Source organism: Osmerus mordax, chromosome 19, assembly GCF_038355195.1.
Source record: "Osmerus mordax isolate fOsmMor3 chromosome 19, fOsmMor3.pri, whole genome shotgun sequence".
NCBI classification, from domain to species: Eukaryota; Metazoa; Chordata; class Actinopteri; order Osmeriformes; family Osmeridae; genus Osmerus; species Osmerus mordax.
The window spans coordinates 3,935,382-4,007,470 of NC_090068.1; the positions used below are offsets into that span (position 1 = coordinate 3,935,382).

The 72,089-nt window shown below is 41.8% G+C and overlaps 1 protein-coding gene across 1 annotated transcript; it reads right to left on the bottom strand.

Moving 5' to 3' along the window:
* Positions 1 to 32,961: 32,961 nt before the first annotated feature.
* On the bottom strand, positions 32,962 to 39,834 carry ets2 (v-ets avian erythroblastosis virus E26 oncogene homolog 2). Its single transcript, XM_067257779.1, has 10 exons — positions 39,640 to 39,834; positions 38,583 to 38,652; positions 37,150 to 37,270; positions 36,615 to 36,734; positions 36,058 to 36,258; positions 35,842 to 35,916; positions 35,483 to 35,683; positions 35,044 to 35,295; positions 34,691 to 34,809; positions 32,962 to 34,553 (listed from the first exon to the last, which is right to left on the bottom strand). The coding sequence occupies exons 2-10, from the start codon at positions 38,643 to 38,645 to the stop codon at positions 34,338 to 34,340; spliced, it is 1,368 nt and encodes a 455-aa protein (XP_067113880.1). The 5' UTR covers positions 38,646 to 38,652; positions 39,640 to 39,834; the 3' UTR covers positions 32,962 to 34,337.
* Between the last annotated feature and the right edge of the window lie 32,255 nt (positions 39,835 to 72,089).

The window sequence follows — 72,089 nt, forward strand, 5'->3', positions numbered from 1 at the left end:
CCCTGAGTGTGCTTCCTGCCTACCAGCCAGTACTAGTAACCGCTACCCCCTGCTCGGCATCAGGCGCTGGGCCCACCCTCCTGCTCTGCATCCAGCACTGGGCCCAGCCTCCTGCTCTGCATCCAGCGCTGGGCCCAGCCTCCTGCTCTGCAACCAGCAAATTCACAGTGTGCGAATTATACAATGACAATCGGGGGGGTCAACTCAGTGCCCCCCCCCCCCTCCCCCCGGGACGAAGTTCACCCCTGCCGCCGCCCCAACCAAGTAAACGGCACGACAACGCACTACTAAAACTACAAACACTATTGTTTGTAGTCATTTCTTTCTGAAATAATCTTGGTCTTTACAAAATTTGCAAAGTAACATATCTGACTGTTCATCACAAAATAAGGTTGTTGGAAATCTTTCCAGATTCTGACAAGCAATGAGACAGACAAATGAAGCTATCTTGCTTGATATAGAGCTAGCGATAGCTATCTTTTAAGTTGGTGGTTAACCATGTTTCTATCACTAACATTCTTGTGAATATTCTACAGCTAATTGCCATTACAAATACATTTGTGACAGATTGTTGGGGTATTAGATAGCAAACTTGCACTTTATCACGACGCAGAACGCACCGCTACACTGAGGTGATTCAACAAGCTTCTGTATTGCACACTGACTGGTCACTCACGCGCGGTGTTTCTTGAATTTTATTGGGCACTGGTCACTCGCGCTGTGTTTATTGAGTGAATTTTGACTAGGCAGTCAGTGTAATACATTTTTTACATTTACATTTTAGTCATTTAGCAGACGCTCTTATCCAGAGCGACTTACAGTAATTACAGGGACATTCCCCCCGAAGCATTTTGGGTGAAGTGCCTTGCCCAAGGACACAACGTCATTTGGCACGGCTGGGAATCGAACTGGCAACCTTCAGATTACTAGCCCGACTCCCTCACCGCTCAGCCATCTGACCGCTCAGCCATCTGAATACCACTAATAGTGGTATTCCGTGCCATAAAGTTAACATTTCAGTGTATCGTCAACCTGTTATTGAATGAATATGGTAACTATATTGTGATATTTATGATTACAGGTAAGAACGATATATAGATGTATCGACCCCCCAACCTGTGGTTTTTACCTCTTTTGGGGGGTCTGAGCCTTAATCGGGGGGGTTAGACCCCCCCAAACCCCCCCGTAATTCGCACACTGGTCCCAGCCTCCTGCTCTGCATCCAGCGCTGGTCCCAGCCTCCTACCCCTACCCCCTGCTCGGCATCAGGCGCTGGGCCCACCCTCCTGCTCTGCATCCATCGCTGGTCCCAGCCTCCTACCGCTACCCCCTGCTCGGCATCAGGCGCTGGGCCCACCCTCCTGCTCTGCATCCATCGCTGGTCCCAGCCTCCTACCGCTACCCCCTGCTCGGCATCAGGCGCTGGGCCCACCCTCCTGCTCTGCATCCAGTGCTGGGCCCAGCCTCCTGCTCTGCATCCAGCGCTGGTCCCAGCCTCCTGCTCTGCATCCAGCACTGGTCACAGCCTCCTGCTCTGCATCCAACACTGGGCCCAGCCCCCTGCTCTGCATCCAGCGCTGGGCCCAGCCTTCTACCCCTACCCCATGATCTGTATCCAGCGCTGGGCCCAGCTTCATACTCTGCATCCACCGCTGGTCCCAGCGTCCTGCTCTGCATCCAGTGCTGGTCCCAGCCTCCTGCTCTGCATCCAGCGTTGGGCCCAGCCTCCTACCCCTACCCCCTGCTCTGCATCCAGCCGTCCCAGCCTCCGGCCACTAACCCCTGCACTGCACCCAGCCACTAACCTCATTATATGTTGTTATTATTATCATCAAATGTTTGTGTATGTTTGTGTAATTAATTGATTATTGTTTGGTTTGTATTTAAGGACCATCTAAAAAAAAGACGGGCCTTCGAGGCCCTAAGTCAGGATCTCCCTGGACAAGTTTCCAACGTCAAGTATGATGTTAAACGTATCCCTGGACTACTGAGACGTAATTCTGTAAATACCAATCTTTTGTTAATTTTGTAATATTTTACAGTTTTACTTCAGAAGGAAGGATCTCTTATCTACGTTGTCCTATTTGTGTTGCTTTAAGGACCACAAGAAGAAATCCGTGAATACTGGTGTTGGTGTTGATGCTGGTGCGGGTGTTGATGCTGGTGCTGGTATTGGTATTGGTGCTGGTGTTGATGCTGGTGCTGGTGTTGGTGTTGATGCTGGTGCTGGTGTTTATGCTGGTGCTGGTATAGATGCTGGTGCTGGTATAGATGCTGGTGCTAGTGCTGACGCCAATTACACCATTCATGAGAACAGGGTAAGACAGTTATTTGTGAAAATATTGACAATTTCATAGGATTCAATGTTTACCTTTTGGCCAGTGGATAATTGTGAATTAAAGATTTGGTATCTCTGTTTACCTACCTGTAGAGGATTGAAGCATATCTATGTATTCCATCCCAGGTACCATTTTCTAGCAAACTAGACAAATACATCTGGCTTCTGTTGGAAACAGAAAATGTTATGTTGGTAGATGAGGAGGGTAAAGTGTTCATCATCAACACATTCAACCATTCCACCAAGCGTCTTAATGTGAGACATTTTTTTTAGCCCACTTTATACTTTATAATCTATTTGACGGCAAGTGTCTTTGAATGTGTGTGATGAAGCATGTGATTATATTCTTGTCTTTCTTGAATTGGCAGAATTATGATTTTGCCATAATCAGTAGAAGAGCAATGCAGTTTCCAGAGGGCTGCAGGTGGATATATATGTGTTCATGCAATGACCACCATGCCAGGCACATCTTGGCACTGTCTACACACGTGGACACATCCTTTGATGGTATTACGTTTATATTGTACTTAATGTTTATGAATGTCCAGTATGTAAACTCCCCTTTTACAAATATAAGTGTTATCTCGATCATGACAGAGTTGGCCTGGGTGGACTGTTTCCACATCAAGGCATTTAATGGGGTTTTGCCCAGTATTGAGGATGTCCCGGATAGTCCCAGTGAAATGGGTAAGTATTCACTTCTCTACTCCACGCCTCTTAAATTGAGCTAAAGCATCACAACATTTTGTTTAAACAGCTGCGTTATTTGGACCAATGTTGTTACGGAGGCAACAATGGTTGTTTACTGTACTATTTATTTTCTTCTCAGAGCACAGATATGCCACTGATGGAACAACAGAGGTAATGGTGACAGTAATTGGTAATAGTCGTGCCATACAGTATGTAACTTCATGTCACTAATTGTTCTTTCTCACTGTAGAACAGCAATGTCAAACGTATTCTGTTTGCCAGCAGTTACTTTGTTGTTGAAAAAGATGGATATGCAATCATCATAGTGAGTGCTGGCGCAATGAGGTGTCAGATGTGCCGTTTGCACCAGAGGAACTGCTGCCACGTGCAAATCCTGCAGGACATCATCAACGATGAAGCACACCTTTTATCGTTAGGGATTAAGGAGGCAATGAAAGAGGGGTCCCTATACCCTGACACTGTGAAAGAGGCTGTTTCCACAGAACCAGTCCTCTTTCACATTCCTTTACCAGATAGGGTATGTGTTTGTTGACCATGTAGTTTTGTAAAAGGTCTAGGTATTTCTCCCCTCTGTATATGATCCGATTCTGACTCAATTTCTGTTCCAGGTTCGTTATGGGACTGCTGTTCCTAATCTTCACCAAGAGAAGGATGGAGTGTTCCTCCTGTATCCCACCCCCAAGGAACGATGTGACTGTGGCAGGCCATTATCCTTGACCCCTCAAAAAGATTTGTACAACAGATGTCATGTGTACAAAGTGAAAGGTATTCACTGAGAATTATCTAGAACTATTAAGATTTTCCAAAGGTTTATTTCTGACATGATGATTGGTTTTGTACATGGAATGCAATAACAATTTGTTTGTTTTTTCCAAAGCCCACCAACTCACATGCACAATGTGTCCCAAAACTCAAAACTATGATGGTGGATTTGATTTCATTCTAAACATGGGCACATACATGGTGCACCATGAAGTCCTCAGGGACTATGTTTATCATTTCCTAAATTCAAGGCAAGTTAACCAAATATGATATGTAATCATGTGTAGAAACACAGATTATTATCAAACCTTTGGTGCTCAACATGTTTGTTCTTTATCTGTTGCAGCACAACCATGTACAACTTCTTAGAAGTGTACAACACTCAGCTGCGAGATGCAGGGACACAGGACACTCTCCAGATGTCCTACCGCAAGTTGAGGGATGCAGTTATAGCCTTTTTGCAGCTTCTGTCTGCAGACTTTTGCTGGGGATTCAAATGTCCCATCTGCCAAGAGAACTTCAAGTAAGCTCTGTAACAAAGTTGCAAATGGTCTGGATATACAGCCATGAAAAAAATTAGGAGACCACTTAACATTGATTGCGGACCTTGGAGTGGTCTTTTAATTTTTTCCATGGCCGTATATCACAACAATGTTTGGAGCTTGTAATTAAGTATGTGATGCATGTGTACATTGTCTCAATAGTGAGATTGTTATGGATGGCACCTCTTTGGGGTATCAGCAGCGGTATGCCCTCAAAGAAAGGCTTGTTCCTGGCCAAACTCTAATGAACATTGGAAGATAAGTCTATGATTTTCTTGTTTTAATCATTGTGTGTGCATGCCAATGTTACCCCTATAATTTGTACATTTAAATGATTAAGGCCTAATGTTATTATGACCTTTCTAAATTTGTTTTTCTTTCATTCAATTCACCAGTCACAGAACGAGAACTTTATTCCTGAGCCAGACCTCCGTAAGCTGCTGCAGCGCTAAAGTGCAGACGGGCTCCTCCCTGGAGAACACAGGGAAATGATGTTACAGAGTGCCAAAAGCGCCCCATTCCTCCTGCCCCTTTTGCCGAAGCTGGCCCTGACTTCACCCACACCCAAGTGAGCCCTACCGCCCTCTCTTAACACAAGTCAGCAAGAACTCCCCTGCCTGTGCTCTGCTACATCCCAGTAAAGAACTCGGGGAGTTGATGTCAGAGATGGAGGGATTGCAGTACTGCCAGATCGAGCGGCAACAAGCACTTTTGGGGAAACTTGCCAAGGAATGCCCTTTGTTTTTTAGCTTGGTTGGGATGGAAGGGACTTTTCCTCAGGAGGTGGTACCCATCTTTCAGTGCGTCTATAAAAAGGCACTGGAAACAGTGTCCACACCTCCGGTCTCGACACCCCTAACTTCCCCAGAGGATCCTGGGCATTACTTCCCCAATCTGCCTCCTGTGAGGGACAGAGGCACGTACACTACAGACAGGTGTAAAAAGGAGGCCAGTGACTGTAGGAAGACAGCAGGCAGACACCCTAACCTGATCCCTGGCATATTCACCCTGTTCTGCATACATGGTGAGGTTAATTTACTTGAACATTGACATTACACTATTGAAATTAATGAATATTGCTGGTCAGGTTATTGAGGTTTTGTTTTATTGTTTTGTTCACAATGGAATGTTTTTTGTACTTTAGGTGTTTGTCTTGGGTTTTCAATAATGGAGCAAGTGGAGTCGGTGAATACCATATAATACTTTACCATACTCCGTACACGTTTTCGACAATGTAAGTTCAGGTTTTGCTTAGCATTGGCGTGACTAATTATCTGTGAATTTGTTGGCCGTAATCATCTGTGTGCACCCCATTCAGGCCCCAAGATAGTCATATATGACAATGCCTGTCAGCTGCAAACATACTGCTTGCGGAGGGACCCAGGTTTTTTTAGAGAGACTTGGTTTCTTGTGGATCGTTTGCACTGGCGCAACCACTCAGGTGATTTGCAGTGCTTTTTATACCGGTTACTTGCCTTTTTATATTGCAAATGCTAGTCAATGAAACTGTTGTGTTGGTTGCACATGTGTAATGTGTAATATCTTGTTAAAATCTTGTTATTATGATCAAACCAACATCATTAAGCTAATACATATTTTTTTTAATTATTTAAGGGTGTAACATTGGATACAATCTGGACAGCTATCCTCAGTTCAAGAAAATAAATTCTCAGGTGGCAGAGCAGAATAACTCGCTCCTGAAGAAGATGAAAGGACAACTGTCCTACATGAACAGGGAGAACTTCATCAGGCATCTGATGCTCGTCTTGTGGCATAGATCATGCAAAGTCATTACAAAACTTTGAGGTAAACATGTATTATGCAACATGTGTGTGGAGATGAATGACTGCATGCATGTGCCCATTCAGACTACAATTCAAGGATATATAGTTTTATACTGTTATCTTCTTTTTATTTATTTTTTATCTACTTTTATTATCTATCCCTTCTTCACTCAAAAGGTATGTAATGACTTGGAGCAATACACCCAAGACCATCAACCGAAGGATATTGGCAGCAAACTCACAACCACAGGATGAAGGATATCGGCAGCCAACTCAACCACAATATCTCAAAAGTCCTTTTTCCACAATTCACAAGGCTAATATCTTTCACATGTCTTACCTGTGCGCTGGCGCCAGCGTGTTGCCTTGGCGGAGCGGACGCCATGCCAACTGCCGAGTCTTCTGCCTCTTTGTTAGGTTGTCACTCATAACTCCCGCCTCTGAGTTGAAGCCACGCCCCCTACGCAAAATCGGGGCCAAAAGTCTAACAAAAAAATAATATGAAAATTCATAATTTATTTAAAATAATTCCAGACTTTAATCGAAATTGTATTCAACTTGAAAAAAATGTTGGTAAACTTATTTTTTCTTTGAATTCATGGTTTGATTTTTCTAGTGTTTGACCAAAACTTACATTTTCAATGTCAAGCTTTAGTTTTTCAACTAAATAATTTTTTTTCGATTTAAAAAAACATTTGGCCCTGATTTAGCTCCATATCTATTGATCCAAAAATGAAGCATGATGAGCGAAAATTGTGGCAATGCTGGCAAACTAGAAAAAAAAATTGAGGAAGATTTCGAAGCTCCCCTCCACTAAGCGTTTCAGTCAGCACTTTAGGCTCTCACATACACACCCATGTAAATCTCAGAAACGGTTTGAAAAACTCATGAAACATAATCAGTGATATTGAAAAAAAGTTGAATAGATATCAAAAAGTTAAATAAAAAAAAAAAATTAGGGTTTTGTCAACATTTTAAAGTTTAAATGGTGGCTCTAGCTGACAGATTGAGGAAGAAGAAGGATTTGGAAGTTGAAGAAGTTTGAGAGGATTTGAAAAAAAACTCAATTGGAAAACCATGTTAAAATATTATGAATATTGATTTATATTAATTCAAGCATAAGAGGTACAAAGCTGAAAAGTCATAGAACAATACTTGGAATGCTGCTTCTTCCGTGACACCTTTCAGCTCCTTCAAATCTTCTGCTATTAAAACCGTTCAGCTATCAAAAAAATCAGCAGTTTCAGGCTATGACTGCTATATCTTTTCAGCTTTGTACCTCTTATGCTTGAATTAATATAAATTTCTCAATCCTCTTAAACTTCTTCAACTTTCAAATCCTTCTTCCTCAATCTTTCAGCTACAGCCACCATTTAAACTTTAAAATGTTGACAAACCCATAAACTTTTTTTTATAATTCAGCTTTTTGATATCTATTCAACTTTTTTTAATATCATTGATTATGTTTCATGAGTTTTTCAAACCGTTTCTGAGTTTTACATGGGTGTGTATGTGAGAGCCTAGAGTGCTGACTGAAACGCTTAGTGGAGGGGAGCTTCGAAATCTTCAAAATATATTTCTAGTCTGCCAGCATTGCCACAATTTTTACTCTTCATGCTTCATTTTTGGATCAATAGATAGCTAATTTAGTGTTGGTCGTAGACAGTTGTCTGTGGAATCCAACAGACTTAGCGTGTCCAATCCCGACCGGTTTTTAGCTAACATTCTGATAAAATGCCACTTCAAATATTGATCAAAATAATTGTATCACGTTTGCAGCTGATTTACTGATTTCACGTTAAGCTTTAACTTCTTACCTTTCGAGCTAAATATTGTTTAAAAATGTAGAGTTAGCTTAGCCTTTACTAGAGCCGGTCAAAAGACGCTGGCGCCGGTAAATTAGCCGTGCGCTAGCCTTGTCCAAAGCCGACCGCACTTCTAAACACTGGCCGCTGCTGTTTTTCTGGGGATATTAACTTGATCCAGGGTCACCAAACTGACCATCAATGCTGTCAACATTTCCGGGGACATAGTTATGTCCTCCACAATAAGATATCACGCTTCAACATCTCCAAACTATGCGATAAAATATCAATTTGACTGTATACCACCACCTGCTGGATGTTTTGTTGAACTCTTCTCAAAGTTTGCTAGCCCCATCCCTTCCTCCCCTCGACTACAGATCACGTCACACATGATCGTGTATTTTCATTGGCAAGACAAAGTAGTGTTAAGCTAGCATTGAAATACACTCATATGTTAACCCATAGTAGCAGTACAATGACAACACAGACACACTAGTCAGAGTAGAGATCGTCGCCCAAGCGTCGCCCGAGTGTCGCCGAGTGGTCTTTCGGCCAAAGTAACTTTCCTATATTATTTAGACATGTAAACGTCCATATATGTTCATGAAATTTTACACGTAGATTGTTTGGTATGCCTAAAATAATACTACTTACACTTTGCTGGCGATAGCAAAAGAAAATGCTGGCAAAAAGACCGGAAACTGAGTGTCCTATTGTCCAACAATAGTAGTTTACAGCGGTCGGGATTGGACACAGTGACGTTACACATTTGTTCAGAGCCCCACGAAAGCGAGACAAAGTCCAACTCTCGCCCCATAGAGACCAATGCAAATCTGGTCCCACATTTCTCAGAGAAAGCAGAAGTTACACGTTTTGGAAACTGCCAGTAGAGTCGTATTTCTGACCGCACAGACATATAAAGGATATCTCTGGTTTCGGCAAAGTCTTGGGTCTCGGAAAATATCCTTATTTTTTGGATTGGACGTATAGTTTTGCGTTTAGGTTAACTTGTTTGAGGTGTGTGTAGCAAGTGGGCAAGCAGTAGTAGTTTGGTGCCTGCCCCTTTCCAGCTGCATAGTTAGTTCTCTCTGTCTCTCTTCCTGTCATACAGCAGTGCGTCACTAATTGGGAAAGGGGATGCAATTAATTAAGCTACCTGACGTATTATCCACAAGCTTATAAATAGACACCCGGGGTCCTAAAGCCGGTAGCTCATTGTCAACACCACTGGTTCTCGGGCTGTGTAGCAGAGTCACTGCGTGAAATCGACAGGTATGTCTGAGCAAAGGTTTCTAAGTTTTTCCGTCACTGATGACTAGCTTGCTAAGTTGCTACTTGTTACCTATTGTATAGGAAAGCGGAGCCGCTGTATGTCGATGTGCGTGTGGGGGAGTGACGCCGTGTTGTTGTGTGTAACAAGGTACGTTATTAAACGTAGCCGCGGTCTTTTACTATTCTGGTTGTAGTATATGGGCAAATCATGATGTAGTGTTTATGTATCTTTTACCAGTGTATTATATGCTTGCAGTGTCAGACCCTCGCAGCTACACAGGAGTGCTAGTTGCTGTTCTCTTTCTTTCTTTTTTTTCGGAAATGTGTGTTTGATGCATTGGTGCCGCTCATAGATTCTTTACTTTATTGTGTCGGTTTAAGTTCCTCTAGCCTATCGGCCTGTGTCGTATATGTATAGGTGTAAATGTGAGCCGCAGGCTAGAGTGGACTTATTATTATTGTTTTTACTTTATTTCCAGTCTGTCTCCCTTTCCCCCTTCATAGCTAATAACCTCAGTGCTGGTAAGGCCACTAGCGACTTATCCATAGCCGGTCTCTGTAGTTTTTCTCACCCTAGTAGCCTATAGAGAGTGCGGTGTGTTTGTAGTGGAACTCTTAATTGCTTGGTCACGTATCACGAGTGTCGTGAATATTGTAGTGCATTTTCCCTGAATTTAAACACATGTTATTGAGTGTGCACAAGACCACATGTGTTATAGAGACCTAGAGACCTGGCCTGACATCAGTTCTTCTAGTGGCCCATTGCCGAGGTTCCCCAGCCCCCATACTGTCCATGTATGTTATTATTATTTTCTTTATCTGGTGACCAACCAACTCCATATTTACTCCATACTCCAATATTTATTAATAAAGATAATTTTTATACTTTCTCCAAAATAAACTGTGCAATAGCATTATTGAGTTCCCCTTGCTCAGATATAAATTAGCCCACTTCAAGGGGTGGCGTAGTCAACTGGCCTGAGAGGGCGCTACATGTGGATTCTAGCTACATTTCTGTTATTCGCTCTGCCCTCAGCGCGTTAGCAATCATAGCTGCACCATCACCATGGCAACCAAAGAGACACGCGCCACTCAGTCTCTTACACAGGTGATTGGTATAGCTTAGTGGAGACACAAGACAAGCCATTCAGTCAACTCGTCTCATTAAAAGATAAGAGCACCTACTAATTCTGCAGATGCTGCTAATATCTCTTTTACTAACTACTATTGCTAATGGAACTGTTTTGTACTACTACTAGCCTAGAGAAACCCGATTACTAGCAATTGTCGGTTTATGCCAATAATACGATTACTGCGTTTACATGTGTAATTGGGTGTGCTTTGCCTTCGGCAAGGGCACAACCTTTGTTCTCTCACATATATATTATTGGGTGTGCTCAAGCCTTCGGCGAGAGCACAACCTTTGTTCTCTCACATATATATTTATTATTATTATTTATTTTCGCCCCCCTAAGGATCAGTCAATATTTGGACTACATACACAACGGCGGTGACAAAAGGTTCGTCTTGGTAGCGATTGCGTTGGTTGTATTTTTATTTACGATCCGTTGCATGGTTTAAGTAGAAATTGCGTTTTTGTGGTGAAAAGTGAAGCTAACGGTGGCTAATTTGCTAGCCACAGTCACTGACGTTACTAACGTCACTACGTCACGAAAACACGCGTGACTACCTTTGGCAGAACATTTGTTTCGCATCTGTTAACCTGGGGGATAGCTAGGCTAACTATAGCTTTACTGCAAGGCAGCTGCAGAAACGCCACAAGCAAAGAGGCCAGGGTGATAACTATTTACTCATTTTACTTTGTGATATGACACACAATTGTGATGTGTAATATACAGTATAAGCTGATATTATTAAGGAAGTACATCTACTTTCGGAAACAGTAGTCTACAATTTCACTGAAGTATTAGCGTCATGACATTAGCCTGTGTTGCCCGGGAAACACATACTACAGTGGTCTATGATGTAGCGTTATCTGTTTTCAATCGTTAAAATAAACATTCCTCACATATACATTTTCGTTGTAGGATTTATTCTGACATTAGTAAACGATTTGTTGGTGAAATTACCATTACCTGTGGTTTCAAACCAGTGTAGCTCACTGCAACGCTGTAGCTTACGTGAGACACACTACAAAAACATCTACACTACACAGCTGTTTAGGAAGTCAAAAGGCGACAGAACATGTTCGGCACTCCCCTTACTTAAATCAAAAGTCTATCTAACTACTAACCTGAACTTCATTGCCACAGCCTAAACGTTGTCAATCTGTTCATGAAAATAATTAATTTCAGCTCAAACCGTACAACGGAACATTAAATCCAATTCAACCAACGCAATCGCTACCAAGACGAACACAGCAGTAGTCTAGTACTGTACGGTAGTAGTACAATTTACCGGGGCAGCTTCTCCACACAGGGCTATATCGCATTTTGCGTTGTTACTGACAATGATCGCTACCAGTGAGCTTTTTATGAATGAGCGATTTTCCACTAAATAAATGTCAAGCTTATTTACGTTTTGGGGGGCATATTTTCAGTTAGCAGATGGTACTGTTTGAATCGCGATTCCATCTTCTACTACCGGGTAACGTCGTAGAATAATCTTTAAAGGGGGTTCTTTATTAATGAATGAATGCAATGAGTAGGCTAAATGCCTGAAAATATCATGAGAAGGGAAAAACTTAAAATGACGTTTAAGTCATAGAGATTAGGTCAATTTTTACACCGGTCTTCCAAATTTATTCGTTTTGATTCAACGATGAGGCTGCCTCTTGCAGGGGAAATGAGAAGACATCTATTTCATTCTACACTTCACTCGTATTTTCAGTTGTAAATGAGCAGCAAAAAAAAATGCTTTAAAATCTATGTAGTCTTTATAAATAATAAGTATGCATTTTTATATAAAATATACAGAAATATCAGTTGTAAAAATGTCATTCAAAAACGGACCCCTGTGTAACCGACGCAAGCAAGCACACCCTACAATTTCCCCAGAAATTGTACCCTCTCTAGTTATTATATACTCTACTGACACTGACAGATAAATTGGCCTTCCAGAGTTTCCATGTCTATCGTATAGTATCTATACTATGATGCAAGGAATGTCTGTGTGTGTGTGCGCGCGTGCATGCATGCAAGTTCTATAGTGGGATTTCTGTGGAACGAATATCTAGAGAACCGGGCGCTGTGCAAAGTTTTAAATTTGCAGGTGTCTTCCTCAACACCCAAGGATGTGCGGTGCCTCTTTTGAACCATTGTTTTTTTGGATGAGCGCTTCATGTGTCCGAAAGAAAAGAAAAATGCCTAAAAGGTTACATGTGTGTTGCATGACTGATGGCCTACTTAATGTAAAAATAAGGAAACTGACTGGGTGATGAGAAGAAGGATACTGATTGGAAGAGGACGAGAGCCATGTTGACTTACACATTAAGTTGTCTTTAGTTTCATCTCCTATTTTATTTCACAGGTCGGTAAATATGCCTTAAATAGCTCATAACAGCATTGAGCAGAGCTGCACTACAGTAAGCGATTGTGACATGGATCTTGCGAGACGCAAACGGGCATGTGAAAAAAAGACTTCTGAATTTAACCTACTCAGTCCATTGTTGGTGTCAAAACGATTCATACAAACAACACCATACAATGGATTAATTGCAAGAACCCACAGCTCCAAATCCTCAGATCTCTAGCCTACATATCTGTCAGTAAATATGTCGGTGCCATCAAAATGATTCCTTGTGTCATTGTTAACAAACACGATAATCAAAATGTTTAACCATGTTGTCAATAGGCTATAACAGATTACTCTTAAGTATGTTCTAATGTAAGGTTTTGATGAGAATGATAGGTAAGACTGTTCAACTGAAAATTAACAACCTTTACATATTGCAATTTCTAATGTAATCTAACAGAAAACTATTATAGGCTACATAAATCTGCATGAATGTACACAAGCATTTGTTCGAATGAGTTTTATAATATGAATAAATGACTGGAGGTTGAACAAGATTTTTTGAGAATTTTAATTGTGATCTGAGAAAAGTAGGTACAGAAGCAACTGATAAAAACTGCAGCTGCATAACAGGCCCAAAAATCATGAGCACTGCACTAGCTATATAATTCCTCAAATCTTTGTGTTTGTGTGTCACAGATATCTTCATCATCGACTGCAGGTTATGTAACATCTGTGTAACAAGACTATGGACTACAGTTGATGAAGGTGTGAGTGGGTAGAACATGGAGAGATGGGGGTTCTTGTTCATATGGAATTGGATACTAGTAGGGTGGTAGTCTCCTTAGCAACACAGAATTGATTAAATATTTTTACAGCAGTCAGCATTGCTTCCTCTGCAATTCCAAGTTAACAGTCTTTTCTTTCACTGAAGCTTGGCTCTCGTACTCTGTGAAGCACGCCATGTACCCACACCCCCTCTATCTTAACACAGCCAAGAGTGTCAAGGTGCTAATGATCTCTCTTCCTCCCAAAAAACTACATCTGACATTACTCATCACCAAGTGAAATGACTGCCTTTTGGACAATAGCCAATGGGTGGATAGGGTGATATACCGAGCTGTCTTTCATATTGTCTCTATTGTCACAAGCTAGTTATTCTTCTCACTCTGTCTTCCTGGGAGCTAAGAAAACAGTGGAATGCGGATTCATGATAGCTGCAGACTCATTCTCTGGCTTGAACCCTGGAAGTGCTTTCTGTCTCACCTTGAGACCCAGACCTACCACAGACATGTTTTTTGCACTGGTTCAGTCGTTTCTGAGAGACTATGTCCTCTTCTGTAAGTCCTTGTTCTCTGAAAATACATGTAATGTTATTTAATTTGTTACGGAATATACTGTTTAATATTGTTTACATTTAGACAGCAAAAAAAGCTGTATGACTTAACGCAGGCCTGTATTATCTCTAAGTGTTGGACATACATTATATTGACATATAGAAGTAAATTGGAAGGACGGGGTGCATAATCAGAGGGTCCCTGATAGCATCAAGTTTTCTTTGTAGAGCGGAAAGTGTTGTCACCCCATGCGACAGTGTTAGTAGTGACTGAGTGTGCGGTGTAGCTGTGTATGAATATTAAACCATTAGGAAGCTTTGAGTCTGGGTGATGCTCTGAGTTGTGTGTTTGCGCACACTTGTCTCTGAGAGATTCATTCAAAGACTTTGCTGCCCTTATGATTGTTCCCACAAGCCCATAATAGACTATGTGGGCTGGAGTTTGTTTGCATTTCCTTCAGAGATTCAAAGGCATGTCCTTTATAATGGTAGGGGAAACACTGCATACGATAAACATAACAATTTTAAACATAAAAAGTAGAAAATGTACAAGTCTAAATAATTCCAAACAATACTATACAGTGTAAATATAAAATAAGAAAAAATAAATACGAAATTAATAGTGCAATATGACTGGTAGATATGTCGATGACGTTCAATATAGTGATTTTATGCAATGTGCAATAAAGTGATTTGTTTTTACATACTTTGTGAAAAGAAGCAGATATTTTTTCTTTTCAGCAGCCAAAATCCTAGTCTGACAAGATATAAGGGCCAACGCCCCCCCCCCCCCCCCCCCCCCCACCGCCCCCTGGAAGGTCAAGTACATAATTTTTTTTTTTAAACGCCAGATCGTGGTTATATAACGCCAGATCACAAAATAATTCATTTAAGGTTACCTTTCCTATAAAACAGGTCTATGGCCTTATGTTATTTATCTTATTTACACGACGGCATGTCATTTCTGTCTGTACATGGTCGCCCCCCCCCCCAAGCTTTAAACCTAGGGGAAACACTGCACCTTCCTGCCACAGTAAATTATTTGTTTGTGTAAACTTATTTGGCGAATAAACCTGATTCTAATTAGCATTGTAAGACACAATTACCAACTACAGAAAGGCAATGTTGGTTTAAGGTTGTATACTGGGCAATGGTCTCAGAGAAGCCTTTCATTTGCATACATGAAGACCCCAGCTGTCACAACTCCAGTTTAGTACATCATTATCAGAGTAATCTGTGGCGCATATCAAAGTGCCTTGTGTGTACTCAAGAGAGTCATCATCCCCTCTGCAAGCACAGGGGAAAACCCTGGTGTGCTGCAACACCAGCAACCACATCCACACTCAGCTACCAGCTACAAACACACGCACACACAAACACAGCATTCTGCCTCTTACTTTAATTGGTCATGTCTATGCGACGCGTCGGTAGCCTGAATCAAGTTCACAGGTAACATATAAATGACTGATTAAATCCACACAGAGTGGAAAGAACATGTGTGCATTTGTGCACCTGCATATGCCATTGAGACACATCCCAAGCTATGAAAGAGCACAGCTTATTTCAAGACTTGTTTCACAATACCTCTTGTAGCAATATTGTGGCAACAGTTCCCAGAATCATCTATTGTAAACTTTGTTTTATTACATTTGACCTTGCATATCCTTCATGCCTCTCCAGATAAGTTATGACGTGTTGGGCTGAACAGTTGATGTTGTGTAGTTGAATATATGGTCTTAGATGCTTGGTGTGTCTATAATCATAAAAACATGAACTATATCTCTATCGGGAACTGGGAGACAAAACCCCTCCCTAAACAAACTGTTTAAACATTAACTGATCTGGCCTTGTGAAGTGAGACCTCTGGTGATGTTGTTTCCTTCATTCGTATATGCTGAATGCTGCATGACCTCGCGCCTATCTGTGTGGGTCGCGGTTTCGGTTTGACTCATTAACGTGACTTGCCGATGGACTCCAACCCCACCACAGCAGAGTACGAATCGTTCTGTGCAATGCGCACATGCTTCTCTGAAGGAGTTGTAAAGTCAAATTCGTTTTGAGGAACCATCCTTTATTGTGCAAGTGATCAGTTTGAGAGTTTTTCAGTGATAATCTTCTGTCTTTAAAACGTGATTCAAGACCATCAGGTAAAATTCAGATGAAGACTTACTAATGTACACAACCCTTTTCATAATATGTCAGCTGAGGAAGTGGTGCACATCTCCACATCCAGGAGGGGTGTCATCAGGCCCCAGTAGAGCTTGACAGACTCATCAAGTTCATCTTTTAATATCCTGTGCTAGATGTTGGCCTCTGAAAACTCATCGACACTAAAGCACATTTATTTCTTAAGGGACAAATACTGAAAGGCAGCAATGCAATATTACGTGGCTTCATCCATTTACTTCCTCTTTGAATGAGCTATAATAACTTACTTTGTAAAAGTAGGATGCTGAGTATAATCTAACAAAAGGAATGGGAGATGCTGACGTGCTAATGGCAAAAAAGGCAATTGAGAACATTTTGAAACAGTGAAGAAATCAAAGAGGAAGAGAATTGACTTGTTCATGTCACGTTCTCTGGACTTTGCACTTGCGGTCAGTGTGGTGTGGCCTAAGTAATATCCTTGCCAACCTTGGAAACCAGAAGTCTTTTCATAAGACACTAGGCGATTACATTAGACACATTTTCAGACCAGTTTTAGGTAATCAGTGTAAAATGTAAGTTGTCTTTCCACAAGATAACTGGAGTCAGCAAGTAATTCCAACCAGTGTTGCAGAGTTGGGTCTTCCTCATGGTAACTTGAGGAATATGTCTTGCCAAAGCGTGAGGATAGTGGTGGGTTTACTCATTCTCCTTAAACCCATTGAACGCTTTGCATGATCACATCAGCTAATTTAAACCCATACAATCTTTGATGCAAGTCAATGATTCACCTAGCCTGGGTTTCCCATAGGTGCTGACCAAAGCTGTTTGTCGAAACAAACATTTCAAATTCCCAAGAGCATAAGTACATGTGTATTAATTCATAATGCACATACATTGTTTCAATTAGGAACTTCACATAAATCAACCAATACTTGTCCTTTTTCATCATCATTGTTTTTGTTTGTGCCTTGTGATTGGAGGACTAGAACAAGCTCCACCCCCATCTTGGGAATTTAGGGCAGACTTATGGGATGTGGTGCTGGGGGTGAGGATCTCAGAGAAGGAGCTGTTGTCTTTGCTCAATAAACCCTCTTTCAGTTTCAGCCCGAGGGAAGCTCCTATTCAGTAGTTAAGATGGTTGGAGCCCTGCCACTTTAAACAAACAAGAACCAACCTGATCTGTTTTGATCAGATATAGTCTGACTTCTTTCCAGTTTTAACTCGCTCAGATGTAGTGGGGGAAGTCTGTATTTTATGCTTTGTACCTGAGGTCTTTGTACCTATGCTTTGTACCTAACTGCAGGTCTTAATAATTACTCATTCTTGTAACAAGTAACATTTACAGTTACAAAGTAAGTTGCGACAAACAAGATTATTGTAATAGGCTTGTTTGTCCTAGTGCTCTGACGTCTTATTCCAGTACCAATTAAATGGACATTGCTTGCCATTCATCAAGACATAGTGATACATTTACATTTATTCATTTAGCAGACGCTTTTATCCAAAGTGACTTCCAAGAGAGAGAGCTTTACAAAGTGCATAGGTCACTGATAACAACAAGATAGCCCCCAAAAACATTGCGGGTAGCCAAAACATGAAGCACATATTGTGAACAACCAAAATAAGTGCCAAAGGGAAGAACCACAAAAGCATGTAGTTAAACAAGTTACAATTAAACAACATGAATCTCTATAAGTGCAAGTGTACCTGTAGAAAAGCAAGCAACAGTAAAAAACATATTTCAACAATTTAAATCAGTTACCACAACCAACAGGAGCAGCAAGGCTCTAAGCAAGAGTCATTGTGATCCTTGAGGAAACTAACATGGGGTCCAGCAAACCATTCCGAAGTACCGTTGTACTCCCGGAACAAGTGCGTCTTGAGCCTTTTCTTGAAGGTGGGGAGACAGTCAGTGTCTCTGATGGATGTGGGGAGTTGGTTCCACCACTGGGGGACCAGACAGGAGAAGAGCTTGTGTTGGGACCGAGTGCTCTTGAGCGGTGGGACCACCGGGCGGTTGTCTGAAGAAGACCGTAGGTGGCGGGTGGGGGTGTAAGGCTGCAGGAGAGACTTGATGTAGTCGGGTGCAGTCCCGTTCACTGCTCGGAAGGTCAGTACCAGGGTCTTGAATCTGATGCGGGCTGTGATGGGTAGCCAGTGGAGGGAGATGAGGAGCGGGGTAACATGGGAGAGTCTGGGTAGATTGTAGACAAGGCGGGCCGCCGCGTTCTGAATCCTCTGGAGAGGGTGGGTTGCGCATGCTGGGAGACCGGCGAGCAGCGAGTTGCAGTAGTCCAACTTGGAGAGGACAAGTGCTTGGACAAGCAGCTGGGTGGAGTGCTCAGACAGGTATCTCCTGATCTTCCGGATGTTGTAGAGGGTGAATCTACACTACCGGGAGACTGCAGCAATGTGGGCTGTGAGGGAGAGCTCGTCATCCATGGTAACCCCAAGGTTCCTGGCAGAGGATGAAGGGGTCACCGTTGCAGATCCCAGGGTGATTGAGAGATACCTTAGTGATGGCATCTGACATCTTATTGTCGTACGCTTGATATAGCTAATAAGTATTGGCTATGACATTACTCAGTAATAGGTATTTGCTATGACATTAATGAGCAGCAAAAACCCACCCACCATCGCTTTTCCAACCTAAGCAGGGAGGCCCAGACTTCCCTCTCCCTGGCCACTTCCACCAGCTCTTCCTGGGGGACCCCGAGGCGTTCCCAGGCCAGCCGAGAGACATAGTCCCTCCAGCGTGTCCTGGGTCTTCCCCGGGGCCTCTTCCCAGTGGGACGTGCCCAGAACACCTCACCAGGGAGGCGTCCAGGAGGCATCCTTATCAGATGCCCGAGCCACCTCAACTGGCCCCTCTCGACGCGGAGGAGCAGCGGTTCTACTCTGAGCCCCTCCCGGATGACCGAGCTTCTCACCCTATCTCTAAGGGAGAGCCCGGACACCCTGCGGAGAAAACTCATTTCAGCCGCTTGTATTCGCGATCTCGTTCTTTCGGTCACTATCCACAGTTCGTGACCATAGGTGAGGGTAGGAACATAGATCGACTGGTAAATAGAGAGCTTCGCCTTTCGACTCAGCTCCTTCTTCACCACGACGGACCGATGCAGAGCCCGCATCACTGCGGACGCTGCACCGGTCCGCCTGTCGATCTCGTGCTCCATTCTTCCCTCACTCGTGAACAAGACCCCGAGACACTTGAACTCCTCCGCTTGGGTCAAGATCTCCTCCCCGACCCGGAGATTGCACTCCACCCTTTTCTGGTCGATAACCATGGCCTCAGATTTGGAGGTGCTGATTCCCATCCCAGCCGCTTCGCATTCGGTTGCGAACCGCTCCAGTGAGAGCTGAAGGTCACGGCCCGATGAAGCCATCAGGACCACATCATCCGCCAAAAGCAGCGACCCGATCCTGAGGTCACCAAACCGGAACCCCTCAACGCCCTGGCTGCGCCTAGAAATTCTGTCCATATAAGTTATGAACAGAATCGGTGACAAAGGGCAGCCCTGGCGGAGTCCAACACTCACCGGGAACAAGTTCGACTTACTGCCGGCAATGCGGACTAAACTCTGGCACCGGTCGTACAGGGACCGGACAGCCCCGATCAGGGGATCCGGTACCCCGTACTCTCGGAGCACCCCCGACATGAGCCCCCGAGGGACACGGTCGAACGCCTTTTCCAAATCCACAAAACATGTGTAGACTGGTTGGGCGTTATGAAACAACAAAAGGGTCCTGGAGAGTGCATGGGAGTTCGCAGCAAAAACCAAGTATGCAAAAAGCTAACTTTCTATAGCCCTACTACAAAATCATTCAAATTCTTTTGTTGTTTCATTTACATTTTGTATGCTGATTTATTGTTATTAAAATCACAGGGCACACCTATAAAACCTGTTTGTCAGTCTGACTACTCCCAAAAAACAAATGAACTTGCATAAAGTCACCATATTTCAGTTTTGATATAACGTTTTCCAAGAAGTGGGCTTCTTGAAAGCATCTGGTATTTTCTTCTTTGTTTTTCCTCAAATACTCTGTAAATAAACATTTCTGAGAGAAAGCCCACATGTCCACATACACACACAGGGATACTCCCCTCCACAATGTATGTAAGCTGCACTCAATAGTCTTGTGTATAGGTTTGTTTTGTCTTTGTCAACTGTATGTTTGAGTGATTTGAATTAGTTTGCATTTGCATGCAGGTGCACATCTGTGTGGTGTGTGTGTGTTTTGTGTGTTTGAGAATTCCAGACAAGTGTAAACATGTGTGAGTTTTAAGGTATTCAAACGTGAGTCTGAGTAAATAGAAAAATAGAAAGCTGAGATTTAACCAAAATGAGACTTTGTAAGTGAGAGAGAGACTGAGTGTGACCAAAAGATACAGAGTGGGAGAACGTCAGCATGAGGGAGTTACTCAACCCGCTGTTGGCCTGTGGCCATAAACACATAGCCATACTCTTAGTCAGGGCCAGCATACACATAATTACGTCTGTAATGGTACTGGGGGCTGTTTCTCAGGTAACCATTTTCATATGGGGCTGAGATACTTGCTGGAAAATACTGTAATGCCAGTAGTTAGCACTGTCTTTTGATACTGCGAGTGAAGGTGGGAGGACATTATCTGTCTAAATGTTTATAACACTGATATAATGTCTTTTGTTAGTGCGTAAATTTGAGAATTGATCATGTCTATTAAGTATGAGTAATGTAATACATAGTACAGTTAATCCTGTGACTTCAAAAGCACAGTACGGTGACACACCAGTCAACTGAATGTTTACTGTACTGTCTGAATTGTACACGTCATATACCAATCTGTCTCAAAGTCTATTGTTGTACAAACTATAAAAAATCCACTGACGGTAACAGTCCAAATTTGAAATCAAGTTTCCAGTAAAGTCTACTGCAGGGAAGTATTGAAGTATGGTGTGGAATTCCACTGTGACTGCTTTTAATTTGAGGAGAGCCAGAATCATCACATGGTTTTAAAATGTATTCAGATCAAACTCAACAGTGTGTTGTGTATTTGAGCATACAACATAATTATGACAATAAGCTATACTCAATTCTTAGCTTTCTGCAATATAACCCATTATAACCCAACACCTTATTTATCTTCAGTTTTTTTTCTTGCCAGCTGTTGCCTGTAGACACAGTATGATATTCATTAAATTATGTAACTACGCTAGATGTAGGGGCCTGGAGTCAACACCAACACACACTTATGAAGAGAGACTCCCTAGGTGGTTTGCTTGATTTTGTAACCGCCATCTTGTCTTGTCCTCTGTTGTGGGGGTGGTGTTTTCTCTCGCCCAGATGGCCAGAAATGGCAGATGGAGACTTTAACCTTTATGGCTAACAGACACTCATATGCTGCGGTAGCTTGCTAGCTACCAACCCTTACACCCAGACTTAGTGTAAGGTCTGCTGTGTAGAGAATATAATGTGAGTGAGGTCATCAGATAGTTGGTGTGGAGTCTGTTGTGCTCCCTAAATCTTCCAGCAAGTTCTCTTTCCATAGAAATAACTTTACTTTCATCCATACCAAAGTCTGGCATTTTGGAAAAAAGGTTGTTTATTCTGGCTGTCCCTGCAACTAAGAAGCTTCCCAATAGCATGATGTTGTCACCCCAATGCTTCTCTGTAGGGACAGTATTGGCAAGGTGATGAGTAGTACTTTCGGGCAAATTTGTTACTTTGATATAAAATATGTTTGCCCGTTTCTGCATTATTATTGATAGTGACAGGGTATGTAGAGAAACAGGAAAGGCAGGGGAGATAAAGAGGGGATGACATGCAGTAAATGTCCCTGGCTGGAATCGATCCCGGGCCACTGTTGTAAGGCATTAGCCTATGTGGTTTGCGTTCTATCAGGTGAGCCACCAGGACGCCCCGTACGCCCCACACATTTTCAACATCCTCTAGACCAAGCCTACTTCATGTTGGAATGTGGCAAGAGCTCCATAAACTCAGAACAGAAGGACCAGGCAGTGGAACACTGGAGCTGGGAGAATACAATCCTTTCTTTGGCGCCTTCCGTCAGGGCTACTTGCTGTCTCTTTGTCAGTTCTAAAGTGCAGGCAAAACAGACTGGTCCTAGTCTCTTTTTCTTGGTTGGTGCCATGAAGAGCCAAGCCCAAGTTGGCTGGAATGTTGACAGGGCCTGAGGAGCAGGTGGCCTGGGCAGGAAAACTGGCACAGACTGGTATGACTCTGATGTCTGGGAACATTTCTCCTTTTTATCAAAGCTATTCTCCCCTCTGCTCCCGACTCTCTGGAAAATGCATGGCATTTAGCGTCAGTGGGCAGGACTCTGATACACAATTTACATTCGCCAACCTTCCAACTCACACTCATGGGACCCCACTCCTGGACTTATGATGGCAGCAGCCCAGGAAGGCTGCAAGTAGTAGAGGTGGTTAAACTAGGGGCTGGCTCATCATGGGGTGCCACATGACTGTGGTGCCTGCAGATCTGTCCTTGGTGCTGACTCACCTTGACCTCTCTAGCTTTCTGGAGCTGCTAATGGTTCTTATTTTCTAGCTCCCTGCTGGCAAACTGTGCCATTGGGAACTTCCAGTGCCACTTCCAGAGCTAGTAATTCAGTTTTAAACTTTGAATATTTATCATGATCAATAATCATCATTGTTTCATCTTTTCAATGATCAATTATTGGGTATTGTGTGTGTATATCAAAATCGCTTTAATTGACAGCAGCAGTTTTTTAAGTGTCTTTATCTGAGAATGTATTTATTTAATACTCATTCAGAAATCAGCAGTCCAATCCTTTACTTGAGAACAGTATGTTATGTTATATGTTAATGCAGTGATCACAATGTGATGTAGGCTGCACACATGGACCGTCATGTGTTTGTATACAGCCGTCACCTCTCAGTAGCCTCAGCATGTTTGCGTTAAGGTTGTGTGTAGGTGTGTGTTTCACACGAGTTGGACCTTGTTTGCGCCTGTCACTTGGGAACCCGCCCACACTCTGGCTATGAGCCCACAGGTTATGTTTCTCACAGACACTAAACTATTGTGGGTTTCCTTTATCTGCTATTTGCAAGCACCTGCCATGTTAATTCACCACCAAGCACTTGAGCTGGCTGACTGGCTTTTTATTCATTCAGCTTTTATTCCAATTATTTATTTGTAACGTTTATATACTTTTGCTACAAAATGTTAAAATGTGCCATATACACTTGATTACCACATCCTGTCATTTTGACCGTAGATGACACAATACCAATCTGTACTTTGTGTACTATAAGGTTGAGCAATGGGTGTGTATCTTTCAAGAATAGTGTAGAAAGTATTGTTCTCAAAGCATTGCCAGTAAACTCCACCCACATACACACTCACTTGTCCACCCACATGCACTCGCACACACACAATTCTACCATGAACTTGGAAGAAACACAGACCAACAAACTCATGCATATAGACACACATCTGTGTAACAGAATGCAACACACATACCCAAGCACACACACAAATACCAGGTCTGCTGGTTTTATTGCTCCAATTAGGTGGACATTGACAGTTAGTCCGACTGTCTGCCATGTTGACACAGCTGTTTCTCTGTGTGAATGGGGTGGTGGGGGGTGGGGGGGTGGTGTAGCATGTAGGGCTCTGGAGCCTGTCTTGACATAATATTAGATATGTAAGACCTGCGTTGCCATATTGGAAATGTTAATCAAAGTAATGAGGATTACAGTTATCTTATTTTGAAGAATTATATTGTACACCAGAAGAGAACAAATCAGGATAAATGTGTAATTTCAGAAAACACAGAGACACACACACAGATTATTGGGATAGTGCACAGTGCCCGTGATGAAGTCAGTGACACACAAACACACAGATTCCTGGAATTATAAAAAGGGAATGTGCCCGTGATTCAGTCAGTGAGTAAGATGTCAGTGACACACATATTTCTGGAATTAGAGTACCTGAGTGCAGTGCCTGTGATGCAGCTGGTGGCGACAGTTTTTCTCAGTGGCTTTGGTACCTACATTTTTCAGATCACAGTTGAAATTCTCAAGTACTTGTTCAACCTCCATATCATTTATGGAGCCGGCGACAGGTTCATGGGCAGCCATGGCTCATTGATGCATGTGAGGAGCAAAAACTGGCCTGTGTGGTCTGATCCAACAGAAGAGCTACTGTAGCTTAAGTTGCTGAAAAGGTCCATGCTGGTTCTGATAGAACACACAGTTCACAGTTTGTTATGTATGGTCTGCGGCTATGCAACCCCAGTCAGGGTGCCCATGCTGACCCCTGTCCACTGCTGAAAGCGCCAACAACTGGCATGTGAGCATCAGAACAAGACCACGGAGCAATGGAACAAGGTGGTCTGGTCTGATGAATCACGTTTTCTTTCACATCACGTGGATGGCTGGGTGCGTGTGCGTCGCTTACCTGGGGATGGCACCAGGATGCACTATAGAAAGAAGGTAAGCTGGCAGAGGCAGTCTGATAATTTGGACAATGTTCTGCTGGGAAACCTTGGGTCTTGCCATTCATGTGGATGTTACTTTGACATGTACCAACTACCTAAGCATTGTTGCAGATTACGTACACCCTTTCATGGAAACGGTATTCCCTGATGGCAGTGGCATCTTTTAGCAGGATAATGTGCCCTGCCACGATGCAAAAATTGTTCAGGAATGGTTTGAGGAACAACGAGTTCAAGGTGTTGACTTGGCCTCCAAATGACCCAGATCTCAATCCAATCAAGCATCTGTGGGATGTGCTGGACAAACAAGTCCGATCCATGGAGGCTCACCTCGCAACTTACAGGACTTAAAGGATTTGCTGCTAACGTCTTGGTGCCAGATGCCACAGCACACCTTCAGAGGTCTAATCGAGTCCAAGCCTTGACAGTCTTGTATAGGTTTCCCTTTTGGCAGCAAAAGGCAGGTGGTCATAATGTTATGGCTGATCAATGCATTTCCATTTAACCCTTTGACACATACAAACACACCGGTATGTTCGGTTCTGGCTGGGCCCTGAAGCATACCAACACACCAGTGTGTTTAGAACACGTCCTTAGACCGTCTAGTATGGCTTACTAAGCAACAGTCTTGTTTTCACTGCATATCTTCCTATTGTATACCTTTTTTTATTTATATGAAAACGTTCAGACATTCACAATTTAGTTTAGATAATGTTAGCTAACAGCTAACCGGAGTGTAGCGTGGTGTGGTCGCTTAAGAATAGATATACTTAATTTCTAATCAAGTATTTATTAGTCAGGGTACCACCTTGAAATTTGGTTTTAGGGACATGGTAGTTGAGGAATACACCAAGGTGATTGTAAGCCACCACACCAACCTCAATGTCCGGAATGGAGGGCTGTTCATCTACCCTCAAAATCCATAGGGGAATCCCCAGATGACATACTGAAATGTGGCTGCCATGAGATGGGTGTGTTGGAGATAAAGGCACCCAACTGCCTTCAGAATGCCACTTTGATGGATAAAGTTTTGTTTCCAAGAGGTGGAGGGTAAACTGTTGTTAAAGAAGGACCACCACCAATATTCTTATATATGTCTCCTATATATGTGTCTTCTGTATTTGTGCAGCAGTACAAAAATGCTATTTTGCAAAATAGATTATTTAGCCTTTACATTGAATTATTTCTTCAAGTATTTTTACATTACTTAAAAACAAATTGAATTGTGCCTAAGACTTTAGCAGGGCATTGTGCATTCATAGAAGTTGCTTAACATTTGATACCACTCCTTTAAAGGTTGGAAATGCAGAGACTGCAGTTAGCAAAGCAAGAGAAAAAACAGGAAGCAAGTGAAGAAAGTGGCTGTGCACAGCACACACTGACAATTTTATCTAGAGGTGTAAGACCTTTAGGATGCTCAGCTTTACACATTTAAATTGCAATGGTACTTTGAAGTATGGTGTACCTATTCCTTGCCTCACCAATAATTCTCTATACACTAATTCACTGTGTGTACGTGTGGACTCCAATTCCACTTGACCAATTGCTTTTTCCCTTTAGTAGAATCTGGGGTCTTGAGCTCAGCATTGTACAAACCAACTGACCCTGCCACATCAATCAACTAAAATCACATCACTTGGGTTGAACTTATCCAAAAAAACACTGCTCACAGTCAAGTATTCGTCAGATCTTCTGCCTCCGCATCCTTTCAATATAAAATAAAAAAGTTCCTTGTGTTTTTCTACCAATAAGATATTTTATGGTATGATGATGCTTGTATTGTCTGTGCTGTTTTAATGTAAAAAGCCCAATTGTCTTTGGGCTTTTTAATGTAAATCTCAAAGCAGTCTATAATACATGCACATTTTTGAAATACCTATCTAAACACCATGGCTATTGATTGCTGAAGCTCTTGTCGATCTGGCCAAAACAACCACATTTTAGAGCCTAGAGCTAAATGTCTGTAGTATTTTGAAATGCTCTGCTGGCTGTTGGAATGGATATTTGGGTGTGCTCACAGCTTCGGCGAGCACAACCATTGTTCTCTCACATATATATTATTGTAAGAATGCTGTTAAGCATTCTCACTATTATTTTCCTGTTTCTCTTTATTATTATTCCAACTTCTTAGTTCTTCCGTTGTTTTTTTGTCCTTTAACTAGTCCTACATACTTTCACATATTCCTAAAATTTTGGTATCAAAACGTTCAGCTCCTTCAGGAGATGTGTGCTATGTATTTAGGTATTTCTTTCTTTTATACTTTTTAAGATATTAAGGTTTTAGTGCAAATTATTCTCCCTTTAAAAGTTATGGTAAATCCTTTCAAATCATTAAAAAAAGCTTCCTCCTCTTTCAAACTTAACTACTTCAGCATACTTTCAGATAGAGACACCATTCAACCTTCTCAAAATGTTCACAAGACATTCAGCTATTCCCAAATGATTCAGATTTTTCAAATTTTCAGCCAATTTTGAATTATCACAGTTTCAAATACATGAACATTTTTGCTCCTTCTTGATTTTTATGAACGAGCAGCAAGCAGAGTGGCTGGTCTTTTTCTGATATTCAACTAAATTGTCAAACAAATTCCTCTAAGGTTCATATAGTTTAACTTACAGGAACAAGTTATACCTTAACAAGTAGGAAAAGATGTCCTCTTTCAGCCAATGTAACTACTAAATAGCTCACATTTACAGATTTTCAGCTATGAGCCTGAAGCGAGAGCAGCCTTTCAAATTCTCTCACTAACTTCAATGGAGAGGTGGGTAAAATTCGTCAGAGAAAGCCGAAGGAACAAGATTTTAAAACTGCCGATAGAGTCGTATTTCTGACCACACATACATATAAAGGACATCTCTGGTTTCGGCAGAGTCTTGGGTCTCGGAAAATATCCTTATTTTTTGGATTGGACGTATAGTTTTGCGTCTAGGTTAACTTGTTTGAGGTGTGGATGCTAGGTAAATTTCTGTTATTCTCTCTGCCCATCTCGCACCATGAAAGCAGAATTGGGTACACGTTTTTGAAACTGCCGGTAGAGTCGTATTTCTGACCGCACAATATCTCTGGTTTCGGCAGTCTTGGGTCTCGGAAAATATCCTTATTTTTGGGATTGGACGTACAGTTTTGCGTCTAAGTTAACTAGTTTGAGGTGTGGATTCTAGCTACATTTCTGTTATTCTCTCTTATAATCGAGCTAGCGCGATGGCTCTCCATAACTAAAAACGGTTAGACTTTTTTTCCACAATCGACCAAATTGGCCAAACAAGGTATGTACATTGAGCTTAAAGTGTACATAATCTAGGTAGATCGTTTTTATTTTTCCAAGTTTCAAAGAAATCTGCAAAAATCGAGGCTCAAAACTGTCATAGCTGACCGTCACGAACAGCCAAATCGGGGTCACCTAACGTTAAGTGTTTGCTGCAGCTGGCGTTAATCCTACGAACAAACGCTTCGTAACTGGAAAGTTTTTACTTTTAATTGACGATATTGAACACAGATGTTAAGTAACTTGTCTTTACTCTAAATATCTTCTCCGTTTTCAATTTGAAGCAGTAAATCTAACACAGTAGGAATTCTCCCACGACATCCGCTCGCTCCGCTTCGACTAACAAATATGTTTTCTCAGTCCACCATACAGTAGACAAGCTAATTTTCAAGCACTTTCAATACAAGATACAGGCCATGTTAGAGTTAATATATATATATATATATATATATATATATATATATATATATATATATATATATATAATTGTGTGGGCAATGTAGAACAGCAGACAGATTTGAAATATTATCTTTGGTTTGAAGTTATGGCTATTCTAGTGACACTACGACTGTCATCATAGCTGCCACAGAACGGCAAAACCAGGTCATACTGTACAGTAGCTGGCTACGTTCTTCCTGCAATAACTATCATTCGTTACCTACAAACAAATGCTTCGTAACTGAAGAGTATTTACTTTTTATTGGCGATATTGACAACAGAGGTTAAGGAACTTTACTTACTGTAGAAAATCTCCCATTGCATCCTCTCTCTAGCTTCGCTTCGGCTAAAGTCAGATGGACGACGATGCATGCATTATTCACGCCTACGGTGTTAATACAGTCTGTACAAATACCACTTTGACACACTTGCAAGAAATGATCCGCTGGTTAGATGTAGCATGATCTTATTTAATACCCACAATACTGTAGTTAATCTTTTTTTGCAGAAGCATTTTAATCTGAGTTCGAGTAGCTTTTGCAGTTGCACAACAAAGTCACGTAATGTGACGAGATTGAATTTAAAAGTATAACAAACTCACCAGGGAAAACGGCAACATCGGCAACCTTGCACCATGGATTATTATTTTTATGTCATCTTTAAATTCAGTGTCTGAACAGGACTGGGTGTGCTGTGCAGGCACACATGATTAGGGATGGGTATGGAGAACCGGTTCTTGTTTAGAACCGGTTCCCAGTTCCTTGGAATCGTTAGCAAAATTCCTTATTGATTCTGTTAACGATTCTCTGTGCCGTTGCGCATGCGCAAACTTTGATAGTTTATTCAGACAGACTGCAGCAAACATGCCAACTAGGAAGAAGCGTTCTAAAGTTTGGTTGTATTTCACACGACAATATGACAACAACGCCACTTGTAACGCGTGTAAAAAGTCTATGTCGTCGAAGGAAGGAAATACTACAAATATGAAGAAGCACACACAGCATGGAATGAAGTTACTGGAACGTCATGTGTTCGATGCATGCAGCAGCGCAGCTAACGTTTGCGCTTCATCTCTAACTATCTAAGGTAGAGCTAAACTGCTCAAAAGTGATCACAACCACTTGTTACTGTGTGAAGCAATTTGCCTTTATTGTGTGTAGTCGATCTAGTTATCTTCTGTCCCGTCGTTTGAAGCATACATTTTAGCTCCGGCATTCGTCTCCCATTAGTATTGATCTTATTGATCATTTCACGTTATCGGGGCGGCGTGTGTTATCAGCAAACGTTCGCGTGAACCATTTGGAGTACATGCATGTAAATGGTCTCTTTTGAAAGGTGACACTGAAGTTATTTCCCCTGTTGTTAGGACCCCTATAAGTCCTACTGGTGTTGAGTAATAGAAGCTTGAACACAAGGAAACTGAAAGTTTCTATCTCCGACTAGATTTTGTTTTGTAAACAGAGGCCTGAAGAGGCCTAGAGGTGGTAGGTATTAGCCCATTTCAATGAGTGAAACATACAGATGCATATAAATGAAATGTTCCTCTGAGCTGTAACAGTAAAAATGGACACCAGAGACAGCAGACAGTGAGCTCTTCAACTAGGCTTCTTCTAACACATTAGCTACCATTTCACAAAAATACTATCATTCTACACCGAGTAGCCTAATATCAATTTAGCGGTTTGCACTAACTCATAGCAGAGATACCCCTGGAAAAGTTATCTAGTATAATTATAACAAGCACACAGAACTGAGTGATGAACTGCTGGCGGCGGTGTATGGTCCAGGTGCGACCGGAGGATGAACGGCCGGAGGGGCGATGCTCGGTACGGCTCCGCGCTGCAAGAGAAGCCGTGTGTTGGTGAACCCCGTCTGTCTCTGGTCCATGTTAAAACTGTCCGCCGTGAAATGGTCAGTGCAGAGGCGGCTGTTGGAGTTTATCCGAAGCTTTCCATGAGCGTGGCTCTTCACAAAATCTATCCACCTATCTTTCCTTTCATTATCAATAGGGAACTTAAATGGCGTTGCAGCGCAGCTGGAGTTATTGCATCCAGGGAAGATGCAGTTGCGGGTGGTGGGAGACATCCTGAAGCTAGCTAGCTAGCTGATGTAGGCTACAATAACAGTGCAGCAGGAGGAGCCATTCAGTGATCTGACGTAGATAGGGCGAAATGATGTAGATAGGGTGTTTTTTGGCTCCGCCCATTAAAACCTGATCTGAAAACGGAAGAGAAACTGTTCGTCGGTTTAACTCCACATTTCAGTGTGACAAAGTTTTAGCGCTTTGCACATGCTTTCCGGAACTAATTTCACACGTATATAATGTACTTAGAAGCAAAACATGGAATTTACTTTACAGGATCTTTAAACCCTCAACTTTTTCTGCTAGGACTTTTTTTTTCAGCCATTTAATCAATTCTGCCTTTTTTCCAGCAAGTTCAAGTCATTCCAGTGTTGTCCTTTTACCTTCAAATTCGTTCAACCCAGACTTCAGCAACTGGTTTTCTGCTAAACTTTCACATTGTCCTGCAGCTCATCTTTCTGAATTTTTCCCCTTTTTGTTTAGCATTTTTCTTACTTTCTTCTGTTTTCTGCCTTCATCTTGCTCCAAGTCCTTTCAAAAATACCTTTCACTGCAGTACCTTCCAACTGCCAGTACTTTTGCATTTTTCTTCTCTTTTCTGTACTTTTTCCCTTCATCTTGCTGCAGGTCCTTTCTAACATACATTTCAGGCCTTTTGAAACTCCAGCAAATAATTTTCTGCTAAATTTTCAAATTTTTATGCATTGTTTCTCTTCTTTCTGATTTTTTTCACTTTTTGTTTTGCATTTTTATTCTCTTTTCTGTACTTTTCTGCCTTCATCTCGCTGCAGGTCCTTTCTAACATATATTTCAGGCATTTTGAAACCTGAGCAAATGACTTTCTACTACATTTTCAAATTCTTCTGAATTATTTCTCTTTTTGCATTTTTCTTCTCTTTTCTGTAGTTTTATGCCTTCGTCCAGCTCCACCCCCTTTCAAAAATACCTTTCGGGCGCTTTGAAGCTTCAGCTTATAACCTTCTACTAAATTTTCACTATTTTCAGCTTTTTTAAGCATGGTCAGCTATCCCCATTCAGGATTTCAGCATTCTCACTGCTGTTTCGCAGGAACAGCCGTTTCTAGTTCTACATAACATTAAGTCATTTAGCAGACGCCCGTATCCAGAGCGACTTACAGTAAGTACAGGGACATGCTACACTTTCTTTTTGTATTTTGAATTGCACATGAGCAGCAACAAATGTAGGCTATGCTTTTAAATCTATGCAATCTTCATAAATAATAAGTAAGCATTTTTATATAAAATATACAGAAATGTCAGTTGTAAAAATTACAGTTAATAAACTGACCCATCTTCAACCGATGCAAGCACACCCTACAATTTCCCCAGAAATTGTACCCTCTCTTCGTTAAGATACAACTAATCAAAGAAAAAAGAAGCCTCATTTTCAGCCTCATGAGCATTGACAACAGGAAAGAGACATGTTTGAACCAGTCTGGAGGGATGACATCACAAATATTAACACTACTTGGCATATGTTTAAATTCCTTTCTTGCCTTGACTTTTTCATGATTATTTTCAAAAGCCAGTTAATCATATGTTATGGATCTAAAAATGTCACTCAAACTAAGACTTTCCTCCCTGAGGCCATTGCATTCCCTCTTGTATCTTTCAATCAGCCTTGCATGATGTGTTGTCACACTGTTGTAGTTCCTCCTCAGCAGGCTCAGTTTCTGGCACTTAGGATAAATTGAGCATCCATAACATTTTGCTCTTCCACATTTCCTTTTCTGCATTCTGCAGTGCTGCTCATACCTTTCCATGTCATGCTCCTTTTTCCTTTTTTTGGTGGCTGGTGTGTGGGAGAAGATCCATGGGACCCAGTAAGGGGACAGCAGGTCATCCAATCTGGCACCTATCCAAAATCAAGAGGCTAAATGTTAATTACATAAGATTTGATTGACCATTCCAATGATGCAGTCCTATACTGCATTCTCATTCAATTGTGCAAACATTTCTACAATGTTTTTTTTTATAACATTGGGCCTCTGGAGGTAGATTTGTGTCTTTATGTTGAGTGCAAAACTTTTTGCATTGCAAACAAACAATACAATATGCAAACGAGAGCTTTAAAGTTTTTAAATGACCAGAAAAAATGTATTCCATCAAATATTACCTAATAAAGATTAAACAAAATGCATGTCAATCAAACGTAAATATATTTCAAGCACCAAAACTGCTTTTTAAAGTTTGAGAGCAAAGAAAATGAACATCTGCACACAAAAACGACTTCCATTTAACAGCATTTAACTCCTTTGGTCAGGTCAGGCTGTCTTATGGTTTGCTCTTGGCGCCATTTAATTTTTGTTATGACCATTTGTGTCTTATTGTCGAGTGCAAAACCTTTTGCATTGCAAAAAGAAAGTAAATTTTTGCTGAATTTCACCACTTTTGCTTTGGTTGACATTTTCTGTAGGACTTCGGTTGCTAAGTGTTGTTAATTATTGCTAATTGCTTGCTAATACTTGAGTCTCTTTTTTGGGTTGAGTTTTTTTTTTATAGATTCAACATCATATAAAAATAAAGCTTTTATTAAACTGTCATGAAGCCATTTTCAATTTGAAAACCACAGGCTCATTGGCAGTGGTATTAAAGAAAAGCTGTCAAATAATTAAATCATTTTTAGACATGCCAGTAACATACACATTTTAACTTACAGTTGACAGGTCTGTGGGCTGTATTTATACATATTGCCATATGTATGTATGACAAGACCTTTGTGAAAACACAATGTTCACGTGACATTTCAAACATCCCCACAAAAGCTTTTCACTTGCAATCTTGATATATAGTATTACGAAAGATACATTATCTAAAAGATGTAAACCTTGTTCTGAAATTCAAAAATAAACAGGGTGAACACTATCATTAACCATAGATAATGACCCTGCTGAAATAATTCTGTCCTCACACAAACAACTTTTAAAGCCGATTTGAACTTTCTGCACATATTCAGTGTATATTTGTTACAACAATAACAAAACAAATAGCAAAAAAACATACAACAAATTACAAACATGGTTAAGAATATATTATTTACAATACATCCACAAGTCGCTTTGGCCACATGGAATATATTTAACAATCAAGGCACAAATTGATCCCTTGATAGACCAGCTACAATCCAGACAAAATAAATTACTTATTCATTTGCTACACTCTTACATTCAATCTTTAAAGAATATGTGCCTTTTTTACACCTTACGCATATCGCATAAGACGAGACATTAAACAAGCTATCTCAAATGCGGCAGCATATCTGGCATTCCACTTGAACAGTCACAGGCTTGTCAGCAAAAACAATGCATTATAAAGTACTCTGAAATAGTAAAAGGCAATATTAGCGTTTCCATAAAGTCAGAAATACACATTCCGCAAGTCCTTTCTAAGGGCATGAGGGCCACAATTCCAAAACAAGCTCCTTTGGTTATCCCCTATAATTCACAGTCAGTAAATATGTGCACATTTCAGAGGCTGTAAACTTTATACATACATGTATGAGGCTTTTGCAAAAAAAATCTTATACTCCTGTCCACTGAGACTGCTATAAGATTGCAAATGGATACAAATCATATCCATTAAAATTACATTTTGCAAAGTGGCCCTAAAAAGGAATGCTGGATTTCTAAATTGGCCTCCCTTTAACCACAAAGCCCACACAACTATGCATGCTGACCTAAAGAGCCAAGAAAGGGACTGCCTCTCCAAAATAGACCACATTCTGTCTGTACCTCAGTGTAGTGACAATGAGTGCTCAACTGTCACCTGCTCAGAGACTACAAATGACAGCCAGTTGGGCTGTACCATTAGCAACATAATGTATGGGGATGCATGGGTTAATGAAGCAACTCCATATCCAACCCTTTCCCCTTTAATAAAAGTAGAGTTGATTCAGTCCTCAGTGTCAGGCTGGACTCCCAGCATGATATGGAGCTCCTCAGCAGAGTAGCCCAGAAGGTTGTGCAGATCGCATACAAAGCGGTAGACATAACGTTTTCCCGAGGTCTTGTGGATAATGTGCTTGTCATAGTAGTAACGTAAGCCACGGCTCAACTTCTCGTAGTTCATCTTAGGTTTGTTTTTCCTTCGGCCCCAGCGACGAGCAACCTGGAGGAGAGGAGAAGGAAGGGTCAAACAACACAATTTGTTTGGTCTGGTTAACTTGGGACATTTGAATTACTCCATCTAGTTAGGTGTACTACAAGAAACGGTTTATCAATGCATAAAAGACAGGAGAAACTCACCTCATCTGGGTCAATAAGTTTGAACTCCCAGCCATCTCCTGTCCAGCTAATGATGGACTGGCAGCTTTTGTCTGTCAAGAGCTCCAAGAGGAACTGCCAAAGTTGGATGGGACCACTTCCTATAAAAGAGACATGGTCAGAGGGTCAAAACGTGTTCAATTAGGTGTGTGATTAGGCAGGAAGATTTAATCAACCAAACTGTGTGAAAATGTCAAACTGAATCTAACAGAGAAACATATTGCAAGTTGGCAACTGGAGGCCTGAGGGTATTGGGATGGAATCCATTCCAATTGATGAGAATAATGGTAAATTTAAATCATTAATAATTAAAATAATCTGGCTCGTGAACTCACCAGTGAACCCTGCCAGGACGGCAGCTGGTATCACAGGCTTGCCCAGTTCCACCGGCTCATTCTTCTCTTGAATGTAGTCTTTGAAGGACAGGCCCTGCTTTCCCAGACTCAGGGGCGTGTTGTTGTACTCATCGTCAAAGCTGTCCTGAGATGGGACCCGCTGGGTGTCCGCCAGAGACGAATGACTACCCCAGGAGCGCAGCCCCTCGAAGCTGTCCACACTCTCCAAGGAACTCTGGTCTTTAGACAAGACTGCAGGGACAAACAGAAGCAACGTTTAATAGCAGGCTAATAAAAACACATTTTAAGTGTAAGCAAGCCAATAGTATGATTAAGAAGCATTGCTGACATGTGTACAGGCAACTTGTAAACAGGTATAAAAGAGTCATTCTCTAACAACTTGCTAACTGTAAACTTATAAAAAACTTGGCCTACTCACAAGATTTGGGAGTAGCGCTTGTCGTGGAGTATTCGGGGCTCCTAGTGATGTAGCTAACATTGACAGTGCTCAGCTGAGGCTTTGAGAACATGGAGAACTCCTGGTCTTGGAGCAACACGGGCGTCTTATCAGTATTCTCAAACAGTTCCCTCAGAAGACTGCCCGTGCACTCAGGCACCCGCATGGCACACTTGGTAAAGCCTGTGGAGGGCAAAACAGTAATATATGAACCAATTTAAAATGTATTTATGATGTTATTTTTGAAGTGGAAGGTAAATAGCTTTTTTCATTTTGGCTTTGTGGACAGCTGTTTTTCATTTTCTGTTGATTTTGTAGTGTAGTGTATCGTGTTTACTTACCAGCAGAGCTCATCCAGTTATTAACTGATGGGACAATACTGCTGATAGTTTTACAATAATCTTTTTCCTGGCAGTCTGAAGTGAAGTGAAGAAAATATGATTTGTAAGTTATCTACATCAAGGTAACTAGTGCATATGGGTATTTTACATTTGAAGTGTTTCATATACAGATAGACCAAAACATACAAACAAACCAGGATTCATTCCTGTTTTTACCTTTCATCATCTGTTCCAGGTGCTCCCACAGGATGTCACCAACGAAGTCGGGAGCTAGCTCCAGGAAATTTTCCTTGCCCAGGTCACACAGCTCCTGACCATTCATGTCAAACTTGAAGAAGTTGACATTGGCCAGACTGAACTCACTGGCTGCCCAATGGAGCCACTGAAGTACATGTTGCTTGGTCCACTTGCGAGGGTCTGAGAGGTATAAGATATTTAGATAAATGACTAGATTAAATTCTGTGATGACATACCTACCTAAATACAAATACATTTTGGGTGGAGAAATGACTTTCACAACAGTGAAACACAAGAATACATTGTAAAAGTATAATTATTTCAATTGAATCCTAAATAAAAATAAAACTGATGCAAAACAATATGCTTGACACAGTAGAAACCATAAAAAAATATTTTATTTTATAAAATTAACACAATGGAAATAAGCACAATGCGAGCCCTTTATATCAACTGGAAATACTATGTTCAGAGAGATATAGCGGAGAAAAGAAAGGTTATCATATTATGGAAAAACAGGTGAGGAGGTGACTCACTGTTGGAGATTCCGCAGCAGCCCTGCACCTTGGAGAATCCACTGAAACTGTCCTTGAGTGCCTGACTCATCACTGCCTTGCTGCATGGGGTCAACAGAGGCACAGAGCAGGGGCCAAGGTCTGGGAGAGGACCAAAGCAAATGTAAGTTTGTTCAGAAATAAACGTGTTATCTCAACTGGCATTGTTTTAAATGTGGCACTGTATTTACTGTGACACAGACGTTCAACTGGAATAAATACCATTCTACTAAGAGTAATAGGACTTTATCAAATCATTTAAAAAATCTGTATTACCTCTAGACTCAACGAGAACATAGCCATTGTATTATCTCACATATGTATCATAGTATCATAAGTGTCTGCTAATCATTGACCCTTGATATGCCATAGACTTTGTGTACACAATGTCTGGTGAGTAACTGACTAATAAATGACTAGTCCAAGTTATAAAGTGTTTTGGTTTGGCCTGGGGTGATAAGTGTATGGTGTCATAAGGGTGACATGGCGTTAGATACTAAGGTAGGGGGTGTGCTACCGTGTGTGAGGGAGTCCATCCCAGAAGGAACCTCCTGGAGTGATTGGTCTTCATCTGAAGGCAGGAAGTACCCCGAGAACAGGGACATGGGGTCGTCAAACAGGTCAAATGCTGTCTGTCGCTGTGGATGGAAAAAAGCAGAAAAACAAAACAAATGGGGTTTGTTTTTAAAAGGCTTTAAAGGCATCCTTTTACAAAAATGTACTCTAACTTTACCATATACTTCAGACATGTATAACCCCGTCCTGATGACCAGTTGTCAAAATAAGCCACAAACATATCCACATCACTTGTGAAAACCTCATTCACCTCTTCAGGGTCACACCACTGTTATCCTAGATAAAGGCAAAAGATAACCAAACAGGCGCGGAGAAAAAAAAAAACGTGGGCACTCCCTTTCTTTAGAAGTAATCTGTCATTGCTAGTCAAACACTTAAGTCCTTTCTCATTCCACTCTGCCAGCCCTGGCCGTGAACCGCTGGGAAGAGGACGCCCAAATATGGTCTTTCCTGTTCTGTAGACGCTCTCAAAGCTTCCCTTGAGGCAGCTGGCAGCGTTTCAGTGCAGAGGGTTCATGACACAGCGTGGGCGTCGTCTTGAAGAAGAAAAAAAAAAGCATTCTCTCTTGTACTCCATCGCCTTCCCTTCACCCTCTATCCCTCCCTCTTTAAATCAGGTTAAGCAAACCAGTCTCTTCTTTAAAATTCGATTAACCAAGAGGGAGACATTTTTAGAACAGCTTTCTCTTTCCTTCTGCTCTGTCCTGTCTCTGTGTGTAACATACTCATGTTCTTGACATATTCCAGGTTTGAGCCTCACAATAAACTTTTTAGAGATAATTGAGATTTGAATTAAGTAAAAATAATCACGTTTCATTGGATACAACTTTCTGCTCAGTGAATACAAAACTAACAATTGAACTGAAATTGGCTCCAACAGTGCATGTGACAGTCCGGTGACAAGTCAGTGTGACAGAGTAGCAAAAGGTTCAATAAATGTAGCCCTCAAGGTTTGAAAGCTGCTCGCTCTCTCTGTTGCCAAGGGGACTAATTGAATTAGATGGAGTATAAGAGGAACATACTGAGACTGTACTCATTCTATATCAAATGCTTTGTCAAATTTAGTCAGTCATCTTTGACAGTCTTGCTAAATCTTGTTTTCATGTTTTAGTCAATGTCAAATGTGTTCCAATTCAATGTACATATTGATAACTATCGGAAGTCACTGCAGCCATTAAATATTGGTTTGTTTCCAACGGCACTCTGTTTGAAGGACACAGCTTGTCTATGGATTTGGGGTACAGCAACATGGACATAATACTACAACTCTACTATTAATAATGAACTTGTCATACAACAGTTGAGTGAAAGTACATATCTGGCTTAAGCCTGGTTAGGTTGCGATTCTTCAACTTGGTTGACGACTGGGCTCACCTTGAGGCTTGAGCGGAAGCCACTTGACAAGGGGGCTACCTGGTCCATGCTGAGGTCACACATCAGGAATCTAGAGGTGCATTCAACAGACAGACCTGATTAGTATTTCATGCTGAATGTAACAATGATGACATCACAGATGGTAATATACATTTACATTTAGCAGACGCTCTTATCCAGAGCGACTTACAGTAAGTACAGGGACATTCCCCCGAGGCAAGTAGGGTGAAGTGCCTTGCCCAAGGACACAACGTCATTTGACACGGCCGGGAATCGAACCAGCGACCTTCTGATTACTAGCCCAATTCTCTAACTGCTCAGCCACCTGACTCCACCTGAATATAGCTAAGTGTGACATGAAATTTCATGAGATATCCAGGTATGACATGGTCTCTCTATAATGTATCCATTGTCATTCCAGTTTTAGTTATTCAGTAACCTAATCTGATTTAACATGAGGCACGTTAATGTACATAGTCTTACTTTCCAGATAATATTTTCAAGTCAAGAATGAACACATTTTATATTTCACACTATTTCTTATTACCTTGTGCCATTATACACATTCATTATGTTGTTGTAGCCTACATCAAATTGTTGGGTCGATTAAAAAACATTTATGATTATATTACAGCTACAGATAAGACGCCTAATTCCCTCATTGGTCATTGGTCACAAGTTTAATGGATCCCCGAAATGACCCAACATACATCGTCACTGGTGGGTGGTCCTTCACTATTATATTAACACCCAAAAATCCAATGTGTTCGACATAGATGATCCAAATACCCCAAATTACATTTGTAAAATGTAGTGCTAAGTCTTTCATGAAAAGCTTGATTCTGTAATATAATATTTGCTTCCAATAAGATGTTGTGGTAGGCTAATATGTGTAGAAGTATAATGTTTACCCGCATATATATATATATATTTCATAGGTTAAAATCCTGAACATGCATGAAAACCAAACCCGCCAATCGCATTTTTATACGAGCATACTTCAGTAAAACGCAAGGCCGACCAACAGCGAGTAACCGTGTCGAAATCAGAAACCTACCTGTTGAACTGATCGACTGCTTCAAATATACACACGGACAGGCAATTTAGGCTTCTTTGTAATCCTTTAGGTTTTGGAAATATCGGCTGTGATCTTGTGTTGTTTTATTCCCTTTCCCAAACTACTGCAAAATCAAAATAATCCAGTTTTATATCCTTGTGTTTATGTTTTGACTATGTGTACGTCTATGGAGTGTCTTGATAACTAAAAAGTGAGGTAAGGCAGGGTTTTTTGCTCTTTTCATAGTGTGTTGAGACGTCGTTGGTAGGCGGGGCGAGCAATAGCCCACGCCCTTCTGTGTTTCATCACGCACAGTGGAAAATACATTGTATTCAATATGCGAAAACGACTCATCCATTTGTAAACATACTCTTTATGTGCGTGTATCAAACACTATATATTCTGCAACAGAAGCAAACAGAGCAGCTGGGAGTCACGACACCTATGATGAGGTGATCAATCATAACAATAAAAACTAGAGAGGGTACAATTTCTGGGTAATTTGTAGGGTGTGCTTGCTTGCGTCGGTTGCAGAGGGGTCCGTTTTTTAATGACATGTTTACAACTGATATTTCTGTATATTTGATATTAAATGCATACTTATTATTTATAAAGATTACATAGATTTAAAAGCATAATTTTTCTGCTGCTCATTTACAAGTCAAAATACTAAGAGTGAAGTGTAGAATTAAATAGTTCTCTTCTCATTTCCCCTGCAAGAGGAAATTTTGATAGGCTATATACAGTAGCAGCCTCATAGTTGAATCAAAACGAATAGGCAAAACGGTGTAAACATTTACCTAATCTCTATGACTTAAACGTCCTTTTAAAGATCCTGTAAAGTGGAATTAAAAACGAGTTTCAAGTTCACCACACCACAAAATAATATGTTATTAACTACCCATCCAAATTCGAATGAAAAAAAAACACCGACAAGTATGTTAAATTAGGCTTTGAAAGCGTAAGAAAATCAGCAGTCTTCTCTGTTCGACACTGGGGGGGCGTGTCGCCTGAAGGAGCTGAAGCTTGGCCCCCTCGCTGGAAGGCGCCGCCTCTCTCAAGTAAGCTACCTACGAACCTAATGGACGCTACGTCAAGCCGAACAAAACAGTATAGAATTAGAATGTATTTGTTCAATGAGTGAAACATACAGATGCATATAAATGAAATATTCCCCTGAGCTGTAACACAAGAGTAAACATTTACAGCAGAGACAGCAGACAGTGAGCTCTCCAACTACTTCTAGCACATTAGCTACCATTTCCCCAAAATACCATCATTCTACACCGAGTAGCCTAATATCAAGTTAGCGGTTTGCACTAATTATAGCAGAGATACCTCTGGAAAAGTTATCTAGTATAATTATAACAAGCACACAGAACTGAGTGATGAACTGCAGGCGGCGGTGGATGGTCCAGGTGAGACCGGAGGATGAACGGCCGGGGGGGCAATGCTCGGTACGGCTCCGCGCTGCAAGAGAAGCCGTGTGTTGGTGAACCCCGTCTGTCTCTGGTCCATGTTAAAACTGTCCGCCGTGAAATGGTCAGTGCAGAGGCGGCTGTTGGAGTTTATCCAAAGCTTTCCATGAGCGTGGCTCTTCACAATCTATCCACCTATTTTTCCTTTCATTATCAACAGGGAACTTAAATGGCGTTGCAGCGCAGCTGGAGTTCTTGCATCCAGGGAAGATGCAGTTGCGGGTGGTGGGAGACATCCTGAAGCTAGCTAGCTAGCTGATGTAAGCTACAATAACAGTACAGCAGGAGGAGACATTCAGTGATCTGATGTAGATGGGGCGAAATGACGTAGATAGGGCATTTTTTGGCTCCGCCCATTAAAACCTGATCTGAAAACGGAAGAGAAACTGTTCTTCGGTCTAACTCCACATTTCAGTGCGACAAAGTTTTAGCGCTTTGCACATGCTTTCAGGAACTCATTTCATACGTATATAATGTACTTAGTTTTTCCCTTCTCGTGATATTTTCAGGCATTTAGCCTACTCATACGGCATTCATTTATTAATAAAGAACCCCCTCTGAAACTTATTCTAGCAACAACGTTACCGGCAGTAGCTAGCTAGTGCTATCTCAGATGGAATTGCGATTCAAACAGTACCATCTGCTAACTGAAAATATGCCCACAAAAACGTAAATAAGCTAGACATTTATTTAGGGTGAAATCGCTAATTCATAAAAACCTTACTGGTAGCGATCATTGTCAGTAACAACGCAAAATGCGATCCATGTGTGGAGATCATTTAACTAGAGAGGGTACAATTTTCTGGGGAAATTGTAGGGTGTGCTTGCTTGCAGATGGGTCCGTTTATTAACTGCTATTTTTACAACTACATTTGTTGCTGCTCATGTACAATTCAAAATAAAAAAAAGTGAAGTGTAGCATGTCCCTGTACTTACTGTAAATCGCTCTGGATACGGGCGTCTGCTAAAATCAGGGCCGGATTAAGGCAATGGGCTTTAGGGGCTGCAGCCCTGGGCCTCGCGACCAGGGCTGCAGGACCTCAGGTTGCCCGATGTCGAGTGAGTCAACGGCACCGCGCATAACATTAGAAACATTCAGAGTGAAAACAAAAATAATGTGAGAAAATGTCCGGTCAAAGAAAGCACGAGAATGTGGCCAAAATCCGCGATAGGACTGAGCTCGAATAGCTTCAGCGACTTTTTATAATACAAAATGGCTGTCAATCAAAAGGAGATGCAGTCTTTCGACAGACCCTCCAATCATCACGCGGAAGCCCAGCGTCCAGGCCAGCCCACTCCTCCATTCACCCCCAGAGATGTTGAGTGTCCGTGGGCGGTGGTCTGTTCAAAGCAGCCCCATTGAAATCCATTGAAGCTGGGCTTCAACAGGGAAATGCACTGTGACGCTACTGGACTGTATGAGAAGGAAATCAGTCAGTCGACCTGCTACGTAGCTGATTCTGAACGAACTCGTCTTCGAGATGAACGTGTTCTTAACGCATTTAAAATGTTAAATAGTAAATATTCGAGCATATTTTTTAAATATATTTTAGGGCAGTCTTAAAGAAATCGCCACTGCATACAACACTTTTTCTGCTCACGATCATTTCATTTTCTCTCAGTCTACTGCATTGATCGGTCCACCTACGTAAACAACTTCCCGTAATCAACAGCGGCACCACTATTTCAACCAGCGTAGTGCGCGTAGTGCAAGCGTAGAGTTTGGGTTCGGTGGAAAAAGAATTGAAGGTTCAGCCGAAACCGACTCCCGTCAAAAGGCCCAATATTTGGCCGAAACCAAATCCTGGATTCGGTGCCTAGTCAATAGAGCATGACATACTGCGCCAACTGGACTTTGAAGAGCTCATTGATGAGTTTGCATTAAGAATGAGCAAAAATGGGCCTGTTAATATCACTTATGTGATGATGGTGAGTCACATGTTTAAACTGATCATATTTATAGAGTGGCTCTGTGGACTTTAAAGCACTGATGTGTCAGTGCACCTGGGGTTGGTTTGTGTGCGTGTCACGATGTGCGTCGGGGTGATATAGGGGCCTCATCCTGGTAATTAGCCCCAGGCCTCAAAATGTCTTAATCCGGCCCTGGCTAAAATGACTAAATCTACTGTAAATGTAGAATTACCTTAACCTATATGACTAAAAAGTTTCTACAGTACTTATATTTTCAAACATTTAGCCCACTCATATTGCATTCATTCATTAAGAACCACCTTTGAAACAAGCTGAACCCCCTTGAAACAAGCTTGTCTAAGTAACAACGTTCTCACCGGCAGTATTATTAGCTAGATGGGAGTCAGGTGGCTGAGCGGTTAGGGAATCGGGCTAGTAATCCGAAGGTTGCCAGTTCGATTCCCGGTCATGCCAACTGACGTTGTGTCCTTGGGCAAGGCACTTCACCCTACTTGCCTCGGGGGAATGTCCCTGTACTTACTGTAAGTCGCTCTGGATAAGAGCGTCTGCTAAATGACTAAATGTAAATGTAAATGTAGATGGAATCGCGATTGAAACAGTACCATCTCAGCTAACTGAAAATATTACATTTACATTTAGTCATTTAGCAGACGCTCTTATCCAGAGCGACTTACAGTAAGTACAGGGACATTCTCCCCGAGGCAAGTAGGGTGAAGTGCCTTGCCCAAGGACACAACGTCATCTGGCACGGCCGGGAATCGAACTGGCAACCTTCTGATTACAAGCCCGCTTCCCTAACCGCTCAGCCACCTGACTCCCATATCCCATATTCCCCTAAAAAACGTAAATAAGCTTGACATTTATTTAGGCGGAAATGGCTAATTCGAAAGAAGTTTGCTGGAAGCGATCATTGTCAGTAACAATGCCAAATACGAGCATTTGATCTTAGACTAGAACCCTGCATGGTGGAGAAGCTGACCTCAGTAAATTGTGCTACTGTACGAGCAAGCTAGCCTAGCTGCTGTTGCTAGCCAAAATTAAGGGGATTGTTTGACTGCGCCGGAAATGAAAAACGTTTCTTTTGACATCAAGTTTAGGCTGTGGCATTGAAGACAGCGACGCACCACACAAGCTTGAGTTTAAATACATTATTTAATGTGACATTACTTACTGTACATGCAAGTCTTGATTTGCTTAAATGTAACCTACATGTGCTGCTAGTTCACCACGGCACGATACTCGCTGTGCAACAGCACATCTATGCACGTTGTATCCATTTGTCGTTGCTAACGTGTGCTGACGTTATGACGTAGGCTAGCACTGAGTACCCTTTGTTGACAAAAGGCTCTTTTTGCCACAAAAACTTAACCCTTGTGTTGTCTTCGGGTCATTCTGACCCATCAGTCATTGTGACCCACCGTCGTATTGCAACAACTTTACCGCATACAAAAACAAAGTGAAGCATTTTCTTTTAACCGTTGGGCTGTCTCAGACCCCCCACATTGCGAAGGTTAAAATATTTTCTTTTTTGTAAAATTGGGTAAACACAACGATGGTTCGTTATGAACCTTTGGGTCATGTGACCCAAAGGCAGGACAAGGGTAAGTTAAGCCTAAACCGTGCAACGGAACGTAAATAAAAATACAAGCAACTCAATCGCTACCAAGACGAAACTTTTGACACCGACGTTGTCTGTGTAGTCCAAATATTGACGGATCCTTAGGGGGGCAAAAATAAATAATAACTAGAAACGGCTGTTCCTGCGAAACAGCAGTGAGAATGATAACCTGAATGGGGATAGCTGACCATGCTAAAAAAGCTGAAAATAGTGAAAATTTAATAGAAAGTTATAAGCTGAAGCTTCAAAGCGCCCGAAAGGTATTTTTGAAAGGGGGTGGAGCTGGACAAAGGCATAAAACTACAGAAAAGAGAAGAAGAATGCAAAAAGAGAAATAATTCTGAGGAATTTGAAAATTTAGTAGAAAGTCATTTGCTCAAGTTTCAAAAGGCCTGAAATGTATGTTAGAAAGGACCTGCAGCAAGATGAAGGGAAAAAGTACAGAAAAGAGAAGAAAAATGCAAAAGTACTGGCAGTTGGAAGGTACTGCTGTGAAAGGTATTTTTGAAAGGACGTGGAGCAAGATGAAGGCGGAGAACAGAAGAAAAGAAGAAAAATGCAAAACAAAAAGGGGAAAAATTCAGAAAGATGAGCTGCAGGACAATGTGAAAATTTAGCAGAAATCCAGTTGCTGAAGTCTGGGTTGAACAAATTTGAAGGTAAGAGGACAACACTGGAATGACTTGAACTTGCTGGAAAAAAGGCAGAATTGATTAAATGGCTGAAAAAAAGTCCTAGCAGAAAAAGTTGAAGGTTGAAAGAAGGAGATGGGAGATGAATTCTGTTCATATTTTGAATTCTTTTTCAATCCTTATAAAATGAAGTCACCTAAAGATGCTAAATAAGTAGAGAAAAGGGAAAGATTTGCAGAAATGTAGTTGCTGGAACTCTTTTCAAAGCTGGAAAGTACTTGTGGAAGGACAGTGGAACAGTTAAGAGCGTTGGCCAATCGGATTGGTTCCTTGTTTCTTGTAACGTTGCAACCATTGGTCATTGGCAACATTTCTAACCTAGAATCTAGGTTTCAGGTTCAAGGTGGAGGAGAAACTAATCATGTGTAGGGATACGTATTGATAAGATTTTAACGATTCCGACTCCTTCTCAATTCCTGCTTATCGATTCTTTATCTATTTTCTTATCGATTCTCCCCTCTACAGCCAACTAGGTCTGTGCGTCCTGCACCCCCCACACACACACACTCGTTCTAAACAAATTTCTCAAACTGGCTTTGACTGGCTCTGAAATTAGCTAATACCTACCACCTCTAGGCTTCTTCAGGCCTCTGTTTTCAAAACAAAATCTAGTCGGAGATAGAAACTTTCAGTTTCCTTGTGTTCAAGCTTCTATTACTCAACACCAATAGGACTTACAGGGGTCCTAACAACAGGGGAAATAACTTCAGTGTCACCTTTCAAAAGAGACCATTTACATGCATGTACTCCAAATGGTTCAACAACAGCTTTCAATGTACTTTGGGTATGTTGTTTGGGCGTTTTCAAGCACATTTAACAGGACTATTAAAAGGTTAAACAATTAAAATGCTAAGTTTAATAATGGATTAAAAATCATTATGCTCAGTTTAATAATGGGACACGCGAACGTTTGCTGATAACACACGCCGCCCCGATAACGTGAAATGATCAATAAGATCAATACTAATGGGAGACGAATGCCGGAGCTAAAATGTATGCTTCAAACAACGGGACAGAAGATAACTAGATCGACTACACACAATAAAGGCAAATTGCTTCACACAGTAACAAGTGGTTGTGATCACTTTTGAGAAGTTTAGCTCTACCTTAGATAGTTAGAGATGAAGCGCAAACGTTAGCTGCGCTGCTGCATGCATCGAACACATGACGTTCCAGTAACTTCATTCCATGCTGTGTGTTCAAATGCTTCTACATATTTGTAGTATTTCCTTCCTTCGACGAAATAGACTTTTTACACGCGTTACAAGTGGCGTTGTTGTCATTTTGTTGTGTGAAATACAACCAAACTTTAGAACGCTTCTTCCTAGTTGGCATGTATGCTGCAGTCTGTCTGAATAAACTATAAAAGTTCGCGCATGCGCAACGGCACAGAGAATCGGTAACAGAATCAATAAGGAATTTTGCTAACTATTCCAAGGAATCGATTCACTGGGAACCGGTTCTAAACAAGAACTGGTTCTCGATACCCATCCCTAATCATGTGTGCCTGCACAGCACACCCAGTCCTTAGGCCGTAAGGTGAACCCTGTTATCGTTTCAACCCGCTCCACAGTCTGGCATCTACACAATCTTTAGCTCATAAAAAAGAACTAGTCCTGCTAAGCTACCAAAAAAAAGTTTGTCGCTGAAATTCCAGTCGATTGTCGACGCGTCTATGTTTTATGCAGAACTAGTTTCTTCAGAGCGTAATAGGATTTTGGTGGCACGGTTCGACACGTGATCCTTCTACACCAATAAGGTAGCTGCTTTTTGTCAACATGGATGGATATGGTTGTCAAATAGAGGATGGGAAATTGCACGTTAGTGTTTCCTATGTTTATTTTGCCGTGGCGGCCTGCCACGACTACATTTCTGCCGCCATGGTATCAGAAATAGGGCTGTACAAAATTTTTGGACGTCTATGTGATTGTTAGAGTGCATGTCGGAGAATAGCATGGATACGCGCTTCACACCGAAGTTGAGATTGTACGTCTTTGAGAAGTCGTATAGCTAACTTGTCAGTTAATTTAAGCCTGTTATTGTATTAGTCTATATTCTTGCTAATTTAAATTAAGTTAACTGGTGATCTGTATTATTCCCCTGCTAGCTAAATTGCACATGTCTGTTGATTCGATAGCGATTGCTGCCTTTGCTTACGTTTGTATTTTCGGTGCATTACTATGCAGAAGTAGTTTTAATAAATAAATAGTGGGTTTATTGTTATTATTTGCTACAGAATGCTTAGCCTATCAAGCTCAAATGAAGCAGACAGTGTGCATGCTTTTGAGTACCTTAATCGATAGGCTGCTGACCAACGTCAATTATTAATACGTCAATTAATAATTGGCAGCATTTATGCCATTTAGAACATACTTTATTGCTTTAGTGGAAATAGTACGAAAATATGTGCAATATTACATTAGTTGTTAAACTAGGCTATTACATTAACCTGGGGGGGGGGGGGGGGGGGGACACAGACTTATGTCATTGTTGTAACATTCATTCATTCTTCCACAAATGAAAACACTGATCAACCATAAAAACAATCGTAATAAATAGTAGTAAAATCGTAGTAAAAAATATGATATATAAAACTGTACAAAACAGAATAAGGAATAACAGATTAAGGACACTCGGCCCTCACTGTCAGTGTCAGGACAGTTATCTCCCAGTTCCTCAGTTTCTTGTGTTGGCACAATTACAACAACGACATAAGTCTGTGCAACACAGTCCTGCAGAAACACATGAACATCTGCCTGTCTCACACGCACTTTTGCAGCCGCAGTGTATCACATGCAAAACACTGTCAGGGGCCGAATTTATGTTACGTGCAAGGTCCCATCAACTATTTGCCAAACATATCCATCCATGTTGACAAAAAGCAGCTACCTTATTGGTGTAGAAGGATCACGTGTCGAACCGTGCCACCAAAATCCTATTACGCTCTGAAGAAACTAGTTCTGCATAAAACATAGACGCAACGATAATCGACTGGAATTTCAGCGACAAACTTTTTTTTGGTAGCTTAGCACGAATCGTTCTTTTTTATGAGCTAAAGATTGTGTAGATGCCAGACTGTGGAGCGGGAATCATTTTCTAAAAGACTTTTCATGGTTCACCTTGCAGCCTACCTGTTCAGACACTGAATTTAAAGATCACATAAAAATAATAATCCATGGTGCAAGGTTGCCGATGTTGCCGTTTTCCCTGGTGAGTTTGTTATACTTTTAAATTCAATCTCGTCACATTACGTGACTTTATTGTGCAACTGCAAAAGCTACTCTAACTCAGATTAAAATGCTGCTGCAAAAAAAGATTAACTACAGTATTGTGGGTATTAAATAAGATCATGCTACATCTAACCAGCGGATCATTTCTTGCAAGTGTGTCAAAGTGGTATTTGTACAGACTGTATTAACACCGTAGGCTTGAATAACGCATAGGTCATCGTCGTCCATCTGACTTTAGCCGAAGCGAAGCTAGAGAGAGGATGCAATGGGAGATTTTCTACAGTAAGTAAAGTTCCTTAACCTCTGTTGTCAATATCGCCAATAAAAAGTAAATACTCTTCAGTTACGAAGCATTTTTTTGTAGTTAACGAATGATAGTTATTGCAGGAAGAACGTAGCCAGCTACTGTACAGTATGACCTGGTTTCGCCGTTCTGTGGCAGCTATGATGACAGTCGTAGTGTCACTAGAATAGCCATAACTTTAAAACCAAAGGAAATATTTCAAATCTGTCTGCTGTTCTACATTGCCCACACAATTATGTATGTATGTATATATATATCAACTCTAACATGGCCTGTATCTTGTATTTAAAGTGCCTGAAAATTAGCTCGTCGAATGTATGGTGGACTGAGAAAACATGTTAGTCAAAGCGGAGCGAGCGGATGTCGTGGGAGAATTCCTACTGTTAGATTTACTGCTTCAAATTGAAAACGGAGAAGATATTTAGAGTGAAGACAAGTTACTTAACATCTGTGTTCAATATCGTAAATTAAAAGTAAAAACTTTCCAGTTACGAAGCGTTTGTTCGTAGGATTAACGCCAGCTGCAGCAAACACTTAGCGTTACGCGACCCCGTTTTGGCTGTTCGTGACGGTCAGCTATGACAGTCTTGAGCCTCGATTTTTGCAGATTTCTGTGAAACTTGGAAAAATAAAAACGATCTAGCTAGATTATGTACACTTTAAGCTCAATGTACATATCTTGTTTGGCCAATTTGGTCGATTGTGGAACAGAAGTCGAACCGTTTTTAGTTATGGAGAGCCATCGCGCTAGATCGATTATAAGAGAGAATAACAGAAATGTAGCTAGAATCCACACCTCAAACAAGTTAACCTAGACGCAAAACTATACGTCCAATCCAATAAAATAAGGATATTTGCAGAGACCCAAGACTCTGCCGAAACCAGAGATATTCTTTATATTTCTGTGCGGTCAGAAATACGACTCTACCGGCAGTTTAAAAATCTTGTTCTTTTTGCTTTCTCTGACGATTTTGTCACCAGATTTGCATTGGTCTCTATGGGGCGAGAGTTGGACTTTGTCTCGCTTTCGTGGGGCTCTGAACAAATGTGTACGTCTGTTGGATTCAACAGACAACTGTCTACGACCAGCACAAAATTAGCTATCTATTGATCCACAAATGAAGCATGAAGAGCGAAAATTGTGGCAATGCTGGCAAACTAGAAATATTTTTTCAACTACATCCAAAGCTGCCCTCCACTCTAAGCGTTTCAGTCTGCACTCTAGCGGTTTCACGTACACACCCATGTAAATCTCAGAAACGGCTTGAAAAAGTCATGAAACATAATCAGTGATTTAGAAAAAAGTTGAATAGATTTTAAAAAGGTGAATAATTTAAAAATAGTTTAGGGTTTTGTCAACATTTTAAAGTTTAAATGGTGTCTCTAGCTGAAAGATTGAGGAAGAAAAAGGATTTGGAAGTTGAAGAAGTTTTAAGAAGTTTGAGAGGATTTGAAAGTAAACTCCATTGGAAAACCATGTTAAAAATATTGGCCGGGTTTCCCAGATTCTTTAAGAAGCTCTTAAGCGCTAAGAGCTTCTTAGGAGCGTTCTAAGAGCGCTGTGAAAGAAGGACGTGTTTCCCAGAGTCGTTCTTAGCTTAAGAAGATCTTTCACTAAGAAGGAAATGTAAGATCAGCCTGACCCACTCTTAACAGCCTTCTTAGCGACCAAACGCTCACTGCAGCTGCATCAGGGAAAGTTATATCTGACACTCAAAGGAATACTAAAACCATGCGTGATGATAAATGTGCGCCCACAGCTGCAGAACAAGAAAAATAATAGCATAAGAAAAATAAAGATATAAAAATAAATAATTGCCCATGTGTTCCTGTAGCACATAAATAAAATGAATCATCATTACTATCACTCATTACGTTTTCACACACATTCGGCATATGAGTTAGCTATAAAAACATCAACAACCCTGTGGTATTTCACAGATATCAGGGAAACTGACAGGTGTAATTGAACTCGGCTGGAACCTCATCAAGAGAGGCTCCACCTGCTAGTCTATATAAAGGCGTTGCTGAAGTCCACGCGTGTGAGACACCACGGCTGCAATACAGCATATTCTCGCTGCTAATCAACAGCGTCGCCGTGCGCGAAGCCAGACAGTTTATATAAATGCCTATGTGCGTCAGCACTTCTCCCCACTGAATGTGCTGTCGGACCGGGCTGTCCAGTCCAAGTACCGGCTTCCCCGTGTGGAGATCCAACACCTCGTCAGAGGGCAACCCGATGCAATTTTGCCCTCAGCCCGGAGGTGCAGCTCCTGGCCGCGCTGTGTTTTTACGCAGTGGGGAGCTTCCTGGAGGTGGTTGGGGACGGCACCGGCCTCAGCAAGGCATCGGTTTCACGGAGTGTGGCAGCCGTGACACCGATCCTCCTGCGCCATGCCCGGACACACATCAGAATGCCCACCATACGGGACGAGGTCCGCCAGTTCCACCGTGGATTTCATGCTGGGATCCCCCGGGTGATTGGTGTCGTGGATGGCACACTGATCCCAATCCACAATCCCTCCCTGGTGGATCCGTGCTGGATTGGGAGGAAACATTACGCTGCCTTCAACATAGGGTGCCACCCCCCTACTCCCAACATTAAACCCACTACCATCACACAACCCATACCAACTATCATGTAGGCTATAGGGCTTGAAAGCTAGGAAATGACGCAAAATGATCCACAGAACACAAGGTTGAAAAGGAAGAGAAACAGAGTGTTGTGTGTGATTTATGCGCTGATAAAGTTGTGGGTGATCGATTTGCCTGGAATCGATTGACTTAGTTTCAGCACCACGGCGGTGGGCAGCTCCCTCTAAGAGCTTCTTAAGAAGCTTCTCTGGCGGGATCTTAAGAAGGCAGTTAAGAACGCGTCTGGGAAACACCCCTATCTTAGCGCTCCTTCTTAGCCGAACCCTTCTTAAGAGCCTTCTTAAGTCCTTAAGAACGATCGAATCTGGGAAATTGTAGGGTGTGCTTGCTTGTGTCGGTTGCACAGGGGTCTGTTTTTTAATTACATTTTTACAACTGATATTCCTGTGTATTTTATATAAAAATGCATACTTAGTAATTATAAAGATTACATAGATTTAAAAGCATATTTTTTTTGCTGCTCATTTACAACTCTAAATACGAGTGAAGCGTAGAATGAAATAGATGTCTTCTCATTTCCCCTGCAAGAGGCAGCCTCATAGCTGAATCAAAACAAATAAATTTGGCAGACCGGTGTAAAAATTGACCTAATCTCTATGATTTAAACTTCCTTTTAAGTTTTTCCCTTCTCGTGATATTTTCAGGCATTTAGCCTACTCATATTGCATTCATTCATTAATAAAGAACCCCCTTTAAAGACTATTCAACGACGTTACCGGCAGTAGAAGATGGAATCGCGATTCAAACAGTACCATCTGCTAACTGAAAATATGCCCCCAAAAACGTAAATAAGCTTGACATTTATTTAGTGGAGAATCGCTCATTCATAAAAAGCTCACTGGTAGCGATCATTGTCACTAACAACGCAAAATGCGATATAGCCCTGTGTGGAGAAGCTGCCCCGGTAAATTGTACTACTACGGTACAGTACTAGACTACTGCTGTGTTCGTCTTGGTAGCGATTGCGTTGGTTGAATTTGATTTAACGTTCCGTTGTACAGTTTAGGCTGAAATTAATTATTTTCATGAACAGATTGACAACGTTTAGGCTGTGGCAATGAAGTTCAGGTTAGTAGTTAGATAGACTTTTGATTTAAGTAAGGGGAGTGCCGAACATGTTCTGTCGCCGTTTGACTTCCTAAACAGCTGTGTAGTGTAGATGTTTTTGTAGTGTGTCTCGCGTAAGCTACAGCGTTGCAGTGAGCTACACTGGTTTGAAACCACAGGTAATGGTAATTTCACCAACAAATCGTTTACTAATGTCAGAATAAATCCTACAACGAAAATGTATATGTGAGGAATGTTTATTTTAACGATTGAAAACAGATAACGCTACATCATAGACCACTGTAGTATGTGTTGCCCGGGCAACACAGGCTAATGTCATGATGCTAATACTTCAGTGAAATAGTAGACTACTGTTTCCGAAAGTAGATGTACTTCCTTAATAATATCAGCTTATACTGTACATTACACATCACAATTGTGTGTCATATCACAAAGTAAAATGAGTAAATAGTTATCACCCTGGCCTCTTTGCTTGTGGCGTTCCTGCAGCTGCCTTGCAGTAAAGCTATAGTTAGCCTAGCTATCCCCCAAGTTAACAGATGTGAAACGAATGTTCTGCTACAGGTAGTCACGCGTGTTTTCGTGACGCAGTGACGTTAGTAACGTCAGTGACTGTGGCTAGCAAATTAGCCACCGTTAGCTTCACTTTTCGCCACAAAAACTTAACTTAAGCCTAAACCATGCAACGGAACGTAAATTCCAATAGAAGCAACTCAATCGCTACCAAGACGAAACTTTTGACACCTACGTTGTCTATGTAGGCCAAATATTAACTGAGTTTTAGGGGGGCAAAAAGAATAATAATAATAATATATATGTGAGAGAACAAAGGTTGTGCCCTTGCCAAAGGCAAAGCACACCCAATTAAAATGCATTTCCAGAAATGCATTTTCATTTTAAGAACGTAGCTGCAAAATCGTGACCACATTTCAAATTCAAATGCATTTCCAGAAATGCATTTTCATTTTAAGAACGTGGCTGTAAAATCGTGACCACAATTCAAATTCAAATGCATTTCCAGAAATGCATTTTCATTTTAAGAACGTGGCTGTAAAATCGTGACCACAATTCAAATTCAAATGCATTTGCAGAAATGCAAAATGAACGAAAAAGCATTCTGAGCGGCGCAGCAGAGTGACGTCAGTAGCCGCTCTTCTTCAGCTCCCTGCTGACCGAGCTACCCATCTTGTTCGGTCTGCATTGCATTACATTGCAAATGTGCCGGGAAATTGATTGAATTGCCGGGTCTTTAGAGCAGCGTTCCCCAACCGGTGCCCACCGGTCCGCGGACCGGTACCGGTCCGTGGGTCATTTCGTACCGGGCCGCACAAAAAATAATTAATAACATTATTTCCTTTTAATTGATTATCAGAGTCTGAAAGACGTTTTATTCTGAAAAATGACCTGATTCTCTCCTTCTCCGCGGGCCTTTTCCCCTGAGCAAAAAAGCTCTGCAAAGGCGTGTGTTTACTAATTTTTTTGCAAGTTTGTGGGCTTTATTGAACGGTATCATGCGCGTCTCTTCCTCTTGACACATGACAAGTGATAGTTACCACTCAATGAAGCCTGTTTGAGACAAACAACTCTATCGGTGTTTTGGATGAAGGCTATCCTGAGATCGCCACTAAAGCACTGAAAACTCTGCTTCCATTTCCAACATCAAGCGGGATTTTCTGCCGTGACAGCTATCAAACAAAATTATGGAATAGGCCTGAACTGGATATAAGGAACGCACTTCGGGTGTCACTGTCGTTGCTTATAGTCACACACAACAGTGGGACTGACACATCGAAAGCTAGCTAGTAACAATATAACGATGGAAAACCAGGCTAAGAAACTTAAAGATGGGTCAATTGAAAAAACGGCTGTTTATTTTACATAAAACTCCCAAAACTATTTTTCGCTCAAATCAGCTAAACTAAACTTCCACACCTAATGCGCTCGCATTAGGTGTGGAAGTCACTAACTAGGATCACATCAAACCCAGAATGTACATGCATTAGCAGCGCAGCTGTCCAGGGTCTATCTTTCCTCACAGTCCGTTCTGCCGGTCCCTGAAAATGTCTTACATGAAAGCGGTCCATGGCGCAAAAAAGGTTGGGGACCGCTGCTTTAGAGGACGTATCACAGACCATGGCGCTCCCTCAAATTGTGCAAACACTGTTAGAATTAGCTGAACAGGTAGAATCTGATAATATATCTGAGTCTGATGCCCGTGACCGAGTAGAACAAGTCATAGAGAGCTTGGCTGCATACTCTGCCGTCACAGATTTACACATTAATAGTAGCTCTGCCACTGTTTTAGTCATTGTTTGACATCAAGTTGCTCAGTCTGTGATGCGTCCTCTAAAGACCCGGCAATTCAATCAATTTCCCGGCACATTTGCAATGTAATGCAATGCAGATGTGCACACCGCTCCCTACCGAACAAGATGGGTAGCTCGGTCAGCAGGGAGCTGAAGAAGAGCGGCTACTGACGTCACTGCTGCGCCGCTCAGAATGCTTTTTCGTTCATTTTGCATTTCTGCAAATGCATTTGAATTTGAATTGTGGTCACGATTTTGCAGCCACGTTCTTGAAAATGAAAATGCATTTCTGGAAATGCATTTTCATTTTAAGAACGTGGCTGCAAAATTGACTCGCTAGTTTGTTGTAAACAAAGTAAGCAAATGTCAATAGGTTTCGCCAAGTTTAGCCGCTAGCAAGACATCTCGTTAGCGATGTTAGCTAGCTTGTTAACACGCTTGGACATTGGTGCTAGTAATAAGTGCTCTAGCGTCAGCTTCTTTGTAATGTTTTTGTGATAGCTATAGGGTAGCTTGCCGACAACTTTCCTAACACAGTCAAACATCAAGCAAGTGCAACACAAGACAAAGCAAGACAGAAAATAAGTTACTGAATAGTCCAGCAGAAAGTAGCCCCCTACCTCGCAGACACAGTGTTCCTTGAGGAGTGTAACCACTCCACTGTGTCTATGGCTGTTGTCAAGTGTCTTCAAGAGTACGGCATTGATAATGATGATGTCATGGTGTTTAACACTGATAATGCAGCATACATGAAGAAGGCCTATACAGCTGCGCTGCAGTCCCATATACCCAAATTCATTGCATGTAACGTGCATGGCTCATATCATGAATTTGATAGGCGGTGCCTTTCGGAGACCTTTTGACCAACTGAATACATTCATGCTTAGTTTCTCCCAAATGTTCTACCATGCTGGCTCCCGCAAAAGAAGATATCTTCAATTCCTGACAAAAAAACTACCATCAGGAAGCAAAGCAACCATGGCTCCAAATCCATGTGCCACTCGATGGAACTCGTGGTTCACTACAGTGCAGTACCATTCAGAACACTTCGGACTGTACAAGGAATTCATTGAGAAGGAAATCAATGTAAGTGGCATTCTCTTTGCTCATAATGCAGTATTACAAATATACATTTCAAATGATAATTACCACCAAAGACACACAGACCAAAACATACACAGACAAACAGAGAGACAAACAAAATAATGATGTATAAATTAAATACTATGTGCTTTTTGGTTATTCTATTCATAGACTTGTGGCAAAACCACACCTGCATCAGTGGAGAGACTGCACGAGATGCTCCAGGACGCCAACATGGCTGAAAGTCTGCAGGTCCAGATCAGCATCACAGCAGATAAGTGCAAAGTAATCTTTGCACTTCTTGACATCTTCCAGAGCAGACACCCTATAGTCACCAAAGTTTTTGACTACCTGGAGGATCTGCACATGAAGTTGGAGGTCAACAAAGAACTCCACTACGAAGAATGCGCTCAATACTTCGAGGGACTTGACCTGTCTTTCGCCATCAAAATGCAGATTCTGAACAGAGTGGAACAGGCATACAACAATGCAGAGGACAAACTGAACAAATACATGTCAGATGGACAACCTGCCATTGAGTTCCTTAAAGAGGTCAGGGTGTTTGACCCTCGTCACATTGTATTTATGAGTGACTGTGTGGCCAGCTACAAATCCATCCCAGGCTTCAGTGCTGTGCCTAAAGATGAACTGGATGCCTACTTTATTCACCTTGGTCCAGCTGCACTCAGAGCTTCAGCGTGTGGAGTGGTCGATTTGGATGTGTTCTGGGATGGACTTCAGGAGAGACTGCCTGTACTCAGTGTCCTGGCCAAACGATACAAATCGGTCATCGTAAACTCAGCAGACGCTGAGCGCAGTAACAGCATCTACAAGCTGGTGTTGTCCAGCCGAAGGAGATCAGCCACAAATGACAACCTCAAAGCCTTGGTCTTCCTATACCACAACCAGAGGCTTACCAGTGGAGCTTTTGAAATGGATGAGGAGGATGAAGATTGAGGAGGCCTTCGAAGAGGCCTAGGCATTTAAGCCTAGTGGTCTTTCAGATTATACTTCTGGTGCATCTTATGTTGTTTAAAAAATTCAAGAGCACAGATAAAACTAAATTAAATTTTCGTGTACCATTTAACTTTTCAATATATATTGATATTGAGTTTTGGAATTGTTGTATTGTTTCCTTTAAACTAAGGTGAATGTACCTAGATCATTTGGATAGCACTTTCCATTTTTAACTGACTTTTTTGTATAGCTACTTAAAATTTTGTTGATCCATTAGGTATCCGTTTCATGTTGTGGATAAGTAAAGCCTGTTTTGCTACATTTTGTAGTCCAGGGTTAGGGTTATTCCAGGTAGCGGGTTTAACAAACTCTGAGCCTAACCCTGAACTCTGAGTTGAGTTACTCTAAAATGGGAATTTCCGAAAACTCGGTTCCAGAAAAGCTGATTTGAATTTGTTAACTCAACTCTGAGTACGTCAACTGAGTTAAGCGCGGGCATGAGAACTATTAAAAGCCAACATCAATGGAGCTCCGATACTAGGACCCACCATGGCACCCGGCAACAAAAAACGTTGTCCTACTTCACCACACTTCAGATATGTTTTATTTCGTGTTTATGGTCAATCTGAGCACATATTCCGGAAAAAAAGCAACACGGCTGTAGCAGCGTATACAATTGGCGTGGGAGACAAACTGCTCAATGCATATATTTGAATGTAATAGCCAGTCCATACATTGAACATTTAACCCCACTGTCCGTTAATATTACAGGAGAAAAAGTGGTGGCTAGCATGTTCAATGTTGTATATAAAAACATACTACGAACAGGTATGACATTTTGCTTAGGCTGTACACTTGTGATAGTAGCCTCGACGTCACCTTGGTTTTAATCATTTTCGACATGATACAAAGTAAATATCAATTGGTGCCTATTTCAACTTGTAGCAGTTTCCCCCAACCGAATGCTTTCATCACATAGGTAGAAACGCAGAGTTTGGCATGGAAAACCTTCAAGCGAGCAGGTTAGTTTCACGGAGTAAGTTACCATGGAAATGTAACACCTGATTACGTATGGTAGGTGCTGGGCCTTTGTTAAGGCAAACAGTTCAGACAGGAGATAGGCTTGTATAAATATAAAAAACTTTAATTTAATTACATAATTCTCAAAATGCCGCACAACAACGTGCACAAGTGCTTTCGCTTCAAACAAACATACAGAAAAGGGCGAGACTAAAGCAGCGGCTTGCACCAGCATTCTGCAAACAGACATACATAGACAACATCATTAACATAACTACCAACTAACATAATGTTGCGTCTAGGGCCTACCCTACAACACTCACCCTCAATATCAATCGGCAAACATTTGCCTGCACCCGCGTGCTGCCGATAGGTATTCAGCCTCGGTGTATAGCGTCTGCAATTACCCGTGCCTCCCATTAAGTGGCCCAATTACGACCTGCGCAGGTAGCTCACCTTATATCCGTGTCCTACCTGACACCTGGCCTCATATGTTCCCCCCTGGCTACAGAAACTTACCGAAAGGTTTCGTTACCTCTCTTTCTGGAATGGAATCCTTGGAGTATGCCTCTTTTCAGGGTTAAACAACTCAAAGTTTTCACTAAACCCGCTACCTGGAATATCTATATCTAATATATACCGCCCCTGGTTATCTTTTTAAAAACCATTTCTCAATGGTTTTATTCTTTAATGAATGTTTGTTTATTAATTACCTATTTTTCAACCAATTACTCAATTATAATTACAAAGAGGGAAATTCGCAACTTTTAATCGCAACTTTCACTTTCAAAGGCCTGCGAAACCCTAGGGGGACTGATTAAAGACAAGTTCCTTAACCTCTGTTGTCAATATCGCCAATAAAAAGTAAATACTCTTCAGTTACGAAGCATTTGTTTGTAGCTAGGTAACAAATATTATGTCTGGAAAAACGTAGCTAGCTATGTGACCTGGTTTAGTTATATGATGACAGTCGTAGTGTCACTAGAATGGCCATAACAAAAGATCATATTTCAAATCTGTCTGCTGTTCTACATTGCCCACACCATTTTTTATATATATATATATATATCAACTCTAACATGGCCTGTATCGAAAGTGCTCAAAAATTAGCTTGTCTAATGTATGGTGGACTGAGAACATATTTGTTAGTCAAAGCAGAGCAAGCGGATGTCGTGGGAGAATTCCTACTGTGTTAGATTTACTGTAAAGAGTTAAGTAAAGACAATTTACTTAACATCTGTGTTCAATATCGTCAATTAAAAGTAAAAACTTTCCAGTTACGAAGTGTTTGTTCGTAGGATTAACGCCAGCTGCAGCAAACACTTACCCCAGCCCCGGTTTGGCTGTTCGTGACGGTCAGCTATGACAGTCTTGAGCCTCGATTTTTGCAGATTTCTGTGAAACTTGCTAAAATAAAAACGATCCAGCTAGATTATGTACACTTTAAGCTCAATGTACATACCTTGTTTGGCCAATTTGGTCGATTGTGGAAAAGAAGTCGAAACGTTTTTAGTTATGGAGAGCCATCGCGCTAGCTCGATTATAAGAGAGAATAACAGAAATGTAGCTAGAATCCACACCTCAAACAAGTTAACCTAGACGCAAAACTGTACGTCCAATACAAAAAATTACGATATTTTCCGTGACCCAAGACTCTGCCGAAACCAGAGATATCCTTTATATGTCTGTGCGGTCAGAAATACAACTCTACCGGCAGTTTAAAAATCTTGTTCTTTTTGCCTTCTCTGACGATTTTGTCACCAGACAAATGTCTCTATGGGGCGAGAGTTGGACTTTGTCTCGCTTTCGTGGGGCTCTGAACAAATGTGTACGTCTGTTGGATTCAACAGACAACTGTCTACGACCAGCACAAAATTAGCTATCTATTGATCCAAAAACGAAGCATGAAGAGCGAAAATGCTGGAAACTAGAAATATTTTTTCAACGACATCCGAAGCTCCCCTCCACTCTAAGCGTTTCAGTCTGCACTCTAGGGTTTCACGTACACACCCACGTTAATCTCAGAAACGGCTTGAAAAAGAAAGGTGAAAGGTGCCACGGAAGAAATAATAATAATAAAAATAAGTTGAATAAAGTTTCAAAGAACAATACTTGGAATGCTGAAGCAGCATTCCAACAATAAAGATTCAAAGAACAATACTTGGAATGCTGAAGCAGCATTCCAACGATAAAGAGAAACAGGAAAACAATAGTATGCGAGAGAACAATGGTTGTGCTCGCCAAAGGCGTGAGCACACCCAATAACAGCAAGCAATTTGGTGTAACATTTGTTTATATTGCCGCGCACTAATACTGTTTGGGTTAGTAACAAGGGCGCAGTGTTGCACAGTGTTAGGTGTGTGATGCGTCTGGTAATGCACTTTGGCTGTTGGTCAAGTCCGGCTCGAGCATGCAATAAACTGGACTGGACTAATAGAAGCCTTCTCATGTATATCATTCAGCAAATTATAACATGGTGTCAGAAAGTGGTCCAATTCATAATTTTGCCTGAGGAATTTATTTCGGATTCCGATTTCCTGGAGAGTGAGCTACAGTTAACAGGTACCGCGACGGAGAATAGCACAACAAAAAAGAGGCTAACTGGAAATGGAACAGTTTAAGCTACTGTCGCCGTTGGTGTCAGGGTTTTTCCTGGGTCAAAATGGGTCTTTGGTGCTCCAAAAAATATATATATGTAGTTCTATATATATATATTCTTTTTTTTTCTTCTTTTTTCTAATCAATGTATTTATTCCCAGGTGTTTTGCATCCAAAGCAATAAAGTTAGGCTACTTAAAGACATCTTACACTCATAAGGTATGTTCTAAATGGCATAAATGCTGCCAATTAATAATTGACGTAACAACTTATTGTAAATGGTCAGTAGCCTAGCCTATTGATTAGGTAGGCCACTCTGAAGCATGTACGCTGCCTGCTTCATTTGATCTTGATAGGCTAAGCATTCTGTAGCAAATATTAACAATAAACCCACTTTTTATTAATGAAAACTACTTCAGCATAATAATGCACCTAAAATACAAACCTGAGCAAGGGCAGCAATCGCTATCGAATCAACAGCCGTGTGCAATTTAGCTAGCAGGTGAAGAATACAAACAACGAAAATCACCAGTTAACTTGATTTTAATTTGCAAGAACTATAGACTTATACAATAACAGGCTTAAATGAACTGACAACATAAGTTATACGACTTACAGTTCTCAAGGACGCAAACCCGCAATGTCAACTGCGGTGTGAAGCGCGTGTCCGTGCAATTCTCCGACATGCACTCTAACGCCTGGGACACACTGCCTGCGATCGGCTGCGATCTGCAGCCATCGTTTCGGCAGCTGGTCGAATTTTTTCGCAAGACGCTTGCGAAATCGGCTGCAGGATGATAAAATACACCATATTTGTTGATATATTTGAATAAAAAAACATGTTATTAAGATTTTACTACATTAATTGTAGACTACGGTGAACATTTGTAAAGTTGTAGACTTTATAATTACACAATGTTGGTAACGAACGTCCTTTAGATGTGGTTACCCTGATGAAAACGAATGAAAATAAACGGATTGATCCGTTGAGCTAGCATGCCCGTAGTTGTTTTGTTTGTTTGAGAGAAGCGAGTTGTCACGTGTTGCACACAACACACATGCGTGCAGACATAGCCTACTGAGAGAGAACCCCCAAGTCGATTTCTAAAATCAGCCATCAAATGAATTCTCTAAATTGAAAAGCACAGGGAGTTGTTGTATGACCCCCCAGCAACAATTTTACAAGGACAACGTAGATAAGGATCAATGCTGGGATATAGCCAATGCCATGTTTATGTACCATGTCAGCGTAAAGGAAAGCTCAGAGTAGCAGAAAGGGTTGGTGACCGGCGCGGAGAAATGCGCGTCTGATGTGAACAGCTTTTGCTCAGTCGTAGCCGATCGTGGCGCTGTGCGTCCAGGCGCTTTGCAGCCAGTGTGTCCCAGGCGTAACAATCACTGCTGATAGACGGCCTAAAATGTTGTACAGCCTGATTTCTGATAACCTGGCGGCAGAAATTTAGCCATAGAGGAAACACTGCACTATATATTATCATTCCAGGTTAAGAATACCAATGGAGGCTGCGTTTGAAATCGTAAATCAAACTTTTGTCAGCATTTTGAGTGGAAATTTCATTTGCATTTGTACAGGTGTATATATGAGTCAGGTGGCTGAGCGGTGAGGGAATCGGGCTAGTAATCCGAAGGTTGCCAGTTCGATTCCCGGTCATGCCAACTGACGTTGTGTCCTTGGGCAAGGCACTTCACCCTACTTGCCTCGGGGGAATGTCCCCGTACTTACTGTAAGTCGCTCTGGATAAGAGCGTCTGCTAAATGACTAAATGTAAATGTATTCGTGCACGTCGGGCTGGCCCTCGCAGCGGAACGACAGTTTAGTGGCCACTCTGTCCATTCGCGCACCTCACAGTTGCGTATTGATCAGACAAGAAGACACGCTTATCAACTCGATTACTATTGATCAAAACAGAACGAGGGTTCGGCTGTAGCCTTCTTGAAACATACTATTGAGAACATATTCGCTGACATGCATTGCACGCGTGATGAACACATCTTTTTTTTTTCTTCATCGCAGACTTTTTTTTTGCCTTTGGCGCTCGGGATTTGTCATTGGCGCTCGGGAAAACGGCTTTGGCGTGCACCAAAATGTTCTCTATGCAGGAAAAACCCTGGGTGTTAACCGGCAACTTTGGGGAAAATTGGAGACGATGGGAACAGCGCTTCCAAATATACATGACCGCGAGTGGTGCAGACGGAAAGGACGAGAGGATCCAGGTGACTATTCTACTGCATGCACTGGGCGAAGACGCACTGGAGCAGTGCCGCTGCTAGCCATTTTGGTGCCTTAAGCATAATTCCTTTATGATTTCTCGGGTTTTATTAACAAATATAACTCAATACTAATAACACAACAACAGCATCACAATGTAACACCTATTCAGAGGTGGTGGTTCTCTGCTGTGTATTTATCCCTAAATTGCTGGTTGTCACGGCCACAGCCGTGCCCCCTGTTAGGATAATTTCTTTATCAAGTAATGCACAGAGTCGTTGGATTTAAAGAAAGTACAATAGTTTAATGCTTGCCGGCAAGGAGACAAAGTCTGATTGCAATACAAAGTTTGTCTAGCTCCCCAGTCTTCAGGTAAGACCATTTATTGGTGAGAAGTCCCCTCCTCAGCTGTCAATATGATAGATCCCAGAGACAGAGTGCGCGTGCACATGGAAACTTACAGAGTTCTCTGACCCTAGGCTTGACCATATGATTTACTCAACACAGATATGGTTTATTGCACCTCTAGTATGATAATGGTCAACCTAGGTCAGTTTGTTTACGTAAGCCTAGTGTCATCTATAGATCATGTGGGGAGAGGGTTCTCTGCCGACAAAGGAATGCTAGCACCAGTATTTTCAGAATATAACCTTACATTCTAAATTTGTCCGACAGCTCCCCCCTGAATATACTGAAACATACAGGTGATAACATCAAACCATGGGTAATAAAAAGTTAAACATAAGTAAAAGAAATAAAGTCATCCAGTTGAATGGCAAGAATACATTCAGACATAACCGGAAAACCCTATATCACTTAATCCAGAGGTCATTTGACGTCTATGCACCTTATAGCAGCCATATTTCAGATGTCTTTAATAACACAACATGCCTGTAATCAAGCTTTAATCAAATAAATGACTACAGAAAAGTAACAGAATATAAAATAATAGTATGAAACTATAAACTCACATCATCATAAAACAAAAATGTTTGTACTTCTTCAAGCCTGTCGGCAATATCATTGTTTAACACTTCGTCAGATTTTCATTAAACGAATCATGGTGAATTCACTCAATATTTTTGATCTTCATACATAGGCATCATCATAGGTGTCATGAGCATGGTCAGTCATCCTGTCATAGTCATCATCAGCACGGTTCAGCTGTTGGTATATAGTTTTAGTAAGGGCTTTGTCTATCAAACGGGCCACTAAGCCTCTAATGCACGGTATACAACCACAAGTAATGAGTATTTCCACTGCTACGGCCAAAGAAATCAGCAGTGAAGAGATGAATGTGCTCCACCGGCCGAACCAGCTCTCCCATCATACGAGTAAATGGATCATCAATTCCAGAATTCTCTGCCAGTTCCTCTGAAAGAGATGTAAGACCCTCCAGAGCTTTTGTTATGCTCCCATCAGGAGCACTGTTATTAGGGATAAAAGTACAACAATGTGTACACTGTAAACCCAAATGTTCAAAGTAATTAAATATATTAAGTAGCGTAAACTTAATTTAAAAAAACAATCCAACTTACTCAAATATGTTGAGTCTGTGACATTTTCTACCTTTTGAGTTAATTGAACTGTTATTTTTTGATTTACCTGAACTATGCGACCACTACAAGGCTACTCATTTATGACAATCACTATGCTAACACCAACGCTAACGCTAACCCAGAGGATGCATGCAATCACATACTGTATGCAACTTTAGTATGATCAAGAAAGACAACATATGAGGGAATAATTAAGACATCTGGTTTAGAAGCTCAGCAATAAAACTGTAATGATCCTGCCAAATGGGTCGAACAGTATAATTATCGACGCTCCGAAGCGGCAGGTGGCGCAATGCACTTAATGCGCTGCTCAACAAAGAAGACACGTTGAACAATGCAACCGTATTGAATGCTACGCGGGATTTGCAAAGCCAAACCAACCGTCCTCAGGCACCTAAAGTCCAAGGTAAGAAGGCGAGGAAAATGCAAGCTCAAATTGTTAAAATTTTATTTGCAGTGTGATGCATTCGGTTTGGATGTTTGAATATGAGGTGTTTGGTAATGCATATTGTTCATTTATGGAATTAACAATTAATTGACCATGCCGTGGCTGTTAGCTGTATTGACGTTTTAGCCAGATAATTGCTAGCTAGCTCACGTGTCCGACCTAAACCAGGAGTTGAGTCAGGAGATTTACAGACATGCTTGAAATATCTGCACAATTACTGTATAATGTTGATTGGTAATATGTATACATTTATAGTTGGCTATCTTTGCAAAAACTGTTGATACCAAAGTAGGGCTGTCAACCTTTATTGAAAAGCATTAAGAAAAATTTATTGTTCGCGGCTTTAACAGGCAATTTGATTAAAAATAGCTAGGTTGTGGTCTTGAACTGCCAAGCTGTAGTTAGCCCACGTGCTGAATTTAAAACCCATGTACTAAGCAAACACTACTGAATTGGACTGTTTGCTAACAATTAGCACGTTTCCTTGCCTCACTAAATTAACTTTGAATATTTTTGATGGAGGCCCGACATGCTTTAAGTTTCTGACTTTTTGTTCTTGACTTCCAGGTTGCTGGCTCCATTATGATCTGGCAGTGTAAGTTGTGCTCAGCTTCTTTTAATTACAGAATACAATTATTTAAACATTATAGACTACAGCACAGCCACTTTTCAAGCGTTAGCCCCCTTCCATGTCTACATAATGATTGCATGTGTAGATTTAAAACGCTTAATGCACTGAGAACTAATTTGTCACGGTATCATACTGCACAACTTAGCAGTATTGCAGAGCAGAGTCAGGACACTGTGTTATTTAAATGTCCTATATGCACATTTCAGCAACCTTTTTCGGAATCTGTTTTGTGTCATCTCAGAAAGCATTTAAAAAGTCATGAAAAAGTGGTGTGCCCATATAAGGATTGTGACTATAGCACAAATGTGTACTCTTCATTCAATTCCCATAAAAGTGGAGCACACCAATTAAGTCTTGCATCAAACCTTCGAAGTGAAATCATCATTGGTGATCCACAGAATCTCCAGGCCAGTATTTCTGAGGTCTCTAATGATTTGCATGAAGAATGTCAAGGCCAGAGTACAGAGGTGGGGGATGATGATCAGTGTGACACTGACAATCTAAAAAATCAACTCAAAATGAATGTATCTTCCTTATTCCTAAAGATGCAGGCTATCCTCCATGTCTCAAACACAGCTACACAGGAAATAGTAGACCACTTGAGTCAGATATTCTCCTTATCTCAGCCACTGATCAAGGAGGCAATTAGTGAGATATTGCAGAGAAATGGTCACAATATAGAAGAACCTACACTGGATGAAATTGTTAGTGCTGTCATAGACTCCAATGTTCTGTTTACTGCTACCTCTAAAGGTGCAGAGTTGTCTTCATCCAAGCGCAGAAGAACCTTTATTGAGCGCAACTATCCATGTGTAATGCCAGTAGAGTATCTGTTGGAGCAACCTGGACATACCATCATGTATGTTCCTATCCTTCAAATGATTCAGGAGTTGTTTAAGAACACAGACATGTATTGCATGTATTGACATGTATACATGTATTATGCCCATGGATTGAGTGGCTTTGTGGAGTCTATTAGAGCTGGCTATGTTTGCAGATTCTGTATGGCCACAAGAGAACAGTTTCAAGCAACTGAAGTCAGAGAGAAAATGTTTTCTCAGAGAACCAAAGCCAACCATGACCTTCATGTACATCATGTTCAAGAAAGTGAAACTTTGAGCAGTCACTTTGGTGTTAAGCGTGGATGTGTCTTGCAAGAGTCCCTGAATTACTTCCATCCAATCACAGGATTTCCTCCAGATATCTTACATGATCTTCTGGAAGTCATCGTTCCTGTGGAGCTTTCTCTTTGCATTAAGGAGCTGATCCGGCTCAAGTACTTCACTCTGGAGTCTTTGAACCAAAATATTGTATCATTCCCATATCAGCACACTGATAAAGTGGATAAACCTCACCCAATTCCAAAGATATTTACGTCTCGAGGAACAATAGGTGGCAATGGGCATGAAAATGCCACACTGCTCCGTGTGCTTCCATTGCTTGTAGGTGGTGTAGTACCAGAGGGTGAAGGTGAATGGGCAGTTTTGATGGAATTGAAAGAGTTGGTGGAGTTAGCTCTGCGTCCATCGTATACGAATGCAACCTTAGACTATTTTGAGTGCAAAATCAGTGATCATAGGCGGGTACTACTAGAGGTCTTCCCTGAGGTTAAGCTTCGTCCTAAACATCATTATGTTGAGCATTATCCCACCCTAGGCAAGTGCTTTGGGCCCCTGCTGCATGTTTGGACCATGCGGTTTGAGGCCAAACACCGCTTTTTCAAAAGAGTAGTGCATGACACTGAAAACTTCAAAAATATTTTTAAGACAATGGCAGTTAGACACCAACACATGATGGCATATCATCAGAATCAGAAAGGGATTTATTCGCCATGAAAGTTTGCACAGACAAGGAATTTGCTTTGGCAGGAAGGTGCATACAATAAACATATACCTAAAATTTAAATATGTGGACTAACTATACTAAGGGTACATAAACTAGCAGTACTAAGTTGCCGTAAATTACAATATAAAAATACAAAAATACAAATATTACAAAAAATACAAATGTACAAGATACCATGTTGTGGTGCAGTGCAAAAGCAGAGTGTTTTAAGCAATAAGTCATTTGAGTCAGTGTGGTCCCTTGGCCTTGTTGAAGAGGCCAACAGCGGAAGGGAAGAAACTGTTTTTGTGGCGTGAGGTATTGGTCCTGATAGACCGCAGCCTTCTGCCGGAGGGGAGTGACTGAAACAGGGAGTGTCCAGGGTGGGAGGAGTCGGCCACAATCTTCCTCGCTCGCCTCAGGGTCCTCGAGGTGTGCAGGTCCTCGAGGGTAGGCAGATTGCAGCCAATCACCTTCTCAGCAGTACGGATGATACGCTGCAGTCTGCTCTTGTCCTTGGCAGTGGCAGCAGCGTACCAGACGGTGATGGAGGAGGTGAGGATGGACTCAATGATGGCTGAGTAGAAGTGCACCATCATTGTCTTTGGCAGGTTGAACTTCTTCAGCTGCCGAAGGAAGTACATCCTCTGTTGTGCTTTCTTGATGAGGGAGCTGATGTTCAGTTCCCACTTGAGGTCCTGGGAGAGGATAGTGCCCAGGAAGCGGAAGGACTCCACAGTGTTGACTGGGGAGTCACACAGGGTGATGGGGGTGAGTGGGGCTGTGTTCCTCCTGAAGTCCACAACCATCTCCACTGTCTTAAGAGCATTGAGCTCTAAGTTGTTCTGGCTGCACCAGGTCACCAGGTTGGCCGCTTCCCACCTATAATCAGACTCGTCTCCACCAGAGATGAGCCCAATAAGGGTGGTGTCGTCCGCAAACTTCAGGAGTTTGACGGACGGATGACTGGAGGTGCAACTTGGTGTACAGGGAGAAGAGCAGAGGAGAAAGGACACAGCCCTGAGGTGATCCGGTGCTGATGGACCGGGAGTCAGAGACTTGTGTTCCCAGCTTAACGCACTGCTTCCTGTCAGACAGGAAGTCTGTGATCCACCTGCAGGTGGAATCAGGCACGTTCAGCTGGGAGAGCTTGTCCTGAAGCAGGGCGGGGATGATGGTGTTGAAGGCAGAGCTGAAGTCCACAAACAGGATCCTGGCATAGGATGCTGGGGAGTCCAGGTGCTGTAGGGTGAAGTGGAGGGCCATGTTAACTGCATCGTCCACAGACCTGTTGGCTCTGTAGGCAAACTGCAGGGGGTCCAGTAGAGGGTCAGTGATGGATTTAAGGTGTGCCAGCACCAGGCGCTCGAAAGACTTCATTACCACAGAGGTCAGGGCGACGGGTCTGTAGTCATTATGTCCTGTTGGCCTTGGCTTTTTGGGCACAGGGATGATGGTGGAGGACTTGAGACAGGCTGGCACATGGCATGTCTCAAGGGAGGTGTTAAAGATGTGGGTAAACACCGGATACAGCTGGTCAGTGCAGTGCTTGAGGGTGGCTGGAGAGACAGAGTCCGGCCCAGCTGCTTTGTGGGGGTTCTGCCTCTTGAAAAGTCTGTTAACTTCACCCTCCTGAATGGAGAGAGTCGTCACTGTAGAGGGGGGGAGGTGGGAGGCCTCCTGGGTGGGAAGGGGTAGTTCAAGACTGTCCAATTGTCTTTCAAATCTGCAGTAGAACTCATTCAGGTCGTTGGCCAGGCGGGAGTCGTTAGTGGAGTGGGGGGCTCTGGGCTTGTAGTTGGTAATTTGCCTGAGCCCTCTCCAGACAGAAGCAGAGTCGTTTGCAGAGAATTGGTGTTTTAGCCTCTCTGAGTACAGTCGTTTAGCCTCCCTCACCGCCTTGCTAAACCTGTTCTTCGACTCCTTGAAACTGTCTTTGTCCCCACTCTTGAACGCGGCCTCTTTCTCTGACCTCAACCTTCTGAGTTTAGCTGTAAACCAAGGTTTGTCGTTGTTGTAGCTTACCCTGGTGCGTGTTGGTATACAGCAGTCCTCACAGAAGCTGATGTATGATGTCACAGCCTCTGTGAGCTCATCCAGACTATTGGTAGCAGTCGTGAACATGTCCCAGTCAGTGCAGTCCAAGCACGCCCGCAGATCCTCCATAGCTTCACTGGTCCACTGTTTTGATGTCCTCACAGCAGGCTTACAGCGCTTTAGCTTCTGCCTGTATGCAGGAATCAGGTGGACCATGGCGTGGTCAGAGTGACCCAGTGCTGCTCGGGGGACCGCATGGTATGCTTTGCTGATTGTAGAGTAGCAGTGATCCAGGGTGTTTCCTTCTCTGGTAGGGCATTTGATGAATTGTCTATATTTTGGGAGTTCTTGAGTGAGATTGCCTTTGTTAAACTCGCCTAGCACAATAACCAAGGAATCCGGATTTTCATGCTCCACACTCAGTATCTGGCTGGCGAGCACACATTGAGCCTCGTTGACGCTAGCCTGCGGAGGCATGTAGACGCCAACCAGAATGAATGATGCAAACTCTCGTGGCGAGTAAAAAGATCTACAGTTAATAAAAAATGATTCCAGATCAGGAGAACAGTGCTGCAGAATCACTGTCACATCTTCACACCAGCCACTGTTAATGTAAAAACAAATACCACCGCCTTTCGTTTTGCCAGAGAGCACAGGGTTACGATCCGCTCTCAGCAGTTTGAAACCTGCTAGCTGTAGCGCAGAGTCTGGGATCAGTTCACTCAGCCATGTCTCCGTAAAGCACAAAACGGAAGATGAATGAAAGTCTCTGTTTTTCCACACCAGTAGCTGAAGTTCATCCAGTTTGTTGCTCAGTGAACGCACGTTGGAGAGAAATATCCCTGGTAACGCTGTGCGTGCCCCACGCCGACGGAGTCGCACCAGAGCACCGGCTCGTTTGCCTCTCCTACGGCGCTTCGCTGCTAGGACAAAGCCGAGGGTGGCTTTGACTATAATTCCTACTAATTCCGCCGCTGGAAGCAGAAAAGTGGGAAATAAATCCACAGGAGTTGTAGTCCTGATGTTTAGAAGTACTTCTCTAGTTAGAGAACCCCGAAACCTCGGACATCTTGCTGCACCATCATTTTTCAAGCCAAGAACACCAGCATCCAGAGTTGACTCTGTTCTGGTTTCAGCTCTACCAGAAGTAGCTATGGCACACATTAAAACACAAACAACTAGTGACACAATCTACCAAACATCAAAGGTGACCGTTGATGGCACAGACTATGTCTGTGAAATGTTTCTGTCTGTTGGAGTCAGTAGTGGACTATCCAAATTTAGCAAAATAGAACAGATCTACCTTGTGAATCACAATGTTTCTTTTCTTTGTTCTGATTATGAGTCCTGGTATGTAGAACATCTTAGGTCCTATGAGCTGTCAGCCACTCGTACAAGACTGTCAATCCATCTTCAATCTGATCTCAATGATACTTTTCCACTCAGGATATAAGATAGATGGCTTGCTGCTGTTGACTCCCAAGCGCTTCATACAAGTGAAAGAGAACTCAGACTAGCCAATGGTGAGTAGTTCTTTATTAATAAATCATTGTATCTTTATTTATTACTCTAATCGAGCAGTTCATTATCATATCTTAATTGTCTTGTTTTGATAGCACAATGCAGGCAGATGCGTCCCCACAACCCATGGTCCTTCGGGTTGTCCAGCCAGATCAAGCAAGAAAGATTAAACTGAGTACACGACCAGCCTCTGTTGATGCATTGATAAGGATTATAAAAGAACAGTTGCAAATAGACTTAGATTTTAGTTTACAATATGAAGATCCAGACTTTGATGGAAAACTTACATCCCTCTCCGATATCGAAGAGTTGCCACTAAAGGCTGTTGTGCATATCTCTGTTGATGAAGATACCAGCTCTCTTGCATCCACTGAAATACTTTCAAGTCTGTCATCTCCAGAACGTCTTAGCAGATGGCCTTCAGGTCCTTTTCCAATTCCCCTATTTTCATTTGACGTCGAGCTTAAACTTAGAGAAGGAAATAACGAATTTGAGAAAAACAACAAACACCTGAAGTTGACTGGAGACTTAAAGCATGATATATTGGAAAAGCTTGCAGCTTCCATGTATGGCTTCAAGGCTTATCCAAGTGATAGAGACATCACAATGGCAGCTGAGGCTCTTGTGGCCAAGCATCCTTGCCTTCAGGAAGTAGGATCGGAAACTGGATGCAATGGATGGAAGAACAGCATCAAGTTTAAAATGGGCAACTACAGGACCAAGATGAGACGGGCTGGATGTCAGGAGGTCACTGTAAATGCTGGAAAAAGAAGTAGAGGAAATCCTGGCAAAGAACCTCCACACTCCAACATAAAAAGACCCAAACGAGCAGAGGTCAACTTTCTACCCAACTTTCCGCAAGGTGAAGATCCCTCAAGTCTTGAGCACTTGAGGCAGAAAATTGATGACGAAGTAAAGAAGACTGAGTAGAACCTAACCCTCATTAGAAAGATGATGCAGACCACGTTTGCCCTGCGGCGACAGAACATAGTGAATACAGGCCCACCAGTAAATGAGCTCATGGACCTGAGCCTGGCCTGCTCTCAAAATGGAGTCTGAGGTAATATGGATTACTCCTCTTTTTCCAGTTTTTCATTTGATGATAAAGTATGGCATATTCTGTGTAGTTTAAAGTGATAGTTGTGGTTCTTTCATATTGTGGTTATTAATGGACTCATCAGCTCCTTATGGAATGTATGGAGGAGCAAATAACAATTTGTGGGGAAGAAACTCACTTTTGAGTAATTCTGAACTGACTAATT

Excerpts from the sequence above, each read along its gene's own strand:
- ets2 (XM_067257779.1), bottom strand. The coding sequence starts at position 38,645 with ATGTGTGACCTCAGCATGGACCAGGTAGCCCCCTTGTCAAGTGGCTTC. Across the intron at positions 35,684-35,841 it reads TAACTGGATGAGCTCTGCTG|GCTTTACCAAGTGTGCCATG; the intron begins GTAAGTAAACAC and ends TGCCCTCCACAG. Across the intron at positions 34,810-35,043 it reads CGTCCTGGCAGGGTTCACTG|GAAGTGGTCCCATCCAACTT; the intron begins GTGAGTTCACGA and ends TCTCTTTTATAG.